At 43.5% G+C, this 72089-nt stretch overlaps 1 long non-coding RNA gene across 1 annotated transcript; it reads left to right on the top strand.

The window, feature by feature from the left end:
• The first annotated feature begins 34822 nt into the window (after positions 1 to 34822).
• LOC130302468 (uncharacterized) lies at positions 34823 to 60034 on the top strand. Its single transcript, XR_008852676.1, has 3 exons — positions 34823 to 34935; positions 58894 to 58938; positions 59865 to 60034. It is a non-coding gene; the product is annotated as an uncharacterized LOC130302468 (long non-coding RNA).
• The last annotated feature ends 12055 nt before the right edge of the window (positions 60035 to 72089 follow it).

The following is a 72089-nucleotide window of genomic DNA, read 5'->3' as shown; positions in this document are numbered from 1 at the left end:
GATGTCGCGTTCTCTCTCTCCAGAGCTAGCAGGGAAGTTTAATATGAAAGTATTATTTTTACACATGTTCTCAGGTTCTCTCTAAAAAGAATAAGAGTGTGAGAAAATGTGGCCTGGTTGGTACCTGTTTCCAAATAACTTGTATGTTAATAGAGTGCTATTTTAATGCATCATCTGTAAATTCATAGCACTTGACACACACAATAGAAAAGCTTTATGCATTTTATTTTAGTCAAGAAATACCAGATTATCAATGTGATGCTGATGAGGATAATGATGGTGACAGCAAATAGGCAACAGGAAATGGATGATATGAATGACATTTCTAAATGAGAGGTGAGACTTGTAAGTATTGTCTGGACTATTCCGGGAAAGATTTGTGGCTTGCAGAACACCTAATGGATGAAAGGACAACATATCACAAATGGATTTAATCAAGGAACCTGTAAACTGGATACAGCAGGAAAAGACCTATAAAAAAGGAAATCTTTTATGAAGTGTAACTCCTCTAGTTTCATTATTCAAAACTTCAGATGTTAACAAATTGCAGCCAGGGATGAAAGCATGATAGAAAAGGTATGGATGCAATGCTCTTGTCTGTGTATGTGTTGTCTGGTACTAAACACAGAATCCAGAGTGGGTTAGCAGTACCTTATAATACATAGTGCCAAAGTTTATTATATGTGAAGTATAAGATTTAGCATCACACATATACTTCATGTGTTACCATGGCAGAAATGTTTAAATAGTTGTTGAGACAACAAAAGTAAAACCGAGTGTGGCCACAAAATGGGAATTGCAAGGGTTATTAGCATATAATAAATATGATGTTAACTATACAACAGTAATGTTTATTTTGAAGCATACCCAAAAACATGCACAGTGGAACTGGAACAAACATCAAAACCAAGTCTGAAAACACCCTAATAAAAAGTGTATCAATGCAATTTACTTTTCTGCTAGATAATTCCAAACTATAACTACAATGCAATTACAAAGATAATGTTGTGACTTTGCATAAAGGGAATCTGTCACCTCAATATCTTGCTTAGAGCTGTAAACATGGGCAGATAGCTCATAGGGAGGGAAAAGAAATGATACCTGTCTCTTAGCTAATAGCTGTTGCAAAGTTATAAAATTGTATTTTTCTTCTAAGCTCAAGAATCGTAGAGTCTGTGCTGAGCTGCAATATGTACATCCCCTCCCTGCCCTGCATAATTGATGTAGAAGGTCCTCCTCCCTCCCCCACTCCTTTGTGTCCTGTATCAATTAAAGGACTGTAACAACGAATCGATTAATCGGCAACTAATCAATTACGAAAATAGTTGTCAACTATTTTCATAATCGACTGGACGATTAGTTGGTCAATCAATTGCCAAAGTTCATATATACATTGTAGTTGTCATGGTGTATATATACATCTGCGGTCGCCTGCAGCCAGTGAAGAGAAGGCCCAGCACACACAATCTTGTGCTTCCTTCAGCTCCTCTCTGCAACAATCATGCATCCTCAGCTTTAAGGCTCCATGCAACATGTCAGACTCGCAATAGTTGCAGAGAGGAAGAGAAAGTTCATGTGTGCCGGGCACCATCTTCACTAAACAGGCTGCATTTAGGATGTCACTAAACAGCTGAATACTGTTGCCCCTTTCTGGTCACAAGTAAGAAACAGGGAAGGTCGGTGGACCATTAAAACAAATTATATTACTCTTGTCTTGCTTATTGAAATGGTTATCCAGGAATAGAAAAATTAAGCTAATTTGTTCCAAAACAGCACCACAGCTGTCCCCAGATTGTTACTACTTTCCTCCATTTACTTCAATGAAACAGAGCATTAATAACACATACAATCTGGATTCCGGGATAACCCCTTTAACTACCTCCCTCCCTAATCTGACTTAAAAATTATCTTTTTTTTCCACTATTGGTTTTTACCCGATTAGTCGATCACACCACATCACATCACATCAGTGTAGCTCTGAGTATGATATATCCCTATAATTAATATCTCCCTAAAGGTGTATTCCAATTTCTTACTCAGCTTTCTATTAAGCCATCTGACCTCTAGAATGATGTAGAACATTGCAGATCCTAATATACTTTACCCATTTTCTCCCAAGTGCTCCAGCTGCAGGAATGTCATCATACTATTTAAAATGTACTATCAGGGCTTTTTACCAGACATGAAGCGCAGCGCAGTAATATATATATATATATATATATATATATATATATATATATATTTTATTTTTTATTTTTTTACCTAGTTGTACAACAGCTCCCCCTAGTGTCCTAAACCTACTACTGCATCTTTTGTGCTTGGCAGGGCAGACACTAGGGGGAGCTGATGTACAGAAGTAAAAATTTATATATATATATATATATATATATATATACACCAAAACTTTGAATTAACACACGTGGAATTATATACATAACAAAAAAAAACAACTTAAAATATGTCATATTCTAAGTTCTAGCCACCTTTTGCTTTGATTAATGCTCTGCACACTCTTGGCATTCTCTTGACGAGCTTCAAGAGGTAGTCACCTGAAATGGTCTTCCAGCAGTCTTGAAGGAGTTCCCAGAGATGCTTTAGCACTTGTTGGCCCTTTTGCCTTCACTCTGCGGTCCAGCTCACCCCAAACCATCTCAATTGGGTTCAGGTACGGTGACTGTGGAGGCCAGGTCATCTGGTGCAGCACCCCATCACTCTCCTTCTTGGTCAAATAGCCATTACACAGCCTGGAGGTGTGTTTGGGTTCATTGTCCTGTTGAAAAATAAATGATTGTCCAACTAAACGCAAACCGGATGGAATAGCATGCCGCTGCAAGATGCTGTGGTTGACATGCTGGTTCAGTATGCCTTCAATTTTGAATAAATCCCCAACAGTGTCACCAGCAAAGCACCCCCACACCATCACACCTCCTCCTCCATACCAGCTTACCTGTGAAGTGAAAACCATTTCAGGTGACTACCTCTTGAATCTCAATAAGAGAATACCAAGAGTGTGCAAAGCAGTAATCAAAGCAAAAGGTGGCTACTTTGAAGAACCTAGAATATGACATATTTTCAGTTGTTTCACACTTTTTTGTTATGTCTATAATTCCATATGTGTTAATTCATAGTCTTGATCCCTTCAGTGTGAATCTACAGTTTTCATAGTCATGAAAATAAAGAAAACTCTGAATGAGTAGGTGTGTTCAAACTTTTGGTCTGTAATATATATATATATATATATATATATATATATATATATATATATATATATATACACACACACATATATATGTGTGTGTGTGTGTGTGTATATATATATATATATATATATATATATTATATATATGTGTGTATATATATATATATATATATATATATATACACATATATTCAGAATTCAAGTGGTCCCTAAAAAAAATTAATTTTGACCTTTCGTAGAAAATGTAAAAAAAAATGCTAATGATTTTATAAGCCTTATAATGTCCTAAAAAAAGAAAAAAAAATGCTTAAGAAATTATGCCAGTATAAAGTAGACATGTTGTGGGTGTGAATTAATAACTAATTAATAATTAATAATTTATTTGGCATGACTATTTCTCTTACAAGTAGAGAATTTAAAATATAGAAAAATGCTAATTTTGTCATTTTTTTTACAAAATCGCTTCATGTATCAACAAAAATGTACCACTAATATAAAGTACAAAATGTCTTGATAAAACTATCTCTGAATCACTTTGCCAGGTAAAAGCAGTCCAAAGTTACTACCACTTAAAGAGATACATGTCAGATTTGAAAAAAAGGAGTCATAAAGGACAAAACTAGCTGGGTCATGAAGGGGTTAAACAAATTTGTAAATGACTTCTATTACAAAAATCTTAATCCTTCCAGTACTTATCGGCTGCTGTATGCTCCACAGGAAGTTTTTTTCCTTTTGAATTTATTTTCTGTCTGACCACAGTGCTCTCTGCTGACACCTCTGTCCATGTCAGGAACTGTCCAGAGTAGAAACAAATCCCCAGAGCAACCCTCTCCTGCTCTGTAGCTGAACACATAAATTGATTCAAAAGAGAGGAGATGTAGAATTCCTTTCTTTATACTTGTATTTTTCTGTCTATTACTGGTTTGGGCTTTAAAAAAAAAAAAAAAAAAAAAAAAAATACATCTAAAAGTGAGTGTGATGCCATGCTATACAGATATACAGACATCAGCGTTATGCGATGCACATAAAAAAATGCTCCTGCTGACTAGAAGTGGTAGCCTGCTCAGCCAATCGGATCTGCTGTATTGCTTCTTCGCTGCTTTGAAAACAAGTTAGGGTATGTGTCCGAGGGTATAAACTCAGGTGTCAAATTTTGAATGTGTACTCTATACTGTTTATAAGCTCCGTTCACATGAGGAGACCAGTACTATAAATGAGGCATTATAGTTGGGGTCCCAGTTACAGATTTTCTTGCACCTTCAGGTTACAATATCGACATTATTTCTAACAGGTAATATGATAATGTTTTCAAAAGAATGGCTTGCCTATATTGTAATAGTGTTCTACATACCTTTTTCTGGTGTTCATAGTCTGCATACTTTAAAATATAAATACATATTTTGTCAAGTGTCTTATACTGTTCCACTATCCAAAGAATAGGAAGTAACTAGCTGACTGATGACAGTATGGCTGTTGCTGCCACTCCATACATCCAGGGGACAATTGTCCTCTATTCTCAGCATTGTGGCAGTCCCAGTAGTCAGACCCCCACATGATGAAATATGATAAAGATTTTGGAAAGATAGATGATAAATAAATAAATAAATAAATGGAAGATAGATCTAAATACAGATATATAGAAATCTTGGCCTAACATAGAAATATAGAATGTGTCGGCAGATAAAAACTATTTGGCCCATCTAGTCTGCCCAATAATCTGAATACTATGAATATATTTCTGGCCCTATCTTATATGGAGGATAGCCTTATGCTTATCCCATGCATGCTTAAACTCCTTCACTGTATTTGCAGCGACCACTTCTGCAGGAGGCTATTCCATGCATCCACTACTCTCTCAGTAAAGTAACACTTCCTGATATTACTTTTAAACCTTTGCCCCTCTTATTTAAAATGTTGTCCTCTTGTGGTAGTTTTTCTTCTTTTAACCCCCTAACGACCAAGGTCGTATATTTACGTCCTTGGCCGGCTCCCACGATATAACGCAGGGTCAGGCGGTGACCCCGCGTCATATCGGGTCGGTCCCGGCATGTATCTGATGTCGGGACCCGGGGCTAATAGCGCGCGCGCTATTAACCCTTTAGGCGCAGCGTTCAAAGTTGAACGCCGCGTCTAAACCGAAAGTGAAAGCTGCCCGGCTGCTCAGCAGGGCTCATCGGGACTACCGCAGTGAAAATGCGGTGTCCCGATCAGCTGGGACACGAGCGGAGGTCCTTTTACCTGCCTCCGGCGTGTCTCCTCGGCGATTGATTGCTCCAAGCCTGAGATGCAGGCTTGAGCAATCGACCGCCGATAACGCTGATCATTGCAAAGCTATGGCTGTGCAGTGAACAGTGCTGGCGATCAATATGTGCAGTGTTATAGGTCCCTATGGGAGCTATAACACTGCAAGAAAAAAGTGTAAAAAAAAAGTTAATAAGTGGGAAGCCTATTGGCTGAATTTGTGTGAGGGGCGTGAGTATCTCCGCCCCCCCACACGTCCAGGCGGGGCGTCTAGTAGAGGTAGGTAGGGGCGGGGGTATATAACGCCCCTGCTCCTACGGGAGGGGCGTTCGGGATGTCCGTCGGACGCCACGAGTTCTGCACTGCTGATCAGCTGACTAGTCGAGTCAGCTGACCGGAACCGATAGAGTGAGCGGCAGCGAGAGAGGGGTAAGTGGCCGGGACTGATCGGGGGTTGTGTAGCTTCGTTATCCTAGGCTCCGGAGGTAAGCTGGAGACCGAGGGGACCCCCGATCAGCCCGGTCCTCGTGAATCATGTGCCGCACTTTTGTAAATGGCCGGCTACTGCCATGCTGCGCAAACGGAACATGGGCCGTTCATTCACACTGGGATGCCAGCTCGAGCCACGCCACGAGTTGTCAGGAGCAGTACAGGGTTGTTGGCCAGCAGGCAATTCCACAGCTAACCTATACCTTGCCGGATCAAGCCTGCCTGCCCCCCCCCCCCCTGTCCATAGCTGATTGGGAGGTTGGGAATCCTTGGGGTCACAGCGGATGTCTTTGGCGCCGGTACTGTTTGTGGGGACACGCTACAAGTCACGGCACTCAGGGATTCCCCCTCCTCTCAAACATAGTTGGCTCCCTCCTACCCTGACAGGTCATTTTAATTTTGTATAAATACGCTCAGTACATTAGTTTAATTTCAAGGTAATTTCATACAGTCTACCCGGTTCATTTTCAGGCTTCATCTGCTTAAGCTAATTTACATTATATCGCTTTCTGCGCAGGGGTGAATGCATTTATCATATCATCTGACTGTCATCATGCATTTTGTGTGTACGTCTATACTATGTATTCTCCAAGCTTGGTGCGTGCATTTATACTATGCATTCTTCAGCATTTGTTGCAAGCTCTGGGCAGTGCTGCCTTCATGCATAGCATTTTCTGTCAGTTCCTCCACAGCATTACACCATTTGTTCACTGTTGGCATTTGCCGTGCATTCACTCATAGCTTATGTTGATGTTATTTCCGTGATGAGCGTAGGGGGCGACTGACGTACGTATCGCCATACTCCAGTACATAGTTGTTCCTTCATAAATCTTATGTAGCGGTGACAATTATAACAAGATACGGATGTCCCACGCGGGTGCTTCAACATAATTGCTGTGCACACATTACACAAGTCATCGCACGCATACACTATGTTATAGTTATACCACACACATACACCACGATATAGTTATACCACACACATACACCACGATATAGTTACACCACATACAGGCACCATGAGATAATTATACCACATACATACACCACGATATAGTTATACCACACTTAAAAAAAAAAAAAAAAAAAAGGTAAATAAAAAAATCCATCTCGCTCAAGCCATCTAAGATAGCCACATCAGGGCACACACTTACGGACGCATACCACAAACAGAGGATGCAACTAATCAAATTCAATGCATTACCATGACAAGCATGTGGCATGGTGTCATATTGGTTAACACGTTCATGGCATTCATACTGTTCACACGCTCATGGCATTCATACTGTTCACACGCTCATGGCATTCATGCTGTTCACACGCTCATGGCATTCATGCTGTTCACACGCTCATGGCATTCATGCTGTTCACACGCTCATGGCATTCATGCTGTTCACACGCTCATGGCATTCATGCTGTTCACACGCTCATGGCATTCATGCTGTTCACACGCTCATGGCATTCATGCTGTTCACACGCTCATGGCATTCATACTGTTCAAACGCTCAGGGTTTTCCATACTGTACAGGCACTCACGGCATTTACACTGTCCATATGTTCACAGCAGTCATACGGTTCACACGCTCATGGCTTTCTTTTCACTCATGGCTTGTATAGTGTCCATAGGCTCGTGGTGTTATACTGTTCATACGTTCACAGCATTTCACTCGATTCACACGCTCAATTGCTTATACCGTCCTCACGTTTATGGCATTTATACTGTGTATACGCTTTTGGCTTACGGTACACACAATCATAACATTTCGTGCTCTTGACATGTAAACTATCAAGTCTTTTATACCGCAGGCATCCATACTGTTCTACCGGACATCCACACTGTTATGTTCAGGGCTTCTACACTGTTTCATGCTGTTCATACATGGCATTCACACCGTTCTTACATTCATGACATTCCATGTACATGCTGTGGAACACCCACTGGGCGGGCGCACATAATATTCATGCTGTTCTACGCTTATGCCACTGCTATTGCTCGCTCCGTTATGGCATTCATGCTGTGCGTATGCTCAAGGTTTTTACAGTCTGTATGTCATGGCTATACGTTGTTAGGTGCTCATGGTATTCATTCACTCAAGGAACATACTGTCGACATGATGGTGGCATTCATACTGGTCGTGAGACATAGTAGTTATACTGTCGTTACGCTCGTGCCAGTTATACTCTGCATAGGCTTATGGCATTCATTCTCCTCATACGTCCCTGGCATTCATACCGATTGCATGCTTATAGTGTTCATACTGTTCGGGTTTCACACGCTCGGGGCTTCAGACGGTTCACACACAGTTTATACTGGTTCATATGTGGTGGCGTTACGGTCTTCACGCTCATGGCATTCATACTGTCTATTGCCCATGGTATTATACTGTGGTACGTTCATAGCTTTCACACTGCCATTCGCTCGTGGCATTTGTACTGGGAATTTGTTGACTTTATACCATTCCCGCGCTCATAGCATGTACACTGTTCACACGTTCTTGGCATCACACGGCTCACACGCTCTTTTGTTCACACGTTCATTGTATTATATGGCACATGCATCCTTGGCGTGGGTGCTGCGCACGCGCTCCGGGCTTTGTGTTTCATGCCCATGGCAGTGGTGCTGCATGTGTGCTTGTGGCGTCGGTGCTGTTCGGGTGCTCACACGCTCACAGTAGTACTATGCACAGTGATCGGCGTCTATGCTCTGTATACTTTCACATAATCATTAGGTAAATGTGCTCGTTGAACACGGCTCATACACTCATAGTCATACCATGCACACGCCAAAGCACTTACACGGTCATAGCTTATACGGTACTTCACGCATCTCGGTACACATGTCCATAGCGTTACATGGTACATACGCTCATAGCATGCTGTGTTATACATTTGTAGTATTCACGTTATGTAACCACACAGCATTCGCTCAGGGCACACATACTTGGATATAATACAATAATGTAAGTTCGATTGCAGCATGATACACAGGTCATTAGCTTGCATCAGTTCGGTTCGGTTACACACAGATGACGATGCTAGTATTTACAGGCATACTCCTGACTGTTCCATCACATCGTTACATTCAACAAATACACTCTCACTACTATAGCCGTCACCCTGCGCGGGTGTTAGACGTTGTAAGCACGCACGTGTCTTCCACACATGTTAGTTCACCGCAGGTGCCGAATACAACCACTTTCTAATGGTGTGATGTACGACACCAAGACAGTCTCACTCATTGCCACCACACAGTTAGTATCACGGGTATACGCCACCACGCGGTTATACTGGTTTTCCGCAGCCGATAGGTCAGACAGGTTACTGGAGTAGTTGCACTCTGGTAGTCACCAAGTAAGTATCACGATTACATGTTAGCACTACAAGCTGGCATCTGATAGTCAGCCTCTTCAATAAGTTGTCGCAGACACGTCTCAAGCAATAACATCATGACACATAAGCGGTTTCTCAACATACGATACACTTTCTGAGCAACATCTAGACAGACAGGTGATTGTTACCAATTATGCCTGCCACGTCCGCAGGGTTCGGTATCACATAGTTAGTTGCTACTGACACGTCTTCAGAGCAAGAACTATACGACACAGGTGGTTGGTTTACCTGTTATGCCTGCTACGTCTGCAGGGGTCGTTATGACACAAATAATTGCTAATGACACATATTCAGAGCAATAACATACGACACATAGGTGGTGGTTTACCCGCTATGCCTTCCACGTCTGCAGGGGGAGGCACTACACAAGTTATTGTTACTGACACATCTCAGAGCAATACCATTTCGACACATAGGTGGTTGTTTACCCGTTATGCCTGCCACGTCTGCAGGGGGAGGCACCATGCAGGTTATTGTTACTGACTCCTCTTCAGAGCAATAACATTACGACACACAGGTGGTTGCTTACCCTTTATGCCTGCCACGTCTGCAGGGGGAGGCACCACGCAGGTTATTGCTACTGACACATCTTCAGAGAAATAACTATACGACACATAGGTGGTGGTTTACCCGCTATGCCTGCCACGTCTGCAGGGGGAGGCACTACACAAGTTATTGTTACTGACACATCTTCAGAGCAATAATGTTTCGACACATAGGTGGTTTGTTTACCCGTTATGCCTGCCACGTCTGCAGGGGGAGGCACCATGCAGGTTATTGTTACTGACTCCTCTTCAGAGCAATAACATCTCGAGTCATAGGCTGTTGTATACCCGATATACCTGCCACGTCTGCAGCGGGATGCACCATGTAATCGTTGCTACTGACACGTCTTCAGAGCAACATCATCACGCTTCACAGGCTGTTGTATACCCGTTCTACCTGCCACGTCTGCAGGGGAGGGCACTGCGCAATTGTTATTACGAACATGTCTTCCAAGCAACTACATCACGACACGTAGGTGCTTGTGTACGCTTCATACCTGCCACGCCTGCAGGAGCATACACTGCGAAGGTATTATCACGGACACGTTGTTTTCACAGAAATAATTTCATGACACATAGGTGGTTGCAAAGAACGTAAATATAATAAATCAGATGAAATTAAAAAACCTCAGGTCCATAGTCACAGTGGTTGCGCAGGATCTGACACATCCATAGTCACAATGGTACGCGGGATCTGTTTAGTCCGCAGGCATGATGGTTCACGTATAGAACCCTAGCGTCCATGGGCATGTAGGTTGCGCGGGGACTCGTCATGTCTACGGGCATGTTGGCCAGGTAAGGGTCGGTAAATCGCAGCGGGGCGTCACTCCCAAGATCACTGAGTAGGCAGCTTGTCAGTTGAAGGTGTGGTTTAGTCAGGCAAGTTGCCTATTCGAGGGTAGTTGACTACAAGAGATATGGCTCCACAAGGTTATCATCCCCAGGTCAGTCAGGTAGCATGCTGTGTCATTTTCTAACAGTTTATTTTTGCCCCCTTTTATTCCTACCAGGTTCATTTTTGCCCACTAAAGGCGTGCCCTCCGTCGCGGTCATTGGGCACAAATCTGACCGTTAGGTTTAGTGTAATGTTTCCATAAAGGTACGTATGTATTACTATAACTACGAGCACGAGTGTGAAGCCCCGAACACAAGTGGGAAGCCTATTGGCTGAATTTGTGTGAGGGGCGTGAGTATCTCCGCCCCCCCACACGTCCAGGCGGGGCGTCTAGTAGAGGTAGGTAGGGGCGGGGGTATATAACGCCCCTGCTCCTACGGGAGGGGCGTTCGGGATGTCCGTCGGACCCCTCCCAACCCTCCCTCTTTTTTTCAAACAATCACTACAGGGCATGCCCACTAAAGGCGTGCCCTCCGTCGCGGTCATTGGGCACAAATCTGACCGTTAGGTTTAGTGTAATGTTTCCATAAAGGTACGTATGTATTACTATAACTACGAGCACGAGTGTGAAGCCCCGAACACAAATGTGATTTAACCCTTTCCTTAATAAAAGTTCAAATCACCCCCCTTTTCCCATAAAAAAAAACCACCATGTAAATAAAAATAAACATATGTGGTATTGCCGCATGCGTAAATGTCCGAACTATGAAAATATATCATTAATTAAAACGCACGGAAATTTACCTCATATAACATGCATGCTTTACTAGTACAAATCTGTACTGTTATGTCTATAGTATTACCTACAGTAGTGGTTATTTTTTACTTGTCAATTACGCAAAATCTAATAAGAATTAGATTTTGTATAATTGACAAGTGCATATCTATCAATAAAAGAGTGCTTGTATATACCTAATATTGTGTAATCTAAAAGGTATATTTGCGATATATAAAATTTACACAGATTTTAATAATTATTCAACTGCAATTTGACCTGTCCATATGCTGCTTTTGCCTTCTGTGTCACACACACAATGCAACCACAATTCAAAATCCTCATTTTTCTCGATATACAGTGGTCCCTCAACATACGATGGTAATCCGTTCCAAATGGACCATCGTTTGTTGAAACCATTGTATGTTGAGGGATCCGTCCAATGTAAAGTGTAGGACAATGGTCTACAACCTGCGGACCTCCAGATGTTGCAAAACTACAACATCCAGCATGCCCGGACAGCCAACGGCTGTCCGGGCATGCTGGGAGTTGTAGTTTTGCAACATCTGGCGGTCCGCAGGTTGAAGACCAGTGGTATAGGAAGTTGTACTCACCTGTCCCCGCTGCTCCGGACCGTCACCGCTCGTCACCGCTGCCCTGGATGTCGCCTTCCATCGCTGTCGCCGCGTCCCCGGGGTGTCCTCGGCATCCTCGTCCTCCGGTGCCGCCATCACGTCGCTATGTACGCCGCTCCTATTGAATGACGGGACATCGTGTGCAGCGACGTGATGACGATGATGGAGAGCGCCGAAGATGCAGGGGATCCCAAAGAGGACGCGCCGGAGCCCCGAGGACAGGTAAGTGATCGCCAGCGGACCACCCAGGCCACCGTTATCGGCTATCTGGTGGCAGCTGAAGCAGTCTGCGCTGCCGGATAGCCGTTTATGTGATGGCCCCGACATACAAAAGCATTGTATGTTGATGCTGCCTTCAACATGCGATGGCCTCTAAGAGGCCATCGTATGTTGAAATGATCATATGTCGGGGCCATCGTAGGTCGGGAGGGTCACTGTAATTTTAATAGGAATATCTCCCTTGTGCCCTCTTTGTGATACTACAACCTATCTCCCATCTATCTCTTCTGCTCACTGAGGCTCCATTCACCTTCAGTAACACCTTAGCTTGCAGATTGACATTCACAGATGAAATAATAGAAAGCACAGTAATAAAATATTGTGGTAGCGTTAGGGACTTGCTAAAAAATTGCTAATTAGTTCAGAACCTTAAGTCATATTCAGGAGATGAAGGTAAGAACAGTAAGCTCATAAAACAGATACAACTAATTATGCCGAAAAGACAACATAAAGCGCTCAGCACATGCATGTTTTATGTTCATGAACACATCATTAAAACTTTAAGACACACTATCAAATTCTACATTTTAATACTCTCCCCTACAGCATGCAACCCTCCCAACAAGAAAATCCGATTGTTTAATGGTCCTGTTTGTCACACTGTTTTTATATGTCTGCTGCCTAAGCAGATGTTGGCATTCTTACTTACGGACACTTTTTATCATCAAAAACAATTAACTTATTCTAAGAATTCCCCAAATATAATGTGGCTTGATTTTCTACTATTACATAATACAAGCACAACCGAGACAGACAACACGTATATTATATTACATTTTAAATTATTAGGTTCCATTAAAGAATTGTATTTCAATAACATTCTAAGAAAAACAATGATGATGAAGATATATTTATATTTAGTAAGCCATGTGTTCAAAACTATTACTATGGACAAGAAGAGCAGCTGCTGATAGCAACCAATGAGTCTCTTGCTTTACAAAGTGCATCTGAAAAATGAGAACTGGAATTTGTATGTAATGGGTCACTCCACCAATTTTTTTTGAGATATGAATATAAAGGAATATTAAGGGGATGTGAATATAAAGGAATATCACTGATCAATCATATTTGCAGCTCAATAGAATAATCGATTTGCAATTAATACCTGAAAGGAAACAAAATAAATGAAATATACATGTGAAGTTATGTCTAAACTCTACCATTGAAATATTTTCATTATTGTAGGGCTCTGTACACATCTTCATTGTAGTTTTTATAAAAAATTTTCAAATATGCTTTTATACTACATTATATTAGAAAAAGGAAACTATATATCAAAATATATGTAACGGCAGTGGTGAAGTGGATCCGCTCAACCTGTGGGGATGATTATGTGGACTGTACCAGGGAGCGGAGTCTAAGGTGCCGCTGGTTTTCACCAGAGCCCGCCGCAGAGTGGGATGGACTTGCTGCCTCAGGCAGCACCCAGGTCGCTACCGCTGATACCACTCGTCCACACAGGCTGCCAAGGTGTAACGTGGCACAGGAAGGATAAGGCCAACTCGTAGTCAAGGACAGGCAGGAAAGTCAGGAAAGGTGGCAGTGGATTGGGTTGGGTTGGGGAACGGAGCTGAAGGAACTGGTACACGGAATAGCAGAACACACAGGAGGTACGCTTTCTCTAAGGCAGCAAGACACAAAGATCTGGCAGGGGTTAAACAAAGTGCAGACATATATAGGGGCAGGAAAGAACACGGACTAATTAGTAGCATACTGGCCCTTTAAATTTCAGAGAGCCGACGCTCACGCAACCTAGGAGGCACGCGCCAGCAGGCACGAAGAACAGTAGAGACACGGGGATGATGTGGAAGGTAACGGGCAGTGGGCTGGGCGCGATCACACAGTAGGATGCAAATCGCAGTGCAGACAGCACCGAGCATCGGAGAAAGAGTGCGCCTGCAGCCAGCATGTCTGGCCGCAGCGCGACTCCTAACAATATACTAACATGGGACTAGAGCAGGGGTCTCAAACTCAAATTATCCGGGGGCCACTGGATGTAGCAGCTGGGTGAGGCTGGGCCGCATGCGCCCCTCACATATAATGCCTCCATCACGCGCCCCTCACATATAATGCTCCCATCATGCGCCCCTCATCATCCACCAGCAACACCCCCACCAGCAGTAGCACCCCCATCATCCACCAGCATCATCCCCCACTATCAGTAGCACCCCCATCATCCACCAGCAACCCAGCTTGTCCAAAGCAGGGCTAAATGCCTGAAGAAATCCCCTGCCCGGCGCCCGAAACTGCAAGTCCCGGGTATCGGGTGATACAAATTACAGATCGCCAGAAAAAAAGGGTGAATGGGGCTATCCGAGACAGCCCTATTAACCCTTGATCGGTCGGAACAACCGGCCAATCACTGCCCTGCTGGGCGGTGATCGGGGCGGTGATTGGGACCGGCGGGGGTCTTTTACCTATCCCTGGTCCGGCGGGGGTCCCCTCAGACGTGGCGGTGGCAGGAGCGGTGGCAGGAGTGGTAGCAGGAGTGGCGGCGGTCCCGGCAGCAGGGTATAGCAGTAGGTGAAGCCTGTTAACCTCCTGCTGTTGCTTAGCAACAACTCTCAGCATACACAGTCAAATGGCATGCTGGGAGTTGTAGTTTTGCAACAGCTGGAGTTCCAACTACAACTCCCAGCATGCCCTTTGGTAGACTGTGCATGCTGGGGGTGGTAGTTATGCAACAGCTGGAGGCACATTTTTTTCTATGAAAAAGTGTGCATCCAGCTGTTGCATAACTACAACTCCCAGCATGTACCGACTACCAAAGGGCATGCTGGGAGCTGTAGAAGTGTGCCTCCAGCTGTTGCAAAACTACAACTCTCAGCATGCCCTTCAACTGTCAATGCATGCTGAGTGTTGCAGTTTTGCAACAGCTGGAGACACATTGGTTGTGAAACAGAGTTTGTGTCCTAACTCAGTGTTTCACAACCAGTGGGCCTCCAGCTGTCGCAAAACTACAACTTCCAGCATGCACTAAGAGACTGTACATGCTGGGAGTTCTAGTTTCACAACAGCTGAAGGCACACCAGTTGCGAAACACTGAGTTAAGTAACAAACTCTGTGTTGCGCAACTAACGTGCCTCCAGCTGTTGCATAACTACAACTCCCAGCATGTATGGTCTGTCAGTGCATGCTGGGAGTTTTATTTTTTTGCAACAGCTGGAGGTTTGAAACCCCCCCCCCATGTGAATGTACAGGGTACGTGAGGGGGGTTTCAGTGACTTTTCTGCAGCAAGTTTGAGATGCGGCAAATTTTCCACCACAGCTCAAACTCATTGTAAACTCCCGCCTGTGTGTATATACCCTAAAAACACTACACTACACAAAATAAAAAGTAAAACACTACATATACATATACCCCCCCCCCCCCAATAAAAAAAAACATCTTGTACGGCACTGTTTCCAAAACAGAGCCTCCAGCTATTGAAAAACAACAACTCCCAGTATTGCTGGACAGCCACTGACTGTCAAGGTATGCTGGGAGTTTTGCAACAGCTGGAGGCACCCTGTTTGGGAAACACTGCGGTAGGGTATTTTGGTGGCAGATGCAAATCCCCAAAATAGGCCTCAAATGCGTGTGCTCTCTCACACTTTGGAGCCCTGTTGTATTTCAAGGCAACAGTTTAGTGACGAGTATTTCCGTACTCAGGAGAAATTGTGTTGCAAATTTTGGTAGGCTTTTTCGCCTTTTACCCCTTATGAAAAGGTAAAGTTGGGGTCTACACCAGCATGTTAGTGTAAATTTTTTAAAAATTTTTACACTAACATGCTGGTGTTGCCCCATACTTTTAATTTTCCCAAGTGGTAAGGAAAAAAAAAAAAATAATTTGTAATGCAATTTCTGCTGAGTAAGGAAAAACCCCTTATGTGGCTGTAAAGTGATCTGAGGGCCCACAACATGGCTCAGGAGTGAGAGCGCACTATGTACATTTGAGGTCTAAATTGGTGATTTGCAAAGGGGTGGCTGATTTTACAGTGGTTCTGACATAAACGCAAAACGCAACATACCCACATGTGACCCCATTTTGGAAACTACACCCCTTACAGAATGTAACAAGGGGTATAGTGAGCCTTAACACCCCACAGGTGTTTGACGAATTTTCATTAAAGTTGGATGTGAAAATGAAAAAAAATTAAAAAATTTCACTAAAATGCTGATGTTACCCTACATTTTTCATTTTCACAAGGAAGAATAGGAAAAAGAGAGAAGGAGCACCATTGGGCTTTTGGAAAGAGAATGTGTCTGAAATTGAAGGCCATGTGTGTTAACAAAGCCCCCATAGTGCCAGAACAGTTCCCCCCCACCCCTACATGTGACCCCATTTTGGAAACTACACCCCTCACGGAATTTAATAAGGGGTGCAGTGAGCATTTTCACCCCACAGGTGTCTGACAGATTTTTGGAACAGTGCTCCACTGTTCCAAAGATCTGTCAAACGCCAGCGGGGTGTAAATGCTCACTGCACCCCTTATTAAATTCTGTGAGGGGTGTAGTTTCCAAAATGGGGTCACATGTGGGGGGGAGTCAACTGTTATGGCACCGCGGGGGGCTTTGTAAACGCACATGGCCCCCAACTTCCATTCCAACCAGATTCTCTCTCCAAAAGCTCAAAGGTGCTCCTTCTCTTCTGAGCATTGTAATTTTCCCACAGAGCACTTTACATCCACATATGGGTATTTCCATACTCCCATACTCCTGCTTTTTCTCCTATTACCCCTTGTGAAAATGAAAATTTTTTATTTTTCCGTGTATGGGGCTCATTTTTGGCGCCGTGATCTGAAGTTTTTAGCGGTACCATTTTTGTATTGATAGGACTTATTGATCCCTTTTTATTCATTTTTTCATGATATAAAAAGTGACCAAAAATGCACTATTTTGGACTTTGGAATTTTGTTTGCGCTTAGAACAGAACAGCATATGTTTGCTCTGGGGATTTCCTTTTACTCTGGCAGTTCCTAAAATGGACAGAGATGTCAGCAGAGAGCACTGTGCTCATGATGTCAGCAGACAGCTCTGTGTTTCAAACGGAAAAGAATTTCCACTGTAGTATTCAGCAGCTAATAAGTACAGGAAGGATTAAGATTTTTTAATAGAAATAATTTACAAATCTGTTTAACTTTCTGGCACCAGTTGATTTAAAAAAAAAAAGTTCTTCACCGGAGTACCCCTTTAATAACAAGATGATGGCATTAGTCACTGCAATAGTAATATGTCGTCCTGGTGTGGAGGTATCATTTCATGTGGAAATCCTGATTCACCACTGGTGAGCGGAGATGCATACATTATATGCATCACCATTCTCTTACATTCACAGGCCGCAATGCCACGATGTGTCAGTGATTGAGGGGGGGGGGGCACCAAAATGCACCTTCGCCTGTGTAGACAAAAAATCCTTGCACCGGCCCTGCCTGACAGTCAAACTGTTTGAAAGACTGTGCCTCCATTTGTAGAAAAATTCTGTTGTCTACAGTAAAATCGGTGCCTGTGCCTCTTTTTTTTTTTTTCTTACTTGTCTGGCCTCCTTTTTCCACTACAACATTAAGGGCACCCCGAACACCAACAGGGCAGAAGGTATGGAGGGTGTCTCTCAAGGGTACTACAACCACTAACATCTACAGTGCAGCACCCTCATCACTGTGCTAGCTAACTTAAACTATTGGGACCAAAACTACATCAACTAGGACCGATGATAACAACGAGTCCCAGCATCCCAAAGGTTTCTTCTATCTGCACAGAGACAAAATGTATTTTCGGCTGCAAAGGGACTACATATATCACCCTCCCTGTGGGTTATATCCCCAACTAGGGGTCTGGGAAGATTAAGAGTTTTTAAGTGTTTGTAACCTTTGCCTTTGTATTGTATTATGACATTGTATTGTATTATATTGTATTGTATTATTCATCTTGTGACGAAGGGAGATGCTGTCAGGTACCATTTGTCCATGTTGATCATATATGTGCAATAACAAATGATTAAAACAGAATTGCAGTTCATTATCCATGTTGTCTAGGTTATGAATAATTCTTTATATAGTACCAATATATTCTGCAGTGCTTTTACAACTTGTGGTCATTGAATGAGAACCTCCATGGGTTCTTTACAGAAGTGTAAAATCTCTTCTGGTCATGTGATGATTACATAGCTGCTCTGCTCATCACAGTACACAGAGCTCTTGAAAATGCTGTGCACCTGTCAATAAATTCTCTTTACTTAAACTCTTATTAAAATATTTTTCTTGTCTCATATCTTTTTTAAAGGGATACTTCCATCAATTTTTTTCGACATTTAAATAACCTATATATAGGACAATAATATGTATTTTAAAAAAGTTGAATAATTTGCAGATCATTTCCTTGTCCGTGAGTCTAACTTCCTTTCTAAATGCTGTGATCAGCACGACATAAGGCTTGCTTTACTGTCCCTGATCAGTTGTCCTTTGTAATGACATCACTCATTTTACCATAAAATGTATGGAGCAACCCAAAAAATACTATTTGTGTGGCGAAATTGAAAAGAAAATCAGAATTGTTTAGTTTTCTTTATTCTGTGGGTCAATATGATTAAAATGATACTCATGATTACATACGTTTCTATTATTGTACCGCTTAAAAAAAATCTCAAACTTTTAAACCAAATTAATATGTTTACCCCCTTAACCCCTTAAGGACCGGGGGGTTTTCCGTTTTTGCATTTTCGTTTTTTGCTCCTTGCCTTTAAAAAATCATAACTCTTTCAAATTTGCACCTAAAAATCCATATGATGGCTTATTTTTTGCGCCACCAATTCTACTTTGTAATGACATCAGTCATTTTGCCCAAAAATCTACAGTGAAGTGGGGAAAAAATCATTGTGCGACAAAATTGAAAAAAAACGCTGTTTTGTAACTTTTGGGGGCTTCCGTTTCTACGTAGTACATTTTTAGGTAAAAATGACACCTGATATGTATTCTGTAGGTCCATACAATTAAAATGATACCCTACTTATATAGGTTTGAATTTGTCGGACTTCTGGAAAAAATCATAACTACATGCAGGAAAATGAATACGTTTAAAATTGTCATCTTCTGACCCCTATAACTTTTTTATTTTTCCGTGTATGGAGCGGTATGAGGGCTCATTTTTTGCGCCGTAATTTGAAGTTTCTAACGGTACCATTTTTGCATTGATAGGACTTATTGATCGCTTTTTATTCATTTTTAAATGATATAAAAAGTGACCAAAAATGCACTATTTTGGACTTTGGAATTTTTTTGCGCGCACGCCATTGACCGAGCGGTTTAATTAATGACATATTTTTATAATTCAGACATTTCCGCACGCGGTGATACCATATATGTTTATTTTTATTTTTATTTACACTGTGTTTTTTTTTTATTGGAAAAGGGGGGTGATTCAAACTTTTAATAGGGGAGGAGTTAAATGATCTTTATTCACTTTTTTTTTTCACTTTTTTTAGCAGTGTTATAGGTCCCATAGGGACCTATAACACTGCACACACTGATCTTCTATGTATCACTGGTTTCTCATAAGAAACCAGTGATCAACGATTCTGCCGCATGACTGCTCATGCCTGGATCTCAGGCACTGAGCAGTCATTCGGCGATCGGACAGCGAGGAGGCAGGAAGGGGCCCTCCCGCTGTCCTGTCAGCTGTTCGGGATGCCGCGATTAGCCGCGGCTATCCCGAACAGCCCGACTGAGCTAGCCGGGAACTTTCACTTTCACTTTTAGGCTAAAGGGTTAATAGCGCGCGGCGCCGCGATCGGCGCCGCGCGCTATTAGAGGCGGGTCCCGGCTTCACTATGGCGCCGGGCCCGCCGTGATATGACGCGGGGTTACTGTGTAACCCCGCGTTATATCAGAAGAGCAGGACCAAGGACGTACCGGTACGTCCTTGGTCCTTAAGGGGTTAATGACTCAGCCCATTTGGGCCTTAAGGACGTTTTATTTTTACATTTTTGTTTTTTCCTCCACGCCTTCATAAAATAATAACTTTTTTATATTTTCATCCACAGACTAGTATGAGGGCTTGTTTTTTGTGTGACCAGTTGTCCGTTGTAATGTCATCAGTCACTTTACCATAAAATGTATGGCACAACCAAAAAAAATACTATTTGTGTGGGGAAATTAAAAAGCAAACCGCAATTTTGCAAATTTTGGAAGGTTTCGTTTTCACGCCGTACAATTTACAGTAAAAATTACATGTGTTCTTTATTATTTGGGTCAATACGATTAAAATGATACCCATGATAACATACTTTTCTATTACTGTTGCGCTTAAAAAAAATCGCAAACTTTTTAACCAAATTAGTAAGTTTAAAATCCCCTATTTTGAAAACCTGTAACTTTTTCCCGTATAAGCAGTGGTATGAGGGCTCATTTATGATCTGTACTTTTTATTGATACCATATTTGCATATATAAAACGTCTAATACTTTTTTTATAAAAAAAAATTTGGAATAAAATGTTATAAAAAAATACCAAATATGTATATAAAATATTTTTTTTACACTTTTTGAAGGTGAACGTTTCTATTGGGGGAGGGGGTTTTCAAATTTTTTTAACTTTTATTTTTTACTTTTTTTACTTTTATTTTTACACTTTAATAGTCCCCATAGGGGACTATTTATAGCAATCATTTGATTGCTAATACTGTTCAGTGCTATGCATAGGACATAGCACTGATCAGTATTATCGGTCATCTACTGCTCTGGTCTGCTCGATCACAGACCAGAGCAGAAGACCCGTGGAAGGCAGGTAAGGGGACCTCCGCCTGCTGTTCTGGATGATCGGATCACCGCAGCAGCGCTGCGAGCGATCCGATCATCCATTTTAGTGACCGCGATGCTGCAGATGCCGTGATCTGTATTGATCACGGCATCTTAGGGGTTATTGGCAGACATCCGCGCGATCGCGGATGTTCGCCATTACCGGCGGATCCCTGGCTGCTATCAGCGGCCGGGACCTGCCATGCATGACCTGAGCATCGCTCCGATGCTCGCGGTTATGCATAGGACGTAAATGTACGTCCTGGTGCGCTAAGTACCAGCTCACCAGGACGTACATTTACGTCTGGCGTCGTTAAGGGGTTAAAATCCCTCTATTTTGATGACTTATAACTTTTTCATTTTTTCATGTAAGTAGCGGTATGAGGGGTCATTTTTTGCGCCATGATCTGTACTTTTTATTGATACTGTTACACTGAGCCCTGCTTGCCTTGGTGCGCTCACAGTGTGTGTCCCCAGGCAGCGCTCCGGTAAAGCGATCTCGACATGCGTGTCCCCGCTCTATAGGGCGCGCACGTGTCGGGACTCTTAAATTTAAAGGGCCAGCGCACCAGTGATTGGTGCCTGGTCCAAAGTGGTTAATTTAGGATTAAAGGTTTCTGCTTTGACTTAATTGCACCTGTGCGCTGACTATAAGTACCATCTCCTCCCACAGCCTCCTGCCGGATCTTTGTTGCCTTGTGTCTGAGTGAAAGCGTTCCTTGTTCCTGTGTTACCCTGCCTGTTGCCAAACCCGTTGCTACTGAATACCGCCTGTGAACCGTTGCTGCCTGCCCTGACCATTTTCTACATCTGACTATGCCTTTGCCTGATCCTCTTGTACCTTGCCTTATCTCAGCAGCCAGAGAGGTTGAGTTGCTACTGGGTGGAACGACCTGCGGGTTACCTGCCGCAGTAAGACCATCCTGCTTTGCGGCAGGCTCTGGTGAAAACCAGTAACCTCTTAGACTCCGTTCCCCTGGTACGGCCCACGCCATCACCTCTTTGGCACAGCGGATCCACCACCAGCTCTTGCTACCTCCTGCCAGTCCGGATCCTGACAGTAAGATCTGGCCATGGATCCCGCTGAGGTACCTCTGCCGAGCGTCGCTGACCTCTCTGCTATGGTGGTCCAGCAATCGCAGCAAATTGTGCAGCAGGGACAACAAATGAATCAGTTGTCCGCCTTGTTGCAGCAACTCCTGTCTGCCCACCAGCAACCGTCGCCACCGCCAGCTCCAGTGTCACCTCCTCAGCCTGCTGCCGTTTCCTGCAGCTCCAGAGTCCGTCTGTCCTTGCCGGAAAAATATGACGGTGACTCCAAGTAGTGTCGCGGCTTCCTGTTTCAATGCTTCCTGCATCTGGAGCTTATGGCCAACCAGTTCCTGTCTGAATGTGCCATGGTGGCCTTTATAGTTAGTTTGCTAACCTGGAAGGCCCTGGCCTGGGCTACACCATTGTGGGACCGCATGGATCCAGCCACTTCCTCCGTCCAGTCCTTCTGCAAGGAATTTCGGAGTGTGTTTGAGGAGCCAGCCCGGGCTTCCTCAGCCAAGACAGCACTTCTGAATTTGACTCAAGGAAGCTCTACAGTGGGTGAAGACGCCATCCAATTCCGTACCCTGGCCTCAGAGCTGAATTAGAATAATGAAGCACTTTGTGCCACCTTCAAAAAGGGACTAAGCAGTGAGATAAAGGATGTCTTCGCCGCACGAGATATACCATCTTCTCTTAGTGACCTCTTGCATTTGGCAACTAGGATTGACAAGCGTTTCTTCGAGAGACAAGAGGAACTTTGTCAGGAAAGGGAGAGAGCTCGTCCTAGATGCTATCCTCGTCTGGCTCCGGTTTTCCAGCGTCCACCGCAACCCTCTTCTGGGCCTCCCGCCATGGAAGCCATGCAAGTGGACCGGTCTCGCCAGACCCCTCAAGAACGGAGCCGTCGTAGAAGCGAGAATTTGTGTCTATACTGCGCCAGCTCAGAGCACTTCCTGAAAGATTGTCCTCTCCGTCTACTGCGTTCGGGAAACACACGCACCTAGTAAACGTGGAAGAGGCGTTACTAGGTGTGGATTCCTCCTCTCCACGTCTTACGGTATCTGTGCGGCTATCCGTACCCACCAAGTCACCCTTCACTGCAGTCGCTTTTCTGGACTCCGCTTCTGCCGGCAACTTCATCCATGCTTCCTTGATTGACAAGTACCATATTCCTGTGGTTCGTCTTCTCAAGCCCTTCAGTATCTCCACAGTCAATGGAGAGAGACTCGCTGCTACAGTGCAGTTCCGTACTCTGCCACTCCAGATGGACATTGGGATTCTTCATACAGAGAAACTGGAGTTCTATGTCCTCCCCTTTTGCTCCTCTGAACTCCTCCTGGGTCTGCCTTGGCTCCAACGCCATTGTCCTGTCCTGGATTGGACCTCCGGAGATATCCTAAGTTGGGGCCCCTCTTGCTTCAGCCGCTGTCTCAAGCCTGTTCCTGTCAAGCAAACCTCCGCTGCTTCTCCTCCACCGGGTTTGCCAGAGCCATATCACAGTTTTGCTGATGTCTTCTGTAAGAAGCAAGCCGGGGTTCTTCCTCCTCACAGACCTTATGACTGTCCCATTGACTTGTTGACAGTGACTACTCCACCACGGTGTAGAATCTATCCCCTCTCACCACCAGAGACTCTTGCCATGTCAGAATACATCAAAGAGAATTTGCAAAGGGGATTTATAAGGAAGTCTTCCTCACCAGCAGGAGCAGGGTTCTTCTTTGTCACCAAGACGGATGGCTCCCTTCGTCCATGCATTGACTACAGAGGTCTTAATAAGATCACAGTCAAGAATCGCTACCCTCTTCCCTTGATCTCTGAGCTCTTTGATCGTCTGCGTGGGGCCAGAATCTTTACCAAGTTGGATCTCCGTGGGGCTTACAACCTGATCTGCATAAGAGAGCGTGATGAGTGGAAGACCGCCTTCAACACACGGGATGGCCATTTTGAGTACCTGGTGATTCCCTTTCGTCTCTGTAACACACCAACTGTCTTTCAGGAATTTGTGAATGACATCTTCAGGGACCTGCTCTACACCTGTGTTGTGGTCTACTTAGATGACATCCTCCTCTTCTCATCCAGTCTGGAACAACACCGGTTACATGTGAAACAAGTCCTGTCCAGCCTGAGGAGGAACCGCCTCTATGCCAAGATTGAAAAGTGCCTATTTTAGCAGACCAGTCTGCCTTTCCTTGGGTACATAATTTCTGCCCAAGGCCTACAGATGGACCCGGCTAAACTCTCTGCAGTACTGGACTGGCCGCACCCCTCCGGTCTACATGCCATATAAAAGTTCCTGGTCTTTGCCAACTACTATAGGTAGTTAATTCCACACTACTCCACCCTTGTGGCTCCCATCGTGGCCTTGACAAAAAAAGGAGCCAATCCCAAGTTGTGGTCTTCCCAGGCCGAGGAGGACTTCCAGTCCTTGAAAGCAACATTCGCCTCCGCACCAGTTCTCACCAGACCAGACCCCTCAAAGCCTTTCTCCTTGGAAGTGGACGCTTCCTCCGTAGGTGCTGGAGCCGTGCTTACCCAGAAGTCACCAAAAGGAAAGACTGTAACATGGGGTTTCTTTTCCAAGACGTTTTCTCCTGCCGAGAGGAATTACTCGATAGGTAACAGAGAGCTGTTGGCCATTAAATTGGCATTAGAGGAATGGAGGCATCTTCTCGAGGGCTCTGCCCATCTAGTGAGCATCTACACAGATCACAAAAATCTAACTTACCTCCAGTCTGCATTGAGACTTAATCCCCCGCCATTCCCTTTCGTCCAGCAAGCAAGAACATCAGAGCAGATGCACTATCCCGCTCTTCTGACTTTGTAGGTGACGAGACTTCTCCTCAACATATCATTCCTCCAGAGCGCCTCATTTCCGTTGCTCCTGTGGATCTTCGTTCTCTTCCTCCAGGCAAGGCTTTCGTGCCACCTCGTCTACGTTTGAGGATTCTCAAGTGGGGACACTCTTCGTTAGTGGCTGGCCATCCAGGTGTTCGGAAAACCCTTCAGCTAATTTTCAGAAAATACTGGTGGCCATCCTTGGAGAGGGACGTCACCGAATTTGAGCAAGCCTGTTCTGTGTGCGCCAGAGACAAGACCCCTCGCCATAAACCTGCTGGTCTGCTCCAGCCTCTTCCAGTTCCGGAATCTCCATGGTCTCACATCGTCATGGACTTTGTCACTGATCTTCCACCATCTCATGGCAAGACGGTAATCTGGGTTGTAGTGGACCGCTTCTCCAAGATGGCGCACTTTATTCCTTTACCAGCTTTACCATCTGCGCCACAGTTGGCAAAACAGTTCTTACAGCACATTTTCCTTTTACATGGTCTTCCTTCCCATATTGTGTCTGACAGAGGTGTTCAATTCGTGTCTAAATTCTGGAGAGCCCTCTGTGGACAATTAAAGATCAAGTTGGACTTTTCCTCCTCATATCACCCCCAAACCAACGGTCAGGTGGAGCGTGTGAACCAAATTCTGGGTGACTATCTTGGTCACTTCATCTCCTTTCGCCATGACGACTGGGTCGATCTTCTTCCGTGGGCAGAGTTCTCTTATAACTACAAGGACTGTTCTGCTTCCATCAAGTCTCCCTTCTTTGTGGTTTACGGCCATCATCCTCTGCCACCTCTGCCCTTGTCTTCCACCTCCGATGTACCTGCAGTGGACGACCTAGTACAAGACTTTGCTTCCATCTGGCGCAAGACACGTCTCTCTCTCCAACAGGCCTCATCCCACATGAAGGTCCAGGCAGATAAAAAACGTCGGGCTCCTCAAGTCTTTACCCCCGAAGACAAGGTCTGGCTATCTTCGAGGTACATCCGTTTCAGGGTCCCAAGTTATAAACTGGGTCCTCGCTATTTGGGACCCTACCGAGTCAAAAAGAGGACCAATCCAGTTTGCTACCAGCTCCACCTCCCTTCCACTCTAAGAATTCCCAACTGCTTTCACATCTCCCTCCTGAAGCCGGCGGTTTTCAACGGCTTCTCCCAAAGAGATGTCGCTCCTACCCCTACGTTTATGCTGTTTGAGATACAGGATTATTAACATTATAATTTAAAAGTTCAGACATTTACGCAAGCAGTGATACCAAATATGTTTATTAATGTTTTTCAAAGGTTTTTGGGGGTAAAATGGGAAAAACTGACATTTTACCTTTTTATTGGGGGAGGGGATTTTTCAAATTTTTTTTTAACACTTTAATAGTCCCCATAGGGGACTATTTATAGCAATCACTTGATTGCAGAAACTGAACAGTGCTCTGCATAGGGCATAGCACTGATTAGTATTATCGGCTATCTTCTGCTCTGGTCTGCTCAATCTCACACCAGAGCAGAAGACTCCAGGAGACGGCTGGATGAAGGTGAAGGGACCTCCGGCCGCCATTTCAGATGATCAAATCCCAGCAGTGGCAGTGCTGCAGGTGATCCGATAATCAATATTAAGTGCCACACTGCTACAGATACCGTGATCTGTATTGAACACGGCATCTGAGGGGTTAATGGCAGACATTGGCGCGATCACTGATGTCCACCATTACAGCCGGGACATTACAGAGCACCGGTAAATGTACGTCAAGGTGCGTTAAGTACCGCCGCACCATGACGTACATTTATGTCCAATGTCGTTAAGGGGTTAAACAAGGGATGTGTTGCTGACAATGATGTACCGTATGTGAATGGCTGCCCGAATGATCCAGAAATTGTCTGGGCAGCTGTTCACTGCCAGTTATTGGCAGGTCTAAAGGGCTTTATATATAGTCAAATGGTGCTAGTATTGTACAGCAAGTACTCATGTTTAAAAGGGCCTTAAACCTCCATTCACATTATGCTATTGGACTGTTCGACATATATGCTGAGCTCCTGAATTATACCTCTGAAAAAAAAGTACTATGCCATTGCACAGCAATTTTGGTGTTTGGAATTGTTTTATGTTTACGCCGTGCATGATTAGGAACACCATAATTTCATAGGACAATTACGCACGCAGTGATTCAAAATTTGTTTATTATTTTTCTTTAACAGGACAATTATGCACGCAGTGATACAAAATATGTTTATTATTTTTCTTTAACAGTGTTTTATTTGAAACTTGGGAAAAGGAGGGTTATTAAAACTTTTATAAGGGGGTGCTAGATTTTTTTCATATTTTTAACAAGTTTTTTAGCCTTTTTTATTTTTTTACACATTTTTTGGGCCTCCTAGGGGTCCATCATAAGCCATCCCTGGTCCATGGAACACCAGGAAGGATGGGTAATTCTCTGTTTTTCCCCAGCAACTCATCTGCAGCCCACGATTACATTGTGGAGCTGCAGAGGGGTCCCCTAGATACCAAGGATTACCGGCGTATAAATTGATCACTATTGATCATGGCATTAACCTTTAAATGACGGACATTGGAGCCAGCTTCTTAGTTCATCATTACCAGCAGATGTCAGCTGCTGAAAGCTGTGGGGATCTGCTGGTTATGACGTGGATCTGACTCGTGGGCCCACACTATATTCCCCTCACCCGACCCTTGATGGACCGGGAAGGAGTTAAAAATCTTTTTCGAGCAGCAATTTGCCATCCCTGTGAAGGTGATGCTGGGCCGGCTATGCAGAAAAAAAAAACATCCCCTAGACAATCTGACTGTAAAAAGTACACTGTCTACCTGAATCATGTTTATCTAGGGCTATCAAGACAATAGAGCTATTACTCCCTCTTCAGTCTCCCTTCTTTTGTTACAATGAGGCTACCTTACAGCAGCAGTAAAGTGATAAAAACATGTCCTGGTGTTCAGCAGTTATAAGCCTGACTGCTAGCTGCTTGTAGAACAACATTTTGGATTTCATATTATATTTGCATAGAACAGCCAAAATAAAAAAACAAATACTGCCAAAAATTCAAAAAAACTAAAGTGCCCCTATAAATCACTCCAGAGATTCCTAGGGCCTAGTCTTAATCCGACGTGTATTTTCCAGTATTTGTATCCTGATTTTTTTCATATCTAGCCAAAATAAAATTGGATATAAAGAACTCCTAGTGGGCACTCATTGGAATGTAATTTTTCTAAGTGTGTCACAACTGAAGATGATGATATTGCCTAATAATTGTATATTCACCGAGCCGAGTGGTAACTTGAATGCACACTCAGCCCTCACTATGCAAGATGTCCGAATAATCTTCTGCTTTCTTAACACTTTCATTTGCCTTTCTTTTCATCTTTATTCTGTGGCTGTAACCAAGACACTGAGCAATAATAAACTGGTGCACTGCAGACGTCATGACACATCATAACTAAGATTTCCTTTGGCCATTAAACATACACTGACAGCTAAGCTCATGACAGCACAGGTCTTGGCACATGTGCAATAAGTGACTCACATCCAAAGAAAACATGGCCTAAGATCTAAAACGCTTAACACTTTTATTGTAGAACAAAGCAAAGCGGGTTAGTCACAAGACAGGAGTAATTGGTTATGATTAAACCTTTTAGTCCATGTAATTTCTATCTACCATATATACTCGAGTATAAGCCGAGGCCCCAAATTTCACCCCAAAAACCCAGGAAAAGTTATTGACTCGACTATAAGCCTAGGGTGGGAAATACATCATCCCCCTGTCATCATCCAGACCCCGTCATCATCCAGACCCTCATCATCCTCACCTGTCATCATCCCCCCCTTCATCATTACCCTGTCATCATCCCCCCCTTCATCATTACCCTGTCATCATCCCACACCAACCCCTCATCATCACCGCTTGTCAATGTCTGATTAAACAGTGGTCTTCAACCTGCGGACCTCCAGATGTTCCAAAACTACAACTCCCAGCATGCCCGAACAGCCATCGGCTGTCCGGGCATGCTGGGAGTTGTAGGTTTGAAACATCTGGAGGTCTGCAGGTTGAAGACCACTGCCCGGGCCTTCGTCATCATCCAGCCCCCTATCCCCCCTTTAGTTTTGTACTCACCTCCGCTCGGCGGGACGTTCGGGTGAGCTGGTCCGGGCTATCTGTGCTGCAGGACCGTCCGGTGGGGAGGGATAGTCGTTCCGGGCTGTCCATCCTCACCGGGGGGGGCCTCTTCTCCTGCAGCACAGATGGCCCGGACCAGCTCACCCGAACGTCCCGCCGAGCGGAGGCGAGTAAAAACTAAAGGGGGGATGGGGGGCTGGATGATGACGAAGGCCCGGGCAGTGGTCTTCAACCTGCGGACCTCCAGATGTTTCAAAACTACAACTTCCAGCATGCTCGGACAGCCGATGGGAGTTGTAGTTTTGAAACATCTGGAGGTCCGCAGGTTGAAGACCACTGAGGGCGGAGAGTTCACTCCAGTATAAGCCGAGGGGGGTGTTTTGAACACGAAAAATCGTGCTGAAAAACTCTGCTTATACTCGAGTATATACGGTAGATCATGCAGGATCTATACACAACTCTAGAAATGAGACCAGCAAAAATCCATGTGAAAATCAGAAACCAGCCATATGTGGCATTTCTCTTATGTAAGTAGGAACCTGCAGTCATGATAGCAATGTGCCTGGAAAAAAACATTTTGTATGATGTAACTGGGTTAAAGCAATAAAAAATATTACAGAGCACTCAGTTCTCAATATTGCTTTTTTTCGCATTGTCCTTACGTTTTACTAGAAATCATTTAATTAAAGTGTATATTTGTCTAAGTTACATTTATTTTTTCTAATTGTCCATTAACCCCTTAAGGACCGAGGTCATTTTGGCCTTAACAACCAGAGCATTTTTTGCACATCTGACCACTGCCACTTTAAGAATTAATAACTCATGGACGCTTTTACTTATGAAGTTGATTCCAAGATTATTTTTTCGTGACATATTTTACTTTATCATAGTGGTAAATTTTCATCGATGCTTGCATAATTTCTTGGTGACAAATTCCAAAATGTCATGAAAAATTTGAAAATTTAGCATTTTTCTAACGTTGAAGCTCTCTGCTTGTGAGGAAAATAGGCATACCAAATAAATTATATATTGATTCACATATATAATATGTCTACTTTATGTTTGCATCATATAGTTGACATGTACTTTTGGAAGATATCAGAGGGCTTCAAAGTTCAGCCTCAATTCAAAGTTCAGCCTCATTAAAAAAATGTCAAAATGGGGGGCATGTCACATTTAGGAAGCCCCTGTGGTGCCAGAACAGCAGAAAAAAAGCACATGGCATACTATTTTGGAATCTACACCCCTCAAGGCACATAACAAGGGGTACAGTTAGCCTTAGCACCCCACAGGTGTTTGACAACTTTTCGTTAAATCTGCATGTGTAAATGAAAAAAAATATTTTTTCACTACAATGCTGTTTTTTCCCCGAATTTACCATTTTTACAGGAGGTAATAGGAGAAAATACTATGGAAATACCCCATATGCGGACGTCAAGTGCTCTGCTGGCAAACTACAATGCTCAGAAGAGAAGGAGCCACATTTGGCTTTTTGAAAGCAAATTTTGCTGAAAGGTTTTTTGGGGGGCATGTGGTTCCATAACAGCAAAAAAAAACAAAAAACACATGGCATACTATTTTGGAAACTACACCCTCAAGGCACGTAATAAGGGGTACAGTGAGCCTTAACACCCCACAGGTGTTTGACGACTTTTCGTTAAATGTTTTCGGATGTGTAAATAAAATAAAAATATTTAAGAGGTAATAGGAGAAAATGTCCCCCAAAATTTCTAATCCCATCTCTATTGAGTATGGAAATACCCCATGTGTGGACGTCAAGTGCTCTGCGGGCGCACTACAATGCTCAGAAGAAAAGGAGATTTTGGAGAGAGACTTTGTTTGGAATGGAAGTCGGGGGCCATGTGCGTTTACAAAGCCCCCATGGCGCCAGAACAGTGGACCCCCCCAACATGTGACCCCATTTTGGAAACTACACCCCTCACAGAATTTAATAGGGGTGCAGTGAGTATTTACACCTCACTGGTGTTTGACAGACTTTTGGAACAGTGGGCTGTGCAAATGAAAAATAAAATTTTTCATTTTCATGGACCACTGTTCCAAAAATCTGTCAGACACCGGTGGGGTGTAAATGCTCACTGCACCCCTTATTAAATTCTGTGAGGGGTATAGTTCCAAAAAGGGGTCACATGTGGGGGGGGGGTTTGCAACCTCGAGCCGTTGCAAAACTACAACTCCCAGCATGCCCTTTGGCTCTCCGTGCATGTTGGGAGTTGTAGTTTTGCAACATCTGGAGGGTCGCAGTTTGGGGACCACTGTGCAGTAGTCTTCAATCTGTGCTCTTCCAGATGTTGCAAAACTACAACTCCCAGCATGCCCAGACAGTCCAGGCATGCTTGGAGTTGTAGTTCTGTAACATATAGGCCCTTCAGATGTTGCGGAACTACAACTCCCAGCATGCCTGGGCAGTCTGGGTGTGCTTGGAGTTGAAGTTTTGCAACGTCTGGAGGGTTACAGTTTGAACACCACTACTTAGCGGTCTCCCAACTGTTCTTCAACAGTATTCAATCTGTGCTCTTTCAGTTGTTGCAAATCTACAATTCCCAGCATGCCCTTCGGCTGTCTGGGCATGCTGGGAATTGTAGTTTTGCAACAACTGGAGGCACACTGGTTGGGAAACATTTTTTCCTAACTCAGTGTTTCCCAACCTGTGTGCCTCCAGCTGTTGCAAAACTTCAACTCCAAGCATGCCCAGACTGCCCAGGCATGCTGGAAGTTGTAGTTCGGCAACATCTGAAGGGCCAGATGTTACAGAACTGTCTGGGCATGCTGGGAGTTGTAGTTTTGAAACTCCTAGAAGCAGCAGTAAAGATCACTTTATGGCAATTTTCACTGCTGCTTCCACTTACCTGCCGCTGCTGCCTTCTAGACTTGCCTGCCACCTCCACGTGTGCCTGCCGCCGGTCCCCGATCTTTACTGATATACTTGCAAAAAAATCTCAAAGTCCATTATATCCACTCTTCTCAGACAACAGTGCTATAAGATTACGTATCTGTTTTTCACAATATTACTGTTGTTAGATCAGAGAAGGATTTGGGGAAGATGGAGGCTTAAGCGCATATAGAAAATTTAGATATATGGCACCCGCAGATTCCTGGATATTATATCTGTATTAGAACGCCGTTGAAAGCCTTCTGTGCTCCTTATCCTAGATGCGGAGAAGGCGTTCGACCGCATGCACTGGGGATATTTGGCACTAACTGAGTTTGGATTAGTGGGGACTTTTGGTGAGGCGGTTAAGGCCCTTTACTCCCTTCCCTCAGCAAATGTTTACACATCAGGAGTTCTATCTAAAGAGTTCAAAATCACAAAAGGTACGAGACAGGGGTGTCCCCTGTGTCCATTGATATTTGCCCTAGTCATGGAACCTCTGGCATAGTGTATCCGGTCATCAAAAGAGATTTCGGGGGTAATAATTGGGTCCAAGGAACATTGTATCGGCTTGTATGCCGATGCCATTATTCTAGCTCTCACCTCTCCTGAGAAATCACTGGTGAGTATTTCTCGAATCATCAAAGAATTTGGTGAATTAAGCTACTACAAAATAAATACCTCAAAAATGCCTTCTCCTAGACATGGGAATTCCACCTGACCTTAAGTGAAATCTTCAAAACAGGTATTCATATGAATGGTCAGATGATCAAATCCCATACTTAGGAATAATGCTTACGTCTAATATGCCTAAAATGATTCCCATGAACTATTCTGTACTGATTACTTCAATGTCTCGGGATATCTCTAATTATTCAAAATTTCCCAACTCCTGGGTTGGTCATATTGCAATTGCAAAAATGATGCTGTTACCCAAAGTACTTTATTATTTTCGTAATCTGCCTATCCCAGTCCCTAAACATAAAATCCAAACATTACAGTGGAAAAAATTAACAGTTAGGGTATCCTCTCAATTGATGTGTCTACCGGTCAGTGAGGGAGGATTGAGTTGCCCGGATTTACTCCGTTATTACCGAGCCAATATGCTAGACCAATTAAGACCATGGTGGACTAACGACAGGTCTAAACTATGGGTCAATATAGAATCTTCATTTGTACCCTTAAGAACTCTTGCTATAGCACTTTGGGAAGCCCATATTGTAAACAAAATACCACCTAACCTCTGTCCTACAATGAAAGCCGCCTTTCAAATTTGGTCTTACTTAACAGTTCGAAACTCCCTGGTACCCCTAGGGTTGGGGGATATGCCTTTAGATGCCCTCCAGGCAAATATTCCTAATACCAATTTTTCTAATTGGATAAGGCAAGGCACTGTAACATATTCAGATATAGCGGATGAGAGGGGATTCTATCATTTACACAAATTGCAGAAATTCTCTCTCCTCAATACAGAATTTTATAAATACTTACAGATGAGACACTTCACTACATCTCTCCAGTTACCCACTTTGAGACAGAGATCTATATACAGTGTATTTTTTATTAACCCCCACTCATCGGCTGGGGGCCTTTCTAGGGCCTACCATTCCCTTTTGCCTGACTGGACACTCCCTGATTGCTGCAAGAGATGGGAACAAAATTTGGGCAGACATTTCTCCAAGGATCAATGGGCTCACACTTTTATAATAAGTTCTAGATTATCACACAACGTCTCTCACTTAGAAACCGCTTGGAAAGTTCTCTATCAATGGTGCTTAACTTCAAACAGACTTTCAAAAATCTCCCCATCAAACCCTGATAGATGCTGGTGTTGTAATAAACAGGTGGGCAATATCCTCCACGTGTGGTGGAAGTGCAAAGCGATATTGCTCTTATGGCGAAAAATCGATCTTACTCTGTGTGAGGTAGTGGGCAATTCTCTTTCATGGCACTTTTACACATAGGCTTGGACACTGTTCCGACTACGGATGTCGCAGTGGTATTGCACTTTTCAACGGCAGCTAAATCGGCAATAGCATATAAGTGGAAGAGTGTGGAAGTGCCAGAAATACAGCAAATAATTAACATAACCCATCATAATTACAAAATGGAGCACTCTATTGCATGCGCCTCCAATCAACTATTTTGGTTTAATAGGTCTTGGGCAAAATGGCTTGAATTCATGGCTCTGTAGTTACTATTTTTTTTATTTTGTGCTTCTCTCTTTCCTCTCGTTTTCCGGTAACCACTGTTTTTGCATAAATGTTTTTCTCTTGTTTTAATCATTTATTAGTTTTTGTCCTTTTTCAGTCTTGTGTGTGTGTACATATATATATATATATATATATATATATATATATATATATATATATATACATAAGTTGTATGAAATATCGAAAACTGTCAAAAATAGAGATAAAAATTAAATAAATAAAACTATGCTCTTAGGGCATGAAAATAAAGAGTGACCCACTGGGTAAAACTGCATTACATTTAAAGTGTTACTGTCGTTAGAAACAACTTTTTTTTCATTTAATACTTCCTTAAAAACTAAGCATTTTCCTAATATACTTTATTGAAAAATTTTAGTGATAAAGATATGAAATAAATGTTTTAAAACATGGCCACTTGGGGTCTCTGTCTCTTTAATTTTGAAAATGAACACTGTTCTCAGGGACTCTTTAGTCTTAACTACGAAGAAAAGGACCGGAGGGAGGGAGGGAATGAGGGAGGGGGAGTAGGGGTGTGGGTTTCTCTCTCCTCTGCTCACTCAGTACTGTGTATATTCTAGCTTTCAACTGTGTGAGGAGAACACCTGTGAGATCTAGACGAGATACAGACAGCTTGCCACCTCTTCACATGAGAAGCATTTCCATGCACAATGACAAGCAATACAAGGTGCTAAACTATTATTTACTGTATATGCAAAATGTTTTTTCTTTGGTCATTTTATGAACTTATTTCTTGTGTATTTGCACCATATAGGTTCCAATGGCTCTAAGGTTAGAAAAAGCATGTACTTTGGTCACAAAGCTGTGAAAATGTAAAAATCTTTGTTTTTTTGGCGCAAAAAAATAATTCTGTCCTTGCACCATATAGTTTCACACAGCTGTATTAGAGTCATACAGAGCATGCATTTAGTCAGAAAGTGTAAAAATGTTTGTGCAGACTTCATGACAAAAGAGAGGGAAGGGGGGAGGAGAGGAGCTCATCATACTCCAGGGAAAATGCCCCCAGCCTCTGAGAGGAATGCAGAATGACTCATCACAGTAAAACATAGATCAAAAGGTATTTTACATATTAAAACATGCATATTATTATGCATACAGGTCTAAGGGCATATTACTACACTAATTTAAGCATTTTTTTCTTACTAATGACAGTAACACTTTAACTTTATCAAACAGTGTCAGGCAGCAACAAATATGCTTTTTTTTGTTAGACAGTGTTTATAAATATCTCCCATTATGTACAGTTTGGGTCACTTGTGTGTAAGGTAATAGCCGAACTAGAATGAATGCAAAGGAGGACAACCAAAGTAAATAAGGATATGGGTAAAAAAACAGATGGATTAGGGGTGATGTAATCTTTATATAACAATATATTGATGAGCATTTTTATACCCTGGCATCCATAACGTCAAGAGTAAAAAAAGGTTTACACATCTTTAACCCCTTAAGGACAAACCCCTTAAGGACATCAGACATAAATGTATGTCCTGGTGAACTGGTACTTAAAACACCAGGAAGTACATTTATCTCCTGCAAATGACATGAGCACCAGAACAATGCAGCCAAGGATGCTGACCTCCAGCATTAACTCCTCAGATTCCATGATCATCTACGACACTTTGAATGGATAATCTTATTTGCCGCAGGGATCCGATCATCCAACATGGCTGCCGGAGGTCCCCTCCCCTGCAGGGGCCATTATCCCAGGGTCTTCTTCTCTGGTCTGACATTGAGCAGACCAGAGAAGAAGATCAACGATAATACTGATCAGTGCTATGCCTGTGCATAGAACTGAACAGTATTAGCAATCTAATGATTGCTATAAATACTCCCCTATGGGGACATAAAAAGTGTTTAAAAAATGTTTTTTTATTATGCAATCACCCCTTTTCCCATTTTACCCCCATAAAATTGTCCCAGTCCTTAAGGCCAAAATAGGCAATTAAAGGGTTAAAGCATACCAGTCAGATCCCACAAAAAAACTAAGCTGTTATACGTTACTCAGTACACCTAATCCTGATCATGTACATATAATTTCTATGTCTCTAACATCTATATGTCAGCAAAAAATTGCATATTAAGCCTTTTCACTGTCCTTTACAATCTCTTTTGTGGAGCGGTGTGTCCCTCTCTTGCCTGCACTGTGTATGAATCAGTTTTCACCCTCACTCTGCTCTGACTCACTGTTCTTGGGAGTGAGCCTAGCAGTCAGCCAATCACTGCACTCTGCTCTGTAACCCTTTCCTCTCTGGTTTAATGCTGTACATGTCAAGGGCATGTTCACACTGCGCAATCTCCACTCGCCGAATTTGGAGAGTGGAGATTCCTTCTGGCGCCCTCAACCGAAAATACAATGGCTGTAGGACCGAGCAGCACTGCACCGTCACCATTGATGGCTATGCAGTGCTCACGAACCACTCACGAAAACTAACATGTTCTTTCTTTGCACGGGACAATCTCAGTGGCGGAATTCCGGAATGTGAATGGGTCTCGCCGAGGACCCATTCACACTGATGGTAACCTTCACTACAATTCCGCAAGTGGAATTCCACGGGAATTGCACAGAGAGGAGGAATGGTTATTGGAGATTGCCTGTAATTTACCACCAAAGACAATATGGTGAGTGTATAACTTAGAATCTTCCTAAATTAGTGCAAAGGTTTAGTGCTAAAAGTACAGTGGTTTTTTAAGCATACATTTTCTATCTGTTCTATATGTTTCTATGTCATTCATGTGTGTGTCATCCTTTGGAAGTCCTGTAATGCTAGGACTTGTAGTTTTGGAATAGTTAAAGGTACAGTGTTTGGATAACTCTTTTGTTACAGGGTTGCTGTCAGGGTTTGGCAGGCTGGTGGTGGATCCTCTGTGTCAGTGAGGGATTGGCGTGGACCGTACCGGAGGATCGGTTCTAAGTTGCTACTGGTTTTCACCAGAGCCCGCCACAAAGCGGGATGGTCTTTCTGCGGCGGTAGAACCAGGTCGTGTCCTCCGGTAGCGGCTCAACCTCACTGACTGCTGAGACAGGCGAAGTACAAAGGAGAAGGCAGAAGCGTGGTCGGACGTAGCAGAGGTCAGGGCAGGCGGCAAAGGTTCACAGGCGAGAGGACAATAGCAACGGGTATGGCAACGGGCAAGGCAATACACAACTGTAGGGAACGCTTTCAAAATGGCACAAGGCACAAAGATCCGGCAAGGGCAAGAAGGGGAAGAGCTCTTAAATAGGCAGGGACACAGTGGGGGAATCAGGAACCAGCGCATCAATTATTGGTGCGCTGGCCCTTTAAATTTACCATAGACGGCACGCGCGCGCCCTGGGGAGCGGGCCGCTCGAGCCGGACTGCCGAGAACGGGACCGCAGCGCGCCGGAGCGCAAGTGAGAAGGAGGGGGGCGCGGCGGGTGAGCGGTGGACAGTAGGACCCGCGCTCCCGGTCAGTGTCTCCGACCGTGAGATGCCGGGTGCCGGGGGAAACAGAGGTAGGGAGCGGGCGCTCCGATCCTGAGGCGGGGATCGGAGTGCTCGCTGTAACAGTACCCTCCCCCTTAGGTCTCCCCCTCTTCTTGGTACCAAGAAAGTTGAGAACGAGGCTGCGGTCCAAGATGTTACTCTCAGGCTCCCACGACCTTTCCTCAGGACCGCAGCCCTCCCAATCAAGCAAAAAAAATCTTTTCCCCCGGGAGATCTTAGAAGCTAGAATTTCTTTGACCGTGAAGATGTCAGAGGTACCAGCGACAGGGGTGGGAGAAAGAAGTTTGGGAGAGAAGCGGTTAAAGACAGTTAGTTTAAGGAGGGAGACATGGAAAGAGTTATGGATACAAAGGGAGGGAGGAAGATGGAGCTGGTAGGAAACCTGATTAATGCGGCTTTTGACCTTGAAGGGACCCAAGAAACAAGGGCCCAGCTTGTAACTTGGTACCTTGAATCTGACATACTTAAGCCACACCATGTCCCCAGGACGGAATTCTTATCGGCCTGGATCTTCATACGGGTCGAAGCCTTGAGGAGAGCTGAGTGGGTCTCTTGCCAAATGGAAGAGAAGTCTTGAAGATCTTCGACAGCAGGTACAGAAGAGGAAGTGGTGGTTAGAGGCAGAGGTGGCAGGGGATGACGACCATACACCACAAAAACGGAGATTTGTTGGAGGCGGAGGATGGCTTGAAATGATAAGAAAACTCTGCCCACGGGAGTAGATTCGACCAATCGTCATGACGGGAAGACACAAAATGACGGAGATAGTCTCCCAGGATTTGGTTGATTCGCTCCACTTGACCATTGGACTGTGGATGGTACGAGGAGGAAAAGTCCATTTTGACTCTGAGTTGACCACAGAGAGCCCTCCAGAATTTGGAAACAAACGGCACTCCACGGTCCGAGATGATGTGTCTGGGAAGACCTTGGAGGCGGAAGATGTGAAGAAAAAACTGTTCGGCTAGTTCAGGCGCGGACGGAAGACCAGGCAGGGGCATAAAGTGAGACATCTTCGAGAACCGATCCACCACAACCCAAATGACAGTCATACCACGTGAGGAGGGAAGATCAGTAATAAAGTCCATAGCTATGTGAGACCAGGGGGTCTCAGGCACAGGAAGGGGCAGAAGAAGGCCCGCTGGTCTCTGACGAGGAACCTTGTCACGAGCCCAGACTATGCAGGATTGAACGAATTCGGTGACATCTCTCTCTCTCCACCTTTGAGAAATTAGGTGAAGAGTCTTCTTGACCCCTGGATGACCGGCAAAAAGGGAAGCGTGGCCCCACTTGAGAATCTGTAACTGTTTACGAGGAGGAATGTAGATCTTGCCAGGAGGTAGTAGGCGCAAGTCCGTGGGAGCCACAGAGATGAGACGTTCAGGTGGGATAATGTGTTGGGGAGAAGGTAAGTCCCCCACAACATCAGAAGAGCGAGAAAGGGCATCAGCCCTAATGTTCTTGGCAGCAGGACGGAAATTAATCTCAAAGTTGAAGCGGGCGAAAAACAGGGACCAACGGGCTTGACGGGGGTTCAGTCTCTGGGCAGACTGGAGGTAGGCTAAGTTCTTATGGTCCGTGAAAATGTTCACTGGGTGAGGAGCACCCTCAAGAAGATGTCTCCATTCCTCTAGGGCCAGTTTAATAGCCAACAGTTCTCTGTCCCCTATGGAGTAGTTCTTTTCAGCGGAGGAAAAAGTTTTAGAAAAGAAGCCGCAGGTTACGGTCTTACCCTTGGACGACTTCTGGGTCAGCACAGCTCCGGCTCCCACCGAGGATGCGTCCACCTCAAGAAGGAAAGGTTTGGAGGTGTCAGGCCTGGACAGAACCGGAGCAGAAGCAAAGGCGGATTTCAGGGACTGGAAGGCCTCTTCAGCCTCAGGAGGCCAGGTCTTGGGATTAGCTCCTTTTCTGGTTAATGCCACTATGGGAGCCACCAGGGTAGAATAATGTGGAATAAATTGCCTGTAGTAGTTGGCAAAACCTAAGAATCTTTGTATGGCCCGGAGTCCAGTGGGGTGTGGCCAATCCAGAACTGAGGAAAGCTTAGCAGGATCCATTTGCAGTCCCTGAGCAGAGATGATGTACCCGAGAAATGGCAAGGAGGAATGTTCAAAGAGGCATTTTTCGATCTTGGCATACAGGTGGTTTCTTCTAAGACGAGTGAGGACTTGACAAACATGAGCCCGGTGCTGGTCCAGGTTAGAGGAGAATATAAGGTTATCATCCAAATATACTACCACACAGGTATAAAGCAAGTCCCGGAAGATATCGTTAACAAATTCCTGGAAGACCGCAGGAGCACTACAGAGACCGAAGTGTCCATCCCTAGTGTTAAAGGCGGTCTTCCATTCATCTCCTTCTCGTATGCGGATCAGGTTATAAGCCCCACAAAGATCCAATTTGGTAAAGATCTTAGCCCCTCTGCGACGATCAAACAGTTCTGAGATCAGGGGCAGAGGATAGCGGTTCTTGATGGTGATCTTGTTAAGTCCTCTGTAGTCAATGCAGGGGCGGAGAGAACCATCTTTTTTAGAGACAAAGAAAAAAACGGCTCCGGCAGGGGAGGAAAACTTCCTAATAAACCCTCTTTGAAGGTTTTCTCGTACATAGTCAGACATGGCTTGAGTCTCAGGAGGAGAGAGAGGAGAGATTCTGCCCCGAGGAAGCCAGACGAGGAAAACGTCTTGGACGAGTATTTTCTTTCTCCTGGAGGAGTTCCTCTTGTCTTTCGGAAAAACGTTTATCAATCCTGGTGGCCAGCAAGATGAGGTCACAGAGAGTAGAAGGCAGCTTTCGAGCTGCAAGGACATCCTTAATATCACAATTAAGTCCTTTCTTGAAAGTAATGCAGAGGGCTTCGTTGTTCCAATTAAGTGCTGCGGCGAGTGTGCGGAACTGTATAGCATAGTCCCCCACAGAGGAACCTCCTTGGGTCAAGTTCAGTATGGCAGTCTCTGCGGAGGTAACCCGGGCGGGTTCCTCAAAAACATTACGGAATTCCCGGCAGAAGTTCTCTACAGAGGTGGTGGCAGTATCAGCGCGGCCCCAAAGTGGTTTAGCCCAGGCCAGGGCCCTCCCGGTAAGCAGACTAAGGATGAAGGCAACCTTGGCTCGCTCAGTTGGAAACTGATCTGGGAGTAGCTCGAGATGGAGGGAGCATTGAGACAGGAACCCTCGGCACTGCTTGGGGTCTCCGTCGGGCAAGGGGCAACGGGCAAGGCAATACAGAACTGTAGGGAACGCTTTCAAAATGGCACAAGGCACAAAGATCCGGCAAGGGCAAGAAGGGGAAGAGCTCTTAAATAGGCAGGGACACAGTGGGGGAATCAGGAACCAGCGCATCAATTATTGGTGCGCTGGCCCTTTAAATTTACCATAGACGGCGCGCGCGCGCCCTGGGGAGCAGGGCCGCGCGAGCCGGACTGCCGAGGATGGGACCGCAGCGTGTGGGAGCGCAGGTGAGAAGGAGGGGGGTGCGGCGCGTGAGTGGTGGCCAGCCGCTACGCAAGCCGCGTCCCTGGGACAGTAGGACCCGCGCTCCCGGTCGGTGTCTCCAACCGGGAGACGCCGGGGACCGGGGGCAACGGAGGTAGGGAGCGGGCGCTCCAATCCAGAGGTGGGGATCGGAGCGCTCGCTGTAACAGTTGCCTTATGCTGTGTGTCTACAGCTTTTGCTAAACTCCCATCCTTTGGCTATCCGGGCATGCTTGGAGTTGTAGTTTTGCAACAGTTGGAGGCACATGATTGGTAAGACTCTGTATTACAGCAGTGTTGTGTCCCTCCTGCAGCCTTGTCCATCAGCCATTTCTTGTCCATGACTCATGGACAAGCTTATGCTGCTGTGGGACTCATCAGTATCCCAGGTGGAGCGATTTTCAAAGGCAGTTTTCTTTAAAAAAAAAATGTATTTTATTTTTTTAAAGAAGCATATTAGAAAAACTATTGAAAAGGACAGGGGATAAGATGTCTGATCGCTGGAGTCCAACCGCTGCCACCACCCGCCCCCACGATCTCTGTGCAAATCCCCTGCCGCTCTGAACATTAAGTTCAGAACACTGGTTTCTGAAGGCTGTGGTTGTGACCTCACGCTGTTGAAATTGATTATAATGATTCTGATTATTGATCAATATATTAATACTTATATGCCATTGCTAATGCTACAGAAAGATATTAGTTACATGTAACCCATAAATCAGCTTCTATTTGCTTCTAACTAAGATGAAGACCTTGGGATGAGGCCAAAAGACGCAAAATAAAGAAGAAGTTGGAAGTTATAGGCAAAACGTGAAGAAAGATAGACTGTGCAGAAGGACTGATAAATCCGGAATTTTCTGGTAGAATAGGGAAATGGTAACATAAGTGACCTATGGTTAAGAAACAAATGAATGCATAAGATGCTAATATATACAGACGCAATATTCAAATAACCAATCAAAATATAACATTATGATTTTGACGTGATAACTAACCTCCCCTTTTTGTCAATATAAAAAACAATGTACTTACGTATAATAAACAGAACTCCTTGGGACAGCTCCTTAGCCAGTATGCTGAGAAGGAGATATATACCAACATTTTGTCTGGTGTTTATTTCTTGTGCTGACACTCAGCAGTATACAGCGGCAGTCGCTCACATTTTAAGGCCTATCCAAAAGCCAACCTTTACAACGCCACGCCCCTCATTAAGATTAAAATAAATTGGGGTTCTATATAACAGTGGCCAGAAAAAAGCTATTACTTAACATTTAACGACGCAGGACGTATATTTACATCCTGCGCCGGCTCCCGCGATATGAAGCATCACATCTCGTCGGTCCCAGCGCTCATCAACGGCTGGGACCCGCGGCTAATACCACACATCGCCGAAGTGAAAGTATCCCGGCTAGTCAGTCGGGCTGTTCGGGACCGCAGCGGTGAAATCGCGGCGTCCCGAACAGCTTGCAGGACACCGGGAGGGCCCTTACCTGCCGATCGACGAATGACTGCTCCGTGCCTGAGATCCAGGCAGGAGCAGTCAAGCGCCGATAATGCTGATCACAGGCGTGTTAATATACGCCAGTGATCAGCATAGGAGATCAATGTGTGCAGTGTTATAGGTCCCTATAGGACCTGTAACACTGCAAAAAAAAAAGTTTTAAAAAAGTGTTAATAAAGATCATTTAACCCCTTCCCTAATAAAAGTTTGAATCACCCCCCTTTTCCCATAAAAAAAATAAAACAGTGTAATTAAAAATTAAACTAAACATATGTGGTATTGCCGCGTGCGTAAATGTCCGAACTATAAAAATATACCGCACGGTGAATGGCGTACGCGAAAAAAATTCCAAAGTCCATAAAAGCGTATTTTGGTCACTTTTTATACAATTACAAAATTAATAAAAAGTGATCAAAAAGTCCGATCAAAACAAAAATCATAACCATAAAAACTTCAGATCACGGCGCAAAAAATGAGCCCTCATACCGCCCTATACGTGGAAAAATAAAAAGTTATAGGGGTCAGAAAAGGCCATTTTTAAACTTATAAATTTTCCTGCATGTAGTTATGATTTTTTCCAGAAGTACGACAAAATCAAACCTATATAAGTAGGGGATCATTTTAACCGTATGGACCTACAGAATAATGATAAGGTGTAATTTTTACCGAAATATGCACTGCGTAGAAACGGAAGACCCCAAAAGTTACAAAATGGCGTTTTTTCTTCGATTTTGACGCACAATTATTTTTTTTTCCGTTTCGCCGTGAATTTTTGGGTAAAATGACTGATGTAACTGCAAAGTAGAATTGGTGACGCAAAAAATAAGCCATAATATGGATTTTTAGGTGGAAAATTGAAAGGGTTATGATTTTTAAAAGGTAAGGAGGAAAAAACGAAAGTGCAAAAACAGAAAAACCCTGAGTCCTTAAGGGGTTAAAGTGTTACTATTATTTAGAAAAAACTTTTGACTTGTCACTTAAAAGTCAATAGTTAATGTCAAAAGTTTTAATCGCACCCTGTCTCATTAGCAAGTCAGAAATCCGGGGAAATTTATGGCATTGTGTTCGACTACAGGCTGGCTGAGAGATCCAACCTCTTTGCTGCATAGACTTATATAATGAAAAGGTCAGATTTGATTGTCAGTGAGGAAGAAAGTCACACTGCCGCAAACTTCCATAGGTTGTTACCAGCAATTGCAGTAGGTCTAAGGAGTAAGACTGACGCGATAAAAACTTTTCATGTCTTTTCACATGTCAGAAGTGTTTTTTTTATTATAACAATCTTTTATTTTTACCAAACAACATGTGACAGACTATCCAAACACATGGAAGAAGAATTTTTGACCATCAGAGGAGATGCTATGTGTGGTACAAACCTTAAATTTCTTATGATACAAGAACACCAGAAGTAGATTTGCCTGGAAGAATGGGCAAAATGTAGAATTTTTTTAAATTATAGAGACATAGCCCAAGAAACCTTGCACCTTCAAAGTGGTTGGTAACAAATGCAACAAACCAAGAAAAACACCAAGGGACTGTTGGAACACGATTCATCATACTGGCCACCTGCTTCCATTGCTCCACAATTCAGTTCTGACACTCTCAAGCACACAGCAGCCTCATTTGGTGGTTGACAGGAGCCAGCATGGATACTTTGACTGGTCTACGACTATGCAACCCCCATAAAAAACAAGCTGCAATGCAATGTGCTGCTGCACCATTCTATCAGCCAATTGTTTAAAAAATTTGTGATCTAGTAGTACGTCCTTGGGATCCGAGCAGATGGGCTAGCCTTTGCCCCCCAAGCATATCAATGAGTCATGAACACCGATGACTCTATCACTAATTCACCCAATTTTTTGAGATTGAATACTAGGAACACCAAATTCATTATATATTGCCAATTTTATAAAAAAAAAAACTCAAGCACTGATTTTTCATTTTTACTGCTGCCCAATACATCCAACCTGTAGACAGGTACCATTTACACGAGAAAATCAATGTTATTTATTTCACTTGTCTGTGGTTTTAATGTTATGGCTAGGGATGAGCGAATCGAATCTGACGAATCCAAATTCGTTACGAATTTCAGGAAAAAAATTTTCATTAAACTCCATTTAGTGCGGTCCAGGCTCCAGGGCATCTAAAATGGCGAATCCACATGTTAGGACATGGGGCAAGGAATCCTGGGAAGGCGGGAACAAGGGTAGACCGGATGACCCTGAATCACATGCAGCATGCAGCCGGCCACCCCTGTGATGTCACAGCCCTATATAATTGTCAGCCATCTTGCAGCCAGTCACTTCAGCCTTTTATTGCATAGAGATAGAGAGGGACAGACATTGCTGTGTGTTGCACAGAAAAGCATTTTTCCAGCAGCGATTTACATCCTAGTCACTACAGCGTTATATTACAGAGAGGGACAGCAGCGATTCACCTCAAGCCCAAATCCTGCCTAGAAGCACCGACAGGGAAAGAAGTGAGATTGAGAGAGAAAGTGCAATTTTGGGTGTAGTACACAGTGACTGGAGTGCATTGTCACGATCCTGTCACGATTCGGCTAGCTGGATGTGGATCCTCTGTGTCAGCGAGGGATTGGCGTGGACCGTGTCGGTGGACCGGTTCTAAGATGCTACTGGTATTCACCAGAGCCCGCCGCAAAGCGGGATGGTCTTGCTGCGGCGGTAGCAACCAGGTCGTATCCACCGGCAACGGCTCAACCTCGCTGACTGCTGAGAAGGCGTGGGACAGAAGGACTAGGCAGAGGCAAGGTCAGACGTAGCAGAAGGTCGGGGCAGGCGGCAAGGTTCGTAGTCAATGTGGATAGCAGAAGATCTGGAACACAGGCTTTGGACAACACTAAACGCTTTCACTGGCACAAGGCAACAAGATCCGGCAAGGAAGTGCAGGGGAAGTGAGGTAATATAGCCAGGGAGCAGGTGGAAGCTAATTAGGCTGATTGGGCCAGGCACCAATCTTTGGTGCACTGGCCCTTTAAATCTTAGAGAGCTGGCGCGCACGAACCCTAAGGAGCGGAGCCGCGTGCACCAGGACATGACAGCCGGGGGCTGGGACAGGTGAGTGACTTGGGATGCGATTTGCGAGCGGGTGCATCCCGCTATGAGAATCGCATCCCCGCCGGCAGTGTCAGTGCAGCGCTCCAAGTCAGCGGGTCTGACCGGGCCGCTGCAGAGAGAGGAACGCCGCGAGCGCTCCGGGGAGGAGCAGGGACCCGGAGCGCTCGGCGTAACACCTCCCCTCAAAAGTGCATACCACATATGTACATCTAAGTGGTGTACTACTTTGTTTCTGTTAAAGTCTTAAGGGACTAGATACTGTGAAAGGCCAGCTAAAAGTACACACCAGCTGGTGTTGTACACAAATACTTTTTTAAGCGTACTGCAGCGCATTGTCCTCCCCTCTTAAGTGCATATCACATACGTACATCTAAGTGGTGTACTATTTTGTTCCTGTTAAACTCTAAGGGTATGTTCACACTACGGAATTCCGAGAGCGGTATTCCACAGTGTGAACTTAACATTAGTGTGAATGGGTCTCCGCGAGACATGTTCACACTGCAGAATTTCAGCGGCGGAATTTCCGCCACTGAAATTGTTCTGCGCAAAGAAAGAACGTGTTCATTCTTTGCGCGGATTCTGCGAGTACTGCATAGCCGTCAATGGTGACGGCACAATGCAGCGCGGTCCTGATGCCACCGTCGGCTGCCAGGCTGAATCTCCGCTCACGGAATTCTGCGAGCGGAGATTCCGTTCACACTCTGTAGTGTGAACATACCCTTAAGTGCCTAGATATTGTGAAAGGCCAGGCAAAAGTAAACACCGGCTGGTGTTGTACACAAATACTGTTTTAGGCGTAGTGGAACGTATTGTACTCCCCTCATATTCACACTAAGTATGTCAGGCAGAGAAGTGCCAGGACATACACAGAGGAGTGGCAGAGGCCTAAATTCATCAGGCAGAGGTCACAGCAGACTAGGGCAGCAGGAGTCGCAGCAAGAGGCCTGAGCTCCCGGTATCAGCTAATGGTCGTGTCTTAACCAGCAACACATCTGCCGTCATCGATTTGTTAACACGGTCATCCACAAGTGACAACTGACACCCCAGTCAACAGTCGATGGGTTCCTCAGACACAACCCTCAGTTGACATGGCCCGGGAGCAGTCCTATGCTGTTCCCTCCCCCACAGAAGTATCTTATGCTGTGGGTTCAGCTCCACTATTTAGTGAGGACGATCTACTAAAGGACAGTCAGCAGCTACTACCAAGCCAAGAAGTGGAGGAGACATCCGCTGCTTCCTCCGCTAGGCGGGCAAGTAGTGATGAGGAGAGTGGCGTGGGAGGTGGTGTTGCGAGCATTCATGCTCCTGAAGCAGACACTGATGAGGAACCTGAAGAGGACATCAGTGACGTGCAGACACAACTTGATGATGATGAAGCCGATCGCACTTGGGAGCCGAGTGCGGAAGGGACTTCATCATTATCAGGAGAAAAAGGTTGCAGGTTGCCCGAGAGGCAGCAGTTGAGCCAGCAAGGTGGTAGCATGGTTGGCAATCAGTATGGTGGCAGAAGTGGAAAGTCTGGAGCAAAACGTGCCCATGGTTGACCACCTGCTTTGTGGCAGCCTACCTTCCTGGGAGGTAGGGAAACAGGAGTTCCTGGAGTCGGTGGCACTAGCAGTCAATCAGTGCGGACTGTTGGTGGGAAAATCAGCAACTCGGTGGTGTGGCAGTTTTTCATCAAGCATCCGGAGGAGGTTAACATGGTCACATGCAAGATGTGTCAGCAGAAGGTGAAGCGTGGCCACGGTCCCTATGTTAGCAACACGGCCCTGCGTCAACATATGCAGCGTCAACATAAAGCAGCCTGGGAGTACTGTGGCTCGGATGTGGTGGTCCTGCCGGCTGTATCACCCAGTGACACGCCGCTCCCTGTTTCAGCCAGCAAAGACTCCACCACCTAAGCCGAAGGGAGCTGTGTGTCATACCCATCTTCTGTCGCTCCAGAAGCCATGCCCAAGAGACAACAGTATGCGCCCACTCATCCAATGGTGCAGAAGTTGAATGTGCTCCTGTCCAAGTTGCTGGTGTTGCAGTCCCTCCCTTTTCAAGTGGTGGACTCTGCACCTTTCAGAGAAATGATGGTTTGTGCCGAGCCGAGGTGGAGAGTCCCAAGCTTTCATTTCTTTGCGAAGAAGGCAGTACCAGCCCTGCACAATTTTGTGGAACACAAGGTGGGCCAGTCCTTGAGCCTGTCGGTGTGTACCAAAGTGCACAGCAGCACCAACGTGTGGAGCTGTAACTACAGTCAGGGACAATACATGTCTACATGGGCTTTTTTTAATTTAGGCCCAGGCCTGGGGTGGGCTTTTTTTATTTAGGCCCAGCCCTGGGGTGGGCTTTTTTGGTTAGGCCCAGGCCTGGGGTGGGCTTTTTTAGTTAGGCCCAGGCCTAGGGTGGGCTTTTTTAGTTTGGCCCAGGCGGGCTTTTTTTTAGGCCCAGGCCTGGGTGGGCTTTGTTTTAGGCCCAGGCCTGGGGTGGGCTTTTTTTTAGGCCCAGGCCTGGGGTGGGCTGGGGAGAGGGGGGTTAATGCTGCCACGGAGTGAGGGGTTAACCAACCGTTAATGCTGCCGCTGCCATGGGGTGAGCCTGGTGAGGGGTTAAGTTACCCCTCACCACATGGCAGCGGTAGGCCTCTCACCCGGCGGCAGCGATAAACCCTCACCCCATGGCAGCAGTAGCGTTAACCCCTCACCCCGCAGCAGCATTAACGCTGCCGCGGGGTGAGGGGTTAAGCAAGTGAGTAATGGTATTCACCAGCTCCTCGCGAGGCGTCTTCCTCTCCCAGCGGCGCTCCTCGACTGAGCGCGCAGGCCGGCGACGTCACTGTCATGTGACGTTACATTGTCACATGACAGTGAGGATCCGCGCGACCCCAGAAGAAGAGACTCCGCTCCGATGGCACCAGGGCAGGTGAGTAAACCTAAAGGTAAGGGTGACCAGGACCAGGACAGACTCGCGGAGCCGCAGCAAAGGCTTAAAAGAGCCACATGCGGCTCCGGAGCCGCGGGTTGCCGACCCCTGGGATAGGAGGACGGGATAGGAGGTCTGGATAGCAGGTCAGGATAGGAGGTCGAGATAGGAGGATGGGATAGGAGGTCGAGATATGAGGACGGGAAAGGAGGTCAGGATAGGAGGTCGGGATAGGAGGACGGGATAGGAGGTCAAGATAGGAGGTCGGGATAGGATGTCAGGATAGGAGGTCGGGATAGGAGGACAAGATAGGAGGACGGGATATGAGGACGGGATAGGAGGTCTGGATAGGAAGTGTGGATAGGAGGTCGAGATAGAAGGACAGGATAGGAGGTCTGGATAGGAGGTCAGGATAGGAGGTCGAGATAGGAGGATGGGATAGGAGGTCAAGATAGGAGGTCGAGATATGAGGACGGGAAAGGAGGTCGGGATAGGAGGTCGGGATAGGAGGACGGGATAGGTGGTTGAGATAGGAGGTCGAGATAGGAGGACGGGATAGGTGGTTGAGATAGGAGGTCGAGATAGGAGGACGGGATAGGAGGTCGGCATAGGAGGTCGGGATAGAAGGTCAGGATAGGAGGACGGGATAGGTGGTTGAGATAGGAGGTCGAGATAGGAGGACGGGATAGGAGGACGGCATAGGAGGACGGGATAGGAGGACGGCATAGGAGGTCGGGATAGGAGGTCAGGATAGGAGGTCGGCATAGGAGCTCGAGATTGGAGGACGGGATAGGAGGTCGGGATAGGAGGTCGAGATAGGAGGGCGGGATAGGAGGTCGAGGACGGGATAGCAGGACGGGATAGGAGGACGGGATAGGAGGTCGGGATAGGAGGCCGGGACAAGAGGTCGAGATGTGGGGTCAGGATATGACAACAATATATGAGGACTGCATATGAAGTCAAAAGCTTCCTCATTTGTTTATTTTCCTCCCTAAAAAGGATTAGGAAGGAAAAACCGGGCAACGCCGGGTACTCAGCTAGTATATATATATATATATATATATATATATATATATATACACATATATATTGTGATACTGTGGCAAGGAAAGGGTGTATTTCCTTGGCTCACCCTGAAGAAACCTCCACCTGTGGCCTAATGAATGAGGCAGCAGAGAAGGGAGGGGGTTTATAAGGAAGACAATCAGTATACAGTGGGGATCAAAAGTGTGGGCACCCCAGGTAAAAAATTGTATTAATGTGCATAAAGAAGCCAAGGAAAGATGGAAAAATCTCCAAAAGGCATAAAATTACAGATTAGACATTCTTATAATATGTCAACAAAAGTTAGATTTTATTTCCATCATTTACACTTTCAAAATAACAGAAAACAAAAAAATGGTGTCTGCAAAAGTTTGGGTACCCCGCAGAGTTAATATCTTGTACTGCCCCCTTTGGCAAGTATCACAGCTTGTAAACGCTTTTTGTAGCCAGCCAAGGGTCTTTCAATTCTTGTTTGAGGTATCTTTGCCCATTCTTCCTTACAGAAGTCTTCCAGTTCTTTGAGATTTATGGGCTGTCTGTCACGCACTGCTCTTTTAAGGTCTATCCATAGATTTTCAATTATGTTGAGGTCAGGAGATTGTGAAGGCCATGGCAAAACTTTCAGTTTATGCCTCTTGATGTAATCCCCCGTGGATTTTGAGGTGTGTTTCGGATCATTATCCATTTGTAGAAGCCATCCTCTCTTTAAAGGGGTACTACCGTGCTGACAACTTATTCCCTATCTAAAGGATAGGGGATAAGTTGCCTGATTGCGTGGGGTCCCGCCGCTGGGGACCCCCACGATCTCGCACTGATGACTGCTGATCAAGGGGCCGGAATATCATGACGTCACGACTCTGCCCCCATGTGACGTCACGCTCCACCCCCTCAATGTAAGTCTATGGCAGGGAGTGAGACAGCTGTCTCGCCCCTGCCATAGACTTGCATTGAGGGGGCGGAGCGTGACGTCACACGGGGGCTGAGCTGTGAAATCACGATCACCGGCCCCATCATCAGACCCGGTGCAGATGTTCGCTCCGGGGCCTGATGAGAGCGTGGTGCTGCGTGCGAGATCACGGGGGCTCCCAGCAGCGGGACCCCAGCCGACAAGGAAACTTATCCCCTATCCTTTAGATAGGGGATAAGTTGTCAGCATGGTAGTACCCCTTTAACTTCAGCTTTTTCACAGATGGCATCAAGTTAGCATCCAAAATTTGCTGACATTTTATTGAATCCCTTTTTCCTTCTACTCGTGAGATGTTCCTTGTGCCACTGGCTGCAATACAACCCCAAAGCATGATTGATCCATCCCCATGCTTAACAGTTGGACAGGGGTTCTTTTCATTAAATTCTGTTCCCCTTCTTCTCCAAACGTACCTTCGCTCATTCCGGCCAAAAATTTCAACTTTAACCTCATCGGTCCACAGAACTTGTTTCCAAAATGTATCAGGCTTGTCTATATGTTCATTTGCAAAGTTCAAATGCAGATTTTTGTGGTGAGGACATAGAAGAGGTTTTCTTCTGATGACTCTTCAATGAAGACCATATTTGTACAAGTATCTCTTTATAGTGGAATAGTGTACCACAACTCCAGTGTCTGCCAGATCTTTCTGGAGGGATTGTGCAGTCAAACGTGGGTTTTGAATTTTTTTTCTCACAATCCTGCGAGCAGTTCTGTCTGATATTTTTATTGGTCTTCCAGATCATGCTTTAACTTCCACTGTTCCTGATGACTGCCATTTCTTAATTACATTCCGAACAGAGGATATTGACATGTGAAAACGTTTTGCTCTCTTCTTATAGCCTTCTCCAGCTTTGTGAGCGTCAACTATTTTCAGTTTCAGATTTCTAGACAACTGCTTAGAAGAACCCATGGTGCTGATTGTTGGGGCAAGGTCAGATGAGTCTGGGCATTTAAAACCTTTGAGATTGACATCACCTGGTCTTCCCAGATGATGATTGAGAACAATCCATGACACTGGCAGGTCTCAGCTTTGCAAAGGGGGCAGTGCATGCTATAAATTCTGCAGGGTGCCCAAGCTTTTGCAGCCACCATTTTTTTTTCTGTTATTTTGAAAGTGTAAATGATGGAAATAAAATCTAACTTTTGTTGACATATTATAAGAATGTATAACCTGTAATTTGATGCCTTTTGGCGATTTTTCCATCTTTCCTTGGCTTCTTTATGCACATTAATACCATTTTTTAACTGGGGTGCCCAAACTTTTGATCCCCATTGTAGTCTGGGCTCTACCTAGGAAACAGCAGGCTGGTTGTAAGGGGGAGACACAGGCCCTGTTGAGGAAACACACAGCCGGAGCTGTGAGTGGTCCAAGAAGTGGTGTGAACTGTGAGTAGCAGGTTGCCGGAGGTACATGTTTAACTGTCTGAGGGTAGCTCACCAGTTAGTAGTAAGGGCATGCTGATATGTGTAGTCAGTGACCAGACGGTCTAGGATTTTATTTTGTTCCTGCGTTATGTTTTTTTTTTGTCTGCAACCTGTCTAAATAAAGCTGACAAGGTGCCAGACTTGCATGAATAACCTTTGTCTGCCAATTTATTGAGAGGAAACGTGTCCCGTGGCAGTGTCCAGGACGATCACGGAGCTATCTCCAAGGCGGCATCCTTACAATATATATATAGTGTTGAGCGGCATAGGCCATATTCGAATTCGCGATATTTCGCGAATATATGGACGAATATTCATCATATATTCGCTAAATTCGCATATTCGTAATATTCACGTTTTATTTTCGCATATGCGAAAATTCGCGTATGCACAAATTAGCAAATGCGAAAATTAGCATATGCAAAAATTAGCATACACGAAAATTTGCATATGCAAATTTTCCCATATGCGAAAATTCGCGCGCCAGTCTCACACAGTAGAATTAGAGCCTTTTTAGACCACACAAGCTGGAAGCAGAGAGGGGTGATCACTGTGATGTGTACTGTGAAAAAAAAATATATATATTCGTAATTACGAATATATAGTGCTATATTCGCGAATATTCACAAATTAGCGAATATGCGATATTTGCGCATAGAATTCGCATTGCGAATATTCGCGAGCAACACTATATATATATATATATAATATAAAATATACATATATGCAGGCTGTCCCTGTTCGGCAACCAACAAACCTAACTGAACTGGAGATGGAAGGAGAAATGGTTCAAAATCCCCTCATCCAGAATTCAGACACTCATTACAGGCTATAGGAAGCGTCTAGGGGACAACATTTCTGCTAAAGGAGGCTCAACTAAATATTGATGTGATATTTCTGTTGGGACCAAATTTATGTACTTGTTCACTATTGTTTTGATGCAAAGGGCACATTTTTTGTTTATCCAATAAACCTGATTTTACTACTGAAATGTTACTTTGTCTTTCAAAATTACGTTTCTGGTCCAAACACCCCATTATTTATAAATGAAAATCATGGACATTGTCAGGGGGGCTAAACTTATGCATATGACTGTTTTTCAGTTGAATTTATTCCTTCTCATGATATACTTCACTAGCGCATATTGGTGTTATGGAAATGACTACTGTACTGTACTTTTTTTTTTACCTTAAAGGGGTATTCCAGGAAAAAAACTTTTTTTTTATATCAACTGGCTCCAGAAAGTTAAACAGATTTGTAGATAACTTCTATTAAAAAATCTTAATCCTTCCAATAATTATCAGCTGCTGAAGTTCAGTTGTTCTTTTCTGTCTGGCAACAGTGCTCTCTGCTGACATCTCTGCTTGTCTTGGGAACTGCACAGAGTAGAAGAGGTTTGCTATGGGGATTTGCTTCTACTCTGGACAGTTCCTCAGACAGGTGTCATCAGAGACACTTAGACAGAAAAGAACAACTCAACTTCAGCAGCTCATACGTACTGAAAGGATTAAGATTTTTTATTAGAAGTAATTATGAAGTAATTTACAAATCTGTTTAACTTTCTAGAGCCAGTTGATATATATATAAAAAGTTTTTTCCTGAATAACCCCTTTAACATTTTCTATTTTGTCTGGGGGACTATTGCCACCTAGTGGTAGTTTCTTGATTTCTTAACACTCTGCCTTCTTTATAGACACGTTCTAGGTCAGAATTTTTAACATCTAAGGCTACTTTTCTACTTAGAATATACACAAAAGAAACAGGAATTCTATTATTATGTATAGAAAAATGGTTTAATTGAGAACATGTGTAGATATAAATGAAACAAAACAACAAAGCAATGAATTCCACACTAACAAAGTGCATGGACATTCATTGAAAGACAAAATACTTCAGTACCAACAGATTGACAATGTAATGTGTTTAGTATAATCTTTTAAGGGGTTGTCTCACCAAAACTATCTCTTTCCATGTAGTAGACTATATAGACATCTAATAGGAGGACCTCACACAGCCATGTATTACATGGATATCTATTCATATAAATGCAAGTACGGTATGTAATAATACATTTCCTTGGCAATAACCAGTGGTAGCTCAGGTTTTATAAAGATGGACTTGTAATAAGTTACCTGGCTTACATCTCCAAAGGGTTTGTCACTTACAGTTTCACATAGAATCCAGTAGAAAATGCAAGATTCATTGGTTAGTACTACTGCTGCGGTGGTTTCGGTGGCTGATCTGACTGCAAAAACAGTCCCCTGTGGAACTAAAAAAGTGTAAAATAAAGTAAAAATAAAAATAAATCAATACATTTGAGATCGCCACATGCGTAAATGTTCGATCTATTAAAATATTAAGTTAATGATCCTGTACGGTGAACGGCATAAACATAAAAAAAATTTCTGTTTTGAGGGCACATCACATTCCAGATTTTTTTTTATAAAACATAAAAAGTCACATATGCAAAAGTACCGAAAAATAATACAGAACACAACACAAAAAAATTTGCCCTTATACAGCCCTGTATATGGAAAAATGAAAAAGTTATAGAGGTCAGAAGAGGACAATTTAAAACATACAAATTTTATTTAAAAAGTGATGGTTTTTTTTATTTAAATAAACAGTACAATAACAGAAAACCATGTAAAGATGGGTATCATTTTAGTCGTATTGACCCACAGAATAAAGAGAATTTACTATTGTAAACACGATATGTTTTGTTTCATTGAGCATTAATTCTGTCTCATTGCGCCAGAAATGAGAAAAACCCGACCAACCCGTCGTCGGGAAAAAGGTGCGTGGTCACAGAAAAGGTGGCGTGCCTCGACATTTTCACAAAAACCCAATATATTTACTAAGGTTTCAACAGAAAATGTAGTGGACTTGTGTAAAAAAAGCTAAATGTAGGAAAAAGTGCAAAATGTAGAGAAACCTTAATAAATACCGTGGGGGGGAAAAATTGGGGGAATTAAAACCCACAAAGAAAACTACACTGCACTGTGTCATTTTTACCATAAAGTGCATTGGATAAAAAAAAAAGTAGCAAAATTGCGGGTCTCTTATCAATTTCCCACCAGAGATAATCATTTTTTGGTTGCACTGTACATTTTATGGTGCAATAAAAGGTGTCATTACAAAAAACAAACATTCATATGGGGGTCTAGCTGAAAAAATAAAAGCGTTATGGTTCTTAGAAGGCGAGGGGAAAACAAAAACACAAAAATGAAAACAGATTTGTAAATTACTTCTACTTAAAAATCTTAATCCTTTCAGTATTTATTAGTTACTGTATACTACAAAGGAAGTTGTATAGTTATTTTCTGTCTGACCACTGTGTTCTCTGACACCTCTGTCCATGTCAGGAACTGTCCAGAGCAGGAGAGGTTTGCTATGGGGACTTGCTCCTACTCTGGACAGTTCCTAAAATGGACAGAAGTGTCAGCAGAGAGCACTGTGGTCAGACTGGAAAGAAAACTGTCGTCTTAATCCTGCTCCTAATTAATTTTTTACCATTAGCGCCTGCTCCCAGAAGTGTATGTATTCTGCTCACACAATGTGTGTTTCAAACGTTTGCAGTTTCTGCAAACATTCTGTGCTTTCTGCTTAGTTTTAAAATGATAAAGATGCAGATAGCTTACCACTATCCCACAGCTTTTTCAGGCTCCTAAAGACACATCTGCTTAGTACTGCAACCAACAAGGCTGCCAATAATTTATAGGGGCTATTATATTAGTTCTGAAGTGTGCCTGTGCATAAATTAATACAGCTATAAGCAGATATAACATTCAGGAGCATAAAAAAGCTAAATAAGTATGTTATGGTTACCAATTGGCCATGTGGTTGCTGTACTAAGCAGATGTGCCATTAAAGGAAAATATTTTATTTTAAATCAACTGGTGCCAGAAAGTTAAACAGATTTGTAAATTACTTATTTTTAGAAATCTTAACCCTTCCAGTACTTCTTAGCTGCTGTATGCTCCAGAGGAAGTTCTTTTCATTTTGAATTTCCTTTCTGCCTGATCAAAAGTGCTCTCTGCTGACACTTCTGTCCATTTTAGGAACTGTCCAGAGTAGGAGCAAATCCCATAGCAAACCTCTCCTGCTCAGCACAGTTCCCACAATGGACAGATGTGTCAGCAGAGAGCACTGTGATTAGACAGAAAGGAAATTCATTAAGAACTTCCTGTGGAGCATACAGCAGCTGATAAGTACTTGAAGGGTTAGGATTTTTAAATAGAAGTACTTTACAAATCTGCTTAACTTTCTGGCACCAGTTTATTTAAAAATACCTATTAAGAAGCCTGGAAATGCCCAGAGCCTGAGAAAGCTGTGTGTGACAGTCAGTAATCATTACAGGGTCTGACTGTCAGACACATCTATAAGCAGATATGCCATTCAGGAACATGGAAAAGATGGCTTTTCTACACTTCTGAATGGCATATCTGCACCCTCAGGTATTTTACAGAAGTCACAGGGCTCTGGTGGGTACCAACTTTGCACAGGGCACTAGTAGTGAGCACTAAGGTATATGTGTGCATATCCTTCCCATTTCTTTCTCTAAGGGTGACTCCGAACAGCAAAACACCGTGGCTGTAGTACATCCGCAAAGTACACGTATGACAATGGGAGGATCAGAAGTGGCAGAAAAGGGTGCATTCACACCACGTTTTGTACATATGGGTGCTGGATCCGGTTGGGGAGGGGCAAACTGGGCGCTCCCGTACCCCGGCCGGATCAGCCTGTGACTCCATTTACTTTAATGACCGGAGTCAATCGGGGACTCCGGCCGGCTCAGTTTTGACCCGTATGCGGGTTTGGACGGACCTAAGACCGTAGTAAACTACGGTTTTAGGTCCAGTCAGGAAACCGCATACTAATCCAAACAGAGCCGGCCAGAGTCACCGTTTGACTCCGGTCGGGATATTAAAGTAAATGGAGTCACGGGCTGATCCGGCGGGGGTACAGGAGCGCCCAGTTTGCCCCTCCCCATGCTGGATCTGGCACCCGTATGTACAAAACGTGGTGTGAATGCACCCTAATAGAGGCTGCACGCAGCATGACTAGTATCTAGTAGGGATGTCCCGATACCAGGTATTTGCATGGTAGCGGGGATTCGTCTAATGTCACCGATAACTGGTGGAGTGCTTTGCTGCCCCATTCTGCCGTCCGCATCATGGCGTCTTATGGAGGAGCATGTGACACACACGTCACTCCACTGCGCCCAGCGTAATGCTAAGGAGGAAGCAGAGTGACGTGTATGTCACATGCTCCTCCATAAGACGCCATGATGCGGACGGCAGAACGGGGCAGCGGCAGTGATGAGTACGGGGCTGCAGAGCAGCGACACTGGACAGGTGCAAGTGAGAAACTACAAGGGGGGTCCTGCTGGCTACAAGGGGAGGCCTGCTATGTACAAGGGCAGGTCCTGCTATCTACAAGGGGGGGTCCTGCTGGCTACAAGGGGGGGAGTCCTGCTATCTACAAGGGGGGGGTCCTGCTATCTACAAGGGGGGTTCCTGCTGGCTGCAAGGGGAATCCTGCTATCTACAAGGGGGTCCTGCTATCTACAAGGGGGTCCCTGCTATCTACAAGGGGGAGGCCTGCTATCTACAAGGGGGAGGCCTGCTATCTACAAGGGGGGTCCTGCTATCTACAAAGGGGGGGGGGGGTCCTGCTATCTACAAGGGGGGTCCTGCTATCTACAAGGGAGAGTCCTGCTGGCTACAAGGGGGGCCTGCTATCTACAAGGGGGAGGCCTGCTATCTACAAGGGGAGGCCTGCTATCAACAAGGGGGAGGCCTGCTATCTACAAGAGGGAGGCCTTCTATCTACAAGGGGGGGCTGCTGGCTACAAGGGGGGGGGGCTGCAGTCTACAGGGGGGCTGCTACTAATGTCTGCACCTATCTATATTCCCTACTATTAAAGGCAATCTTACAGCAGAGTCACTTGACTAGGTACTAACTTGAATTTATAAGTAGATAGTGCAGGTGACCCGGTTTCTACCACTGCTCACTATGTGAACATCAGCACAATCGCTCCGGAGACATCGGTTTCGCCGCCAATGCAAATTCCCTGTTCTGCCCAATGGAGAAGAGAGAAATCTTGGTTCATACTACAGCAGCCGCCTCTATTGCACACAACAAGGAGCCCACATATCAGCACTACAAGCAGCACCAGAAACCGCATCACCCTGGAGTCAGATTCCCTTTAAAATAAAAGTACTCGTACTTGGTATTGGCGAGTACTAGAATTAAAGTATCGGTACTCGTCCTCGGTCTTAAAAAAATTGTATCGGGACATCCCTAGTATCTAGTGTTCAAATCACCCTAATAAGTGGATGCTGGTAAAAATAAAACAAGGGAAATTGGCTAGAAGTTTTTGGAAATACATATAATAGACACAGGGGTCTTCACTGCAGTGCAGGGGTACCAGAGATTAGCGACACTGCAGTGCGGGAGTACAAGAGATTAGCGACACTGCAGTGCAGGAGTACAAGAGATTAGCAAAGGTGTATCACATGACTGCCGTCTCCTTCCGACAATATTCCTAATATCGCCCATGCCCGCAAGTTTTCCGTGTGACCTGCGGGATCCCAATACCAATGCAGTCCTCTACTACACAACTAGAGTGGAAATGTGTCAAAAGGAGTGCTTTTGTCTGTCACTTATTGCACTGAACTGATCTTTACCTGTAAGATTTTAACCAAGAGGAAAAAATGTCAAGGTTTAGTGATAAAGTGCCTTCTCTTCTCTTTATTAGGTTGTGGCTCATCATCAAGAATTGCTGATATATTCATAGAAGCAGGTGAGCAACCTAATTTTCGCTTAGTTTTTTCGTTTTTAATTTGAAGCCCCTCCTGTTATCTTTGTCTTTTTAGAAGGTGAACCTTCAGCCCAGTCAGAGGTCCAGAGCACTCTGGGTCAGGTTTTCAATAACAATATATTTGTACTTTGATCGATTTGCTTTCCCTCAACCCTGACCTGTCTCCCTGTCCCAGCCACTGAAAAACACCCCCACGGCATGATGCTGCCACCATGCTTCTTGGTAGGGATAGTATTGGGGAAGTGATGTGTAGTGCCTGAATTGAGGCCAAAAATTCAATAAAAAAAAGAAGACCACCATCACACAGGTACATACACTATATCATGAACTACACTAACTTTACAGCACCTGTAGCATAGTCAAATAAAAAAATACCCCTTTAATTACAATAAAATATATATATATTAAATGCCGCCATCCCAACAAATCTTTGTCATAAATGTATCACTAAAACAGACATGTTTTAACAGACATTAAAAGTTAGCTGCAGTATTCAAAAAAAGTTGCATATTTTTTGTGCAACATGGAAAAAAGTTGCAAAGGAGGAATCATAGCTGGTGTATATTTTTGTGACTTTAGGTGTTGCCAGGTCTCCCATACAAGGTCGAGCCCTCCTCCATCCTCCATATTGCCTTTTCCCTGCTCCCTGGAGTGAGTGGTAAAAATCACCATAAGTCACACATTTTTTTTTTTTCAGCAGAAATTTCTATTTATTTCTTTTTAAAGAAAATCTTCCCCTATGTGTTTTTGGTACCTTGGACCTTAACTGGTTAATATAATAGTTCTTACAATGGTGAATGAAACAGAGTCAGGCCCTGGCATTTCATGAGTTTGCTTTTTTATGAAAACATTTAAGTCCTCTGAACATCTTTGACCCAACTAATAATATTCAATTTCCTGTCCTTCAGTTACTTATCCAAGTTCACTATAGGAATAGAAACAAGGATTGATTTATAATAAGCAGCGATGGCAAAACCTGGAACCCAGTGTGTGGACCCATAAGATAAGATTGTCAACTATCCATAAATTTCTGGACCATCTGTTAAAATAATGGATTTTTTCCTAATTTAAAATAAACAAAAACATTAGGACATTTCCCTGGATATTTTTGAAGCTTACTTGTGTATTTTTTGTGTAATACTTATTTTACAGGTCATGGTAAGTTATTTAAATGTATTCATATGAGTATTCTTTGGCTTTAAAACACAACATTAAAGATGGCTGTCTATAATATTTGAAAAATTTGTCCAGTAAAAAGAAAAAAATTGGGTTGTCAACCCGACCTTGCTACAAAATCAAAAATGGGAGATAAAAATGTTCATAATTCCCTTTATCGAACAGCAAAGTGTGATCGATGCAGATGAAACATATCCCTAAATTTTGAAAAAGTTTCATAACACATTTTTCTCCTGAATCATAAATATGACATGATGATCCAAAGTATACATTCAATGTTTAACCTCTTAATGACTGGGCCAACTTTTATTTTTGCATTTTTTTCCCATCACTCAGCCATAACATATTTATTTTTACATTGACAAAGCCATGTTTGGGCATGTTTTAATCCATTGTACTATGTAATGCCATGTTTTATTTTATCTTAACCAAATAAAAACTAATGGTGGAATGAAATCCATAGAAAAATTGTACTTTTGCTAATTTTGTGAGCTTTTTCTTTTTCACACGGTACACTTTACAGTAAAGTATATGTTAGCTTTATTATACAGTATTGGTCAGTATAATTACAGTGATACCCAATTTATTTAGTTTTTATTTTATTTTACTACTGTTAAAAATGCAAACTAAGATATGCTCAAAATTGCCCCATTCTGACCTCTATAACTTTTTTATTTTTGTATCTACATGGCTGTTTGAAGGCACCATGATCTTTAGTTATTATCGGTTCTATTTTGGAGCAGGTGATATTTTTTTTTATTGTTTTTTATCTTATTATTGTTTTAGATACATTATGTGACCAAAAATCGACATTCTTGGCATTTAGTATCTTTAACTTTATGCTATTCATTGTGTTGAATCAATAACATTATATTTTAATAATAATTAAATTTAATAATTCCAACCTTTCCTTATGTGACAATACCAAATATATTTATGTTTTCTTATCATTAAATTTTTTCTCTATTTATGTATTTTTAAAATAGGACAAGCAGGGGGGGATGATTTGAATTTTTATCAGGAGTGGAGTTTTTTTAATTTGATTTCTACTTTATCTTCTTTTCTGTCAACACTTTTTAAAACCCCACTAGGGAACATTTTATAGGCAATTATTAGGCTGCTGATAACTTTTGATGACATCATCACAGGTCTATTAGATTCTAGCTGCTAACAGACAAAACATTTGCACAAAAACCTAGCGATTTGGTGGTAAATCACTGCAAAATAAAAACACAGTCCAGGTTTGTATTGACAATACGTAGGAGAGGGGCTCACAGAGGATACCCACAATCTACTACTACCATTAGTTCCTGCCATCTAATAGTAAACTGCAATTTTTTGACCAGGAAAACCACGACCCCCTGTTAAAGGGGTACTCCTGTGGGAAGAAAATGCTTTTATCAACTGGTGCCAGAAATTTAAACAAATTTGTAAATTACTTCTATTTAAAAATCATAACCCTTCCAGGATGTATCAGCTGCTGTATGCTCCACAGAAAGTTCTTTTCTTTTTGAATTTATTTTCAGTCTGACCACAGTGCTCTCTGCTGACACCTCTGTCCATGTCAGGAACTGTCCAGAGCAGGAGCAAATCCCCTATAGCAAACCTATCCAGCTACAGACCGTTCCTTTCATGGACAGAGGTGTCACCAGAGAGCACTGTGGTCAGACAGAAAAGAAATTCAAAAAGAAAAGAACTTCCTGTGGAGCATACAGCAGCTGATAACTACTGGAAGGATTAAAGGGGTATTCAAGGAAAAACTATGTTTTATATATATATCAACTGGTTTCAGAAAGTTAAACAGATTTGTAAATTACTTCTATTAAAGAATCTTAATCCTTTCCGTACTTATGAGCTTCTGAAGTTAAGGTTGTTCTTTTCTGTCTAAGTAATCTCTGATGACACGTGTCTCGGGAAATGCCCAGTTTAGAAGCAAATTCCCATAGCAAACCTCTTCTAAACTGGGCGGTTCCCGAGACACGTGTCATCAGAGATTACTTAGACAGAAAAGAACAACCTAAACTTCAGAAGCTCATAAGTACTGAAAGGATTAAGATTTTTTAATAGAAGTAATTTACAAATCTGTTTAACTTTCTGGAGCCAGTTGATATATAAAAAAAAGTTTTTTCCTGGATAACCCCTTTAAGATTTATTCATAGAAGTAATTTACAAATCTGTTTAACTTTCTGGCAACAGTTGATTAAAAAAAGAATAGTTTTTTCACCAGAGTACCTCTTTAATACTGATGAGTTCCATATAAGTGGTCAATATATATATATATATATATATATATATATATATATATATATATTATTTTTTTTCCCACTCATAGTTATTCCAGTGAGCAGCTCCTCGTTGTGTCCATGAGGGAAGAACGTGTACACAGTTATCAACACTTCACCCAGCATGGCAACTTGGTGCAATAAAAATCCTGATCCTAGACAGCTCACAAATGTCAGAGCTGCCATACGAACTACATTTACCCTTCTCCCCGCTCCTCTCCTACTGTAAGGTGAACATAAGTTGAAAACAGTGACAAACATAGTTTTCTTCAGGGTTAATTTAATGCTCACATTCCATTCTCCGGAATAGAAAATCCCAGTGGTTAAAGATAAATTATAGCCCAGAGAAGGCCATGAGAAGGGAATGCTTGATCATCAATTTTCCCATTTCGGAAGATATCCTCTGCTTCCACCTCCACGTGTTATCTTTATCCCTAGTCAGAAGATTTATCATAATTCATTCTGGTGTATTTTACATTAACTATGCTGATTAACATTGTATAAACACTGTCTGACATTTGCTTTACTTAGGCTGTGGAGAACTTGGAACTGGCGCTGATCTGGAGTCATGATCCACTCAGTAGCCCTCGCTTTCTGAAGTGGCCATAATATCAGGCTAGGCATTATCTAGCAAGAGGTCTAATGGTAAAAAGCAACATTTTCAGAACTATAATGTTAATGGGCCACTTACTCATACATATCTGTTTGGGAAAGCAAGTCCAAATGGCAGAAGGTTAAAGAACATTAGAAAGTGCTTCTCTTGCATTAATAGCAGCATGTGCTGTGTCAGTAGATGGATGAGGAAGACATATAAGGGTCAGAAGTGAACACTGTCTTTATTTATATAATATTAGCAATGTGGAAAGATTCCCATAACTTACGAAGATGACAATAATGTAGACTTTTTTTTTTTTATGAAGGAAGAATTTTAGCACTGGAGCCATTAGAATTTGCATGTCACTTGCCTGATGAACAATGTCATGTAGGCAACATGACACCAAAAACAAGTAACATTGATAAGTTGTTTTGTTATGTGCATTTATACATTTGATATATCTATGTTTATTTTTTTTATATCTCTTTATATGTAAGTATTATACACTTGGGAAGTCTCAATCTATTTCACATTTTGTTATGGTGCAGCCTTTTTTTTGCAAATATATTAAAAAGGAAAAACTAAAATTTCACATGGACACAAGTATTCTATGACACTTGAAATTTACCTCTGGGTCCTCCTATTTCTCTTGATCATCTTTGAGATGCTTCTACAGCTTGTTTGGAGTCACCGGTGGTAAATTCAGCTGATTGGACATGATTTGGTAAGGTCTCACAGCTGATAATGGGTATCAGAGCAAAAACCAAGTCATGAGATAGAAAGAACTGCCTGTAGAGCTCAGAGACATGATTATGAAGAGCCACAGATCTATAGGAGGGTAGACACTTCTAATGCACTATAAGTTCCCAAGAGCACAATGGCCTCCATAATTCTTAAATGGAAAAGGTTTGGAACGACCAGGACTCTTCTCAGACCTGGCTGCCCCACCAAACTAAGAAATCAGGTGAGAAGGGCCCTGGTAAGAGAGGTGATCAAGAACCCAATGGTCACTATGGCTGAGCTCCAAAGATCCTGTGTGCAGATTGGAGAAATTGCCAGAAGGTCAACAATGACTGCAGCTCTTCACTAATCTGGGCTTTATGGCAGAGTGGCCAGAAAGCAGCCTAGATTTAAAGCATCATGTCTGAAGAAAACCAGGAACTGCTCATCACCTGCCCAATACCATTCCTACAGTGAAGCAAGGTGGTTGGCAACATTATGCTGTGGGAAAGTTTTTCATTAGCGGGGACATGGTTGAAGGAAAGCTAAATGGAGCTAATGAAAATCTGATCCAGATCCTACAATAAGAAAATGACTCTAAGACACCCTAGGTAGAGGTCTCAACTAGGCGACAGTCCCTTGCTCCTGTGCTCTGTTGTCTTTGGTGGGTTGTCTCTGGTGTCAAATTAAAGAATAATCTTGAAAACAAAGTATTCCTTAACCCTTAAAAAAAATAAGCATGTATAAATACTAAAAGTAAAATTCTATTTTAATGTATACTTATAGATTGTTTTATTATCCATTTTTTTCATTTCCCCAAAAAACCCTTTAACAGATGATTTTTCATTGTATAAATACAATACATCTTTATTACAGAAAAAAAAGACACAAAAATACTTAACCTTACTCACTTACTCCCTGATTTATCCAGGAAGCCCCCTCACCCAAAGTAGAAATGTAGTCCCTAGATTAGTCAGATAGTCCTGAAGCCCCGATCCCCCACCCCCACTTGCAGAAATAATAAAAAACAAATTGTGTGACATCACTATCTGCACCAGGGCAGGGCTCCGCTTCAGTGTAGGCCTCCATGTGTGAGATCACCACCAGGGCAGATGTTATGCTCCGCTACAAATGTAGACCGCAGACTGAAGCTGTCTGCAGCCTATTCCAAAAGCTTGGTGGTGCTTTCTGGCCTAGGGGTCCAGGACAGGTGTCCTGGATAACCTGGCTAGTGAGTAATAGTTAGTCCCAGACCAGGCACCTTGACCACCAGGCCCATACCAGGAAGGTCCTATATGATAGGTATGTCACTGGTTCAGTCATTACAGTAAGTTAATAAAATGTTTGTGTGTGATTTGGGAAAAAGAAAAACATTTAAAAATGTGTTAAACAAACTTTAACCCAAAGCTGTCTTGCAACCATATGTAATCCTTGATTCTGTTTCCTAAAGCTCCATACACAGTGAGACAGATTATCAATTGATCTGCAGTGTTCTGGGGTAAACACATTAAAATTATTGCATTCATGCCAAATGTCATATTTATGAAGCACATGCTCCACTTTTTTCAACATGTCCAAGTGTGTTGGAAAATGTGGGGGAGGCTTCTAAATCACAGCCATAAAAACATAACACAACGCTAAGTCAGCCTTTCTGCTCATACTGCGTTGGACCAGAATGTGTAAATATTACACACTGTGGGGGAGATTTATCAAAACCTGTCCCGAGGAAAAGTTGCTGAGTTGCCCATAGCAACCAATTAGATTGCTTCTTTTATTTTTCAGAGGCCTTTTAACCCCTTAAGGACTAAGCCCATTTGGACCTTAAGGACTAAGACAATTTTATTTTTACGTTTTCGTTTTTTCCTCCTCCCCTTCAAAAAATCATAACTCCTTTATATTTTCATCCACAGACTAGTATGACGGCTTGTTCTTTGCGCGACCAGTTGTCCGTTGTAATGCCTTCACTCACTTTACCATAAAATGTATGGCGCAACCCAAAAAATACTATTTGTGTTGGGAAATCAAAAAGAAAACCGCAATTTTGCAAATTTTGGAAGGTTTTGTTTTCACGCCGTACAATTTATGGTAAAAATTACATGTGTTTTTTATTCTCTGGGTCAATATGATTAAAATGATACCCATGATTATACACTTTTCTATTACTGTTGTGCTTAAAAAAAATCCCAAACTTTTTAACCAAAATAGTACGTTTAAAATCCCCATATTTTGAAGACCTATAACTTTTTCATTTTTCCATATAAGCGGTAGTATGAGGGCTCATTTTTTGCGCCGTGATCTTTCCTTTTTATTAATACCATATTTGCTTATACAAAACTTTTATTACATTTTTTATGAATTTTTTTGGAATAAAATGTTATTAAAAAAAAGCAGCTATTTTGGACTTTTTCTTTTTTACGTTCACGCCGTTCACCGTACAGGATCATTTACATTTTATTTTAATAGTTCGGATATTTACACACGCGGCGATACCAAATATGTATATAAAATAATTTTTTTACACTTTTTTGGGGTAAAATAGGGAAAATGGGACAATTTACGTTTTTATTGGGGGAGGGTGTTTTTTACATTTTTTTTTTTACTTATTTTTTTTTACTTTTTTACTTTTATTTTTACACTCTTATAGTCCCCATAGGGGACTATTTATAGCAACCATTCGATTGCTAATGCTGTTCAGTGCTATGTATAGGACACAGCACTGATCAGCATTATCGGTCATCTTCTGCTCTGGTCTGCGGGAAGGCAGATCAGAGCAGAAGACTCCCGGAAGGCAGTGGAGCAAGGTGAGGGGACCTCCGTCTGCCGTGCAGGATGATCGGATCACCGCGGCAGCGCTGCGGGCGATCTGATCATCCTGTTAAGTGACCGCGATGCTGCAGATGCCGTGATCTGTATTGATCACGGCATCTGAGGGGTTAATGGCGGACTTCCGCGGGATCGCGGGTGTCCGCCATTACTGGCGGGTCCCTGGCTTCGATCCACAGCCGGGACCTGCCGCGCATGATGCCGGCATCGCTCCCATGCCCGCGGTTATGCTCAGGACATAAATGTACGTTCTGGTGCGTTAAGTACCACATCACCAGGACGTACATTTACGTCCTGCGTCGTTAAGGGGTTAAAAAATTAAAGAAGCAATCTGATTTGTTACTAGGGGCAACTGAGCAACTTTCCCTATGGACAGATTTTGATAAATCTCCCCCTGTGAATCTATCTTGGAAACTTTACCATACATAGTGCACTTTATTATGCTCCAAAAACTAGTGACATACATACTGGCCCCCAAAAATGGCACAATATAGAAAGCGTACCAAAAATATTGCTATATTTATACTGTCCACAGAAACAGTGTCCTCATTAGTTTTAAGATAAGACTGGGTCTGGATCCAAAAAAGTAAAAGGGAATCTGGGATTTTTTCAAGATGATCAAATTGGCAAAAACTGAAAAAAGTTCATCCTCGACCCTGACTGCCCTTATTTCTTGACAGAACATCGTGCTCAATTCCTCTTTCCTCTGATATCTGCAGACAGGATACAATGGGGAGACCCCTATACACATTAGATGGCTGTTGTGTGACCAGGATCCTTGTTTTGGCCACACTTGGACCTCCTGTGGTTTCTACTGGACTGACCTTAGATCAGCATATGGTTTAGAAGAATCATATAAGGGTTTTGGGTGTATGCAAACTAAATTGTGGAGGTAACCATCTGAAATTGACCTTTCATTAATATTTCCTGAAAATATGTTACATAGAAGTTATTGTCCAAAAGAAACTAGGTGAAATTCATGAAGGATTATGTACCAAAGTATTGCTGCGGCCCACAAGTGGTGTAAGAAGGTTTCAGTTCATTGCATTGAAGTTCTTTGTTCTAATTGTAACACTTTACTGTTCTTATATCATTTTATTAACTTCCAAAACTGCCATCCAAAGAGGATGATGCTGGAAGTACTATAATCTTAAATGCTCTCTCAATATCCTGTATCTGTGGACACAAAAAGTGTACCCAACACACATATAAATATACACAGTTACAAGGGCCTCCTCCATCAAAACAGCTTTAAAAGTGTTTCCAATGTGCATGAAACCCACATAAAGACCTCTTGAGAAAATCCAGCTGATCTTGAAATGGGGTGTAAAATGCAAATAAAAACCCACAGCTGAGAAGTGAAGAGAACTAGAGATATCCATACAAATATATACACATTTCTCTTCATGTGCACATAGGTGTAATTTCCGTGATGCATAAACTGCTGGTCATTGCATCAGAACCCAACTATGTTTCTGTCAAAACCTTGTATTTGATAAATTACATATTATAGGGAAATAATGATAATAAAGTTAGGCATTAATACAGAGCAAAAGAGATGAAAAGGACATTGACATTAGTCTCATGGTCTGGGGTGTCTGTGGCTAAGTGTGTACACTAAAGTGATATTTAAAAACAACATCTAAAACAAGAACAAAAATTTTAACTGTTCACATTGTGGTTGTTTAGACAACATGGTCCCATGGCGTTCAGCCAAATAATCCTTGTGAATTCTTTTACTAATAATTGCTGGTGCTGATAATGTAAATACGAAGTTCACCTCCAGGTTTGAGGGAGAATCCTTTGGATTTTTTGGATGTAAAAACTGAGATTGAGGCCCAAAATGTCCTCCTTCACAATGCTTCCTCACATACTTTGCATGAGTGTGCTTGAAAATAATTAACAACAATTCTAAGGCTTCGTTTCCATGGGGAGTGCCATGCAGTTTTTGAGTCAAAGTCAGTAGTGGATCCACTAGGAAGGAGAAGTATAAATCCTTCCTTTATATTTTTCATACCTTTTGAAAACACTTCTAGCATTCTACAAAAATATAAGACCATTCTTATATTTAGCTAAATTCCATGGCAGAATACCATTAAAGTTAATAGGGCTTACATTTCGGTGGAATTCTGTGGAACACAGAAATTTCGTGCAAATTCCACCAGAATTCTGGTGGAATTCCACAATTCCATTCAGCAAACTTTATTGAAAGGAAACAAGGCACAAGGCACAAAGATCTGGCACCATAATAGGGAGGTGCCAGACTAAATATAGGGTTCGCCCAGCAGGGAACCAATTAAGAGTGTACAGATCTTTTAAATCTAGCAATGCCGGCATGTGCATGCCCTAAGGAAAGGGGGTGCGCGCGCTGGAGAAGTAGAACAGAAGAGAGGCCGAGGACGGAAAAGGTGAGGAGAAGCCCGTGGCTCGCATGCAGGAGCGCCCTGCATAGCGAGTCCCAGAGCCATCAAGACTAACAGAAGGGGTGCACTCATGGCCTGAGAGCACAGCCGTAGCGTTGCCCATAGTAACGCCCGTGATACGTGTGCGGGTGCGTCCCGGAGCCAGTGATGTTAAGGAGGGAGGAGCCCTCACGGCCAGAATGAATGGCCGGAGCACTGCTCCTAACAGAGAGGAGGTGATCGGCACGAAAAAATTATGAGTACAAGAATCCAGGTGGATCATATGACTAGATGCCACAGGACTGCCAGTATAAGGCTGGAATTCCACTGAGTTTTTTTTTTGCAAAAACGCCGTAAAAAACGCCAATTTTCCCACACAGTGTTTTTTCAGCGAAAAAACGCTGCGTCCAGATGTTGACTGCAAAATGCCAGATTCACTCAGCGTTTTTCAGTTAGGCATTTTTTAATCCTTTTGGCGTTTTTCAGCAATTTCGGGCTCAGAGGCTGGCTTTTCAAAAACCTACCTAGTTTGGCGTTTTTTGCCCTGAAATCGTGGCGTTTTCCTCCCATAGAAGTCTATGGGAGAGCAAAAGCGCCAAGAAAAACGCCATGTTAGTTTTAACTTTTGCGTTTTTGCAGGCGGTTTTTATTCTTTTTTGGACGTAAATTTCGTAGGGTACCATTTAAAAAAAAAAGAATAAAAAAGATACAGTAGTGATGGAGAAAATTGTATCTAAAGAAATTTATCTTTTTTATTTCAAAATTTTAATTAATTTTTAAACAGGGATCAATTTATGTGGGCGGGTAAAGCACTAAAAATGTAGCGGACAATAATTAAAATGTAGTGTGTGTGTGTGTTTTTCACATTTTATTTTTTATTTTTTAGGTAGTACTACTACTCCCAGCATGGAACACACTGTTCCATGATGGGAGTAGTAGTACCTGTACAAATAGACAGATCGCCTGTTGCGATCCTTCTGTATAATTTATAGACGCGGCGGCCGCTCTTCTATGGTCTCCTGCACTGTCGTATATATACACCTATTCATATTTCCCGCAGAGAGCTGTGATTGGCCAGACGGTTCCAGCCAATAACAACTCTGTGGGAAATATGAATAGGTGTATATATACGTTAGTGCAGGGACCATAGAAGAGCAGCTGCATCTATACATTATACAGGATGATCACAGCAGGTATCAGAAGTTACACTTGCTGCAATCTATCTATTAATGCAGGTACTATTACTCCCAGCATGGAGCAGAGTGTGCAGAGTGTGCTCCATGTTGGGAGCAGTAGTACCTGCAGTAAGGGACAGATCACAGCAGATGTCACTCCTCCTGACACCTGCTGCAATCGTCCTGAAGTGACTGTAGGGATCAGCTGTACCCAAGGCTACAGAACCGTGAGAACAGCTGATGCTGAGCAGTAGATATACATCGTATATCTACTGCCCAGCAAGAACTTACAGTGAGCCTGCAATGTGTATACAGTATTCACATTGCTGACTCGCGTAACCCCTTGCTGAGCTTTGAGCTAAGCTAGCCCGGCAAGGAATGAGTTAACTTACACTGCTGGACAGTGTAGGTTAACCCTTTGGGCGGTATACACTATATACAGCTATCTATAGATAGCTGTATACAGTGTATACAGAAGATGAAGAAGTCCCCTTACCTCCCTCCAGTCCCCGCGGGTCAGTGTGGCTCTGCCCCCTAGTGATGACATCATTATGGGCGGAGCTACAGATGGGATCCAGGCTGGTAAGGTTATAAGGCTCTGTTAACATTGTCCGTTTTGTATAATGTGAACAGACCCTTCTGCCAGTGTCTTATCAGACAGGGAGACTCCAGCTGTTGCTAAACTACAACTCCCAGCATGCCCAGACAGCCTTTGGCTGTCTGGGCATGCTGGGAGTTGTAGTTTTGCACCAATTGGAGGTTCCCTGTTTGGGAAAACATTGCATTATGGGTGCTCTCCCCTGCGGAGAGCGCAAAAAATGCCCTAACTCATCCGTGTATGCAGAGGATTACGGCGGATTCAATGGATTACGATGGATGAACTGGAGTTTTTTTTTATTTTAATAAAATGGTTAACAAGGGCTGTGGGGGAGTGTTTTTATAAAATAAAATAATTTTTCCAATGTGTTGTGTTTTTTCTAGTTGAATTTTCAGGCTTAGTAATGGAGGCTGTCTAATAGATGGAATCCATTACTAAGCCGGGGCTTAGCGTTAGCCCCAAAAACAGCTAGCGCAAACCCCCAATTATTACCCCGGTACCCACCGCCACAGGGAAGAGCCGGTACCAACAGGCCCAGCATGTCAAAAATGGCGCTCCTGGGTCTAGGCGGTAAGAGGCTGGAGTTATTTAGGCTGGGGAGGGACAGTAACAATTGTCCTCAGTGTACAGAGCCCTGCTTGTCCTCAGTGCACAGAGCCCTGCTTGTCCTCAGCGCACAGAGCCCTGCTTGTCCTCACTGCACAGAGCCCTGCTTGTCCTCAGTGTACAGAGCCCTGCTTGTCCTCACTGCACAGAGCCCTGCTTGTCCTAAGTGTACAGAGCCCTGCTTGTCCTCACTGTACACAGCCCTGCTTATCCTCAGTGCACACAGCCCTGCTTGTCCTCACTGCACATAGCCCTGCTTGTCCTCACTGCACAGAGTCCAGCTTGTCCTCAGTGCACAGAGCCCTGCTTGTCCTCAATGCACAGAGCCCTGCTTGTCCTCAGTGTACATAGCCCTGCTTGTCCTCACTGCACAGAGCCCTGCTTTTCCTCACTGCACAGAGCCCTGATTGTCGTCACTGCACAGAGCCCTGCTTGTCCTCACGGGCACAAAGCCCTGCTTGTCCTCAGTGAACAGAGCCCTGCTTGTCCATAGTGTACAGAGCCCTGCTTGTCCTCAGTGTACAGAGCCCTGCTTGTCCTCAGTGTACAAAGCCCTGCTTGTCCTCAGTGTACAGAGCCTGCTTGTCCACCCACACTTCCTGTACTTTGTCTCCTCACAGAGACACACAGAAAATAGCTGTAGGGACAAAAATATACATATTTTTTAACCATTGTATATAAGAAATATACATATAATGGTGTTATCTACATTATATAAAAAGTTTTTTTGTTAACGACAGGTACACTTTAAGTCAT

Source organism: Hyla sarda, chromosome 1, assembly GCF_029499605.1.
Source record: "Hyla sarda isolate aHylSar1 chromosome 1, aHylSar1.hap1, whole genome shotgun sequence".
Classification (NCBI taxonomy): domain Eukaryota; kingdom Metazoa; phylum Chordata; class Amphibia; order Anura; family Hylidae; genus Hyla; species Hyla sarda.
This window is presented reverse-complemented; position numbering and strand designations above follow the sequence as displayed.